The sequence below is a fragment of the Equus asinus genome, chromosome 26 (assembly GCF_041296235.1).
Source record: "Equus asinus isolate D_3611 breed Donkey chromosome 26, EquAss-T2T_v2, whole genome shotgun sequence".
NCBI lineage: Eukaryota > Metazoa > Chordata > Mammalia > Perissodactyla > Equidae > Equus > Equus asinus.
Window position 1 is genome coordinate 29,791,410 of NC_091815.1, and position 67,354 is coordinate 29,858,763.

Sequence of the window (67,354 nt, forward strand, 5' to 3'; positions counted from 1 at the left end):
TCCTCCGGACATCTCACCACCCGCTTAAGGTCTCAGCTGAAACATCCAGGCCCCAGGATGTGCTCTTCCTCCCTCTCATGGTTCCCTGTACCGCTCTGCACAGCCCCGACCACAGGGAGAAGTAGGATGGACGGGGATTGGGGGGGGCACCTTCAAAACAGCCTCTGAATCCTGCCCCTTCTCCCCATCTCGACGCCCCCTTCCTGGTCCAGCCTCTATCGCATCACCTCCCGCCTGGACCATCGCAGTCTACACCTTGCTGGGCTCCCTGCCTCCGTCCTTCGCCCCAACATGCAGCCAGAGGGACCCTGTTGAAACCTAAGTCAGTTCACGTCCCACCTGCTCAGAACTCTCCCAAGGCTCCCATCTCCCTCTGAGTAAAAGCCAGAGTCCTTATCGTCGCCCACCAGACCCAAGCCACCTGCTTGACACGCCCCCGTCTCCCCAGCCCCCGCCAATCACTTCCACTGTCTCGCCCTCGCTCACTCTGCTCCAGCCTCTCTGGTCTCAAACACAGTACAGACTACCTCAGGGCCTTTGCACTAGCTGTGCCCTCGGCCTGGAACATTCTTCCCCAGATGTTCCCACATGGCTCCTTCAGGTCGTTGCCCAAATATCAGTCCTTATAGGGGCCTCCCTTGGCCTCTGGACTTAAAAACACTTTAAACCACCCCCTATCCTCCCCCCAGCCCTTGCCAGCTTTATTTTTCTCTACAGCAAATACCTGCCATTGCCTCTATCCTCCCTGTCTTATTGACACTCCGTCTTGGGGCCTAGACTGACTCCCCAAGGCCTGGAAGTTATTTGCTCCGGACCCGAGCAAGGCCCAAGATACCTGTTGGTGGAGTGAATGAGCTGCGTGTGTTTGTTTTCAAAAGGTAAGACATTCCAAGTTTCAAAATCCAAAAGGCACAAGATGGAAGTGAGAAGTCGCTCACCCACCGTGACCCCGTCCCCTTCCCCGAGTCTTGTTCCCGCCTCCCAGTTTCGCTTTTACCAGTTTCTTTGATAGTCTGTGCGCCAAGAAAATATGTACCTACATGTCTCTCCCCGTCCCCTCTCCGCGCCCAGGGCGCGAGCACCGATCCCGGTTCTGTTTTCCCCCACAGCGATACAGCTGGGAGGTCACACCGCATCCGCCCAGAAAAGGCTTCCTGGTTCGTTTTTTTCTTTTTAAGCCCCTATATGCACGGTGCCCAAGGCAGAGAGGACTTTGGGCGCCATCGTGACTTTTCGGGAGGCTGGTGGCTCGGTGCTCAAGAGCGGCCTCGTCTCCCAGCCCCGGATTTGCTGGGTCGCGCTGGTGGGAAGGCGGCCCCAGCGGCCACCTCAGAAAACGGTCGGCCCATCTCGCCCTGAGGCTAAGTACACACTTTGGAGATGACCCAGCGATTTCAGTCCTGAGTGTTTACCCAAGAGAAATGGAAACCGACGGTCGCTCCCAAACCTGTCTGTGCCTGTTTATAGCAGCTCGGTTTACGACCGCCGGCGACGGGACACAACCCGGATGGCCTTCGCCGGAGATGGAAAAGCAACCTATGGTCCAGCCACGCCGTGGAGTAGCACGCGGCTCAGAAGGGCGACACGTTCCACGAGTGAATCTCAAACGGCATTGAGCGGAGGGGATGAAGCTAGAGTCAAAGGCTCTGTGATTCCATTTTTAAGACTTTATGAAAAAGGCTGCACAATGGGGACAGAAAACAGACAGGTGGCTGCCAGGGGCGTTGTAGGGGGAGGGTGTGACCACAGAGGGCCAGCATGAGGGGACCTGGGGCTGATGGAAATCATCTGTATTTTCCATTCTGGTGGCGGCCACCCGACCACATGCATGTCACAAAGCTTCTAGGACCGTGCACCCAAGCGAGCGAATTTCACCGTGTGCAAATTTTCAATGAATTTTTGTTAAAGGCTACATGTTGTAGGATCCCACTGATACGACGCTCTGGGAAAGCAAAACGATTAGGATTAAAAACACATCAGTGGCTGCCGGGGCCTGGGGATGAAGGGAGGAATGATGGCAAAGGGGCACAGGGATGGTCTGAGGTCACTGGCAATCTTCTATATCCTGATGGTGATATGATTATACGGCTATAAACTTTAATCAGAAGCCATCCAGTGTGTACACTTAAAATGGGTGCGTTTTATTGTGTATAAACTACACCTCAATAAAGTTGATTTTAAACACCTTATCTTCCCTTCGCCTTCCCTGGCTGTGTGACCTCAGGGAAAGTCCCTAACCTCTCTGTGCTTCCAGTGGAGGAAGAGGGAGATGGGGAACAGAGGAAAGCGCGCCCGGGGTGGATGCTGAGGCCTCAGATCTCACCGTTGGGTACACGCAAGAAACGTTTACAAACAAAACAGAAGGGCTTTATGAGCCTTTAGGGTGGAACTGGCAACAGAGACCTGGGCGGGTGACAATGGCTGCTGTGTCCCGGGAGGCCAGGTCCTGGCTGCACTGTCAGGCCTTACCTGAGTCCCTTTGAACCACTGGACACTCCTTTGTTGACCTAGAAAAGTGAGTAGAGCCATCCCCGGGGCCCAGAGTGATGGCATCACAGGGACACAATTCAGAGTTTGTTAAAAGTCTTTTTCAACAGTCATGTGGGCCTGGCAGACCTGCTCCCTGAAGTCTCGGCTGTTGGGGACAGCATTGGGGTCCACACAGCACACTCCCAGAGGGGGACTAGGCTGCCCCCAGACAGTGACATCCCAGGATGGTTGGGGCTTTGGTAGGGGCTTCTGACCCAGCCTATGGAGAGAAATCAGAGAGGGCTTCCTGGAGGAGAGGTTGCAGGCGCTGACCCCTGATGTGTTTATTGAACGCCTACTGTGTGCCCTGGTTTGAATCTTAGAGGAAGAAGCACACGCTTGAGGCCGTTGTGAAAGGGACCTGTGTGGGCAGGAAGGAGGAGGGAGAGGCCACTAAAAGCAGGGGTGTGGGGAGGAAGGGCAGAGTGGTGGAAGATAAGGCGGGAGGGAGGTGGTGTCTGGTGGCGGGGCCTTCGCGGCGGGACCCTGGACTTTCTCCTGCTGATGACCCTGGCGGGAGTGGCTTCCTCAGCATCCATCTGCGGTGCGGGGAGGACGAGATGGGAGGAGGCCAGGAGGCCGAGGGAAAGCGAGGGGAGCAAGGGATGGTAGTGAGAGGCACGTGGCGAAGGGGCAACAAGCAGAGGGAGGGACCTTTCGGACCCTGAGCGAGGAGGCCTTTGCCCATGGAGCTTCCTCGTCTCTAAAACTTGAAGCCAGTGGGTCTCGGCTTTGCCAAGGAGGCATTGTCCTCCTTCTTGACTCCCTAAGATGCTCTGCTAACCTTCATCCCTGCCATTCTGTTCGTCGTTGCTCCTAAAGTCATACAATTGCAAGTTCTTTGATCCTTTGATCCTTTGAGTCTAGAATTCATTTGTTCAGCAAATATTTATTAAGCCTCTATCCTGTTGGAGGTGCCAAGGGCACAGAAGGGAACAAAATGGATGAAATTCCTGCCTTAGGGGAAAGCACACTTACTGAGCGCTCACTGTGAACGGGCGGTTTCATGCCATCGGGCCAGCAACCCTGGGAGTTAGAGACCTGCAGGATCGCCAGTGCAAACTGAGGAAGCCGGGGCCCAGATCCTGGAACACCTCGTTCCTAAAAGTCTGGGACTCTAGAACTGATTGTCCCTAAGATTCTAGGGCTCTAGAATATTCTGTCCTGAAGATTCTGCTCTGCCAGGACTCCAGTGCACAATGCACACGGGAAAAAGTGCTCAACCTGGTTATTGAGCCGGGAACCGCAAATGAGGACCACTGTGAGATTCACACACGCACACACGTGCACACACAGACGCACACCAGGATGATTTGTATTTTATGAGTCTGGCCGGATCCAGGGCTGGACGTAGGCACACCCCCCCACCCCGACCACCCCACTCTTGGATAAGGCAAAAACACGTGTGCTCATGGGCACCGGGAGAAGCATGTAGCATTGGTCAAAAGAGCCAGAGGGGGGCCAGCCCCGCGGCCGAGTGGTTGAGTTTGCAAGCTCCGCTTCAGTGGCCTGGGGTTCACTGGTTCAGATCCTGGGTGTGGACCTACACACTACTCATCAAGCCATGCTGTGGTGGCGTCTCACATAGAAGAACTAGAAGGATTCTACAACTAGAATATACAACTATGTAGTGGGGCTTTGGGGAGGAAAAAAAAAGAGGAAGATTGGCAACAGATGTTAGCTCAGAGCCAATCTTCCTCAACAAAAAGCATTAAAAAAAAGAGTAGGAAACTGAAGACCACTCACAGGCCCACCAACAGGAGAATGGATTAATGAATTGTGGTATATCTGCGCAAGAGAATAGTACACAGCAATGCAAATGAAGGCATGCCAATAGACGTAAGAATATGAACGAACCTCGCAGACTTAAAATTGAGTGTAAGAGGGGCCGGCCCAGTGGCGCAGCGGTTAAGTTCGGTTTGGATCTGGGTGCCAATGCATTGCTCATCAAGCCATGCTGTGGTAGGCATCCCAGCTATAAAGTAGAGGAAGATAGGCATGGATGTTAGCTCAGGGCCAGTCTTCCTCAGCAAAAAGAGGAGGATTGGCGGTGGATGTTAGCTCAGGGCTAATCTTCCTCAGCAAAAAAAAAAAAAGTACTGTGACTGTGTGTGACCACAGGAGACTGAAGTGACAAGTCCAGAGGTGGGTAATGTCCAAAGTAAGTGCCACCAGCCAACCCCCTCCCCACCCCCACCTCCTGCAGAGTGTGACAGTAAGCCGTCCCATTTTTCCCGGCTCTCCCCAGCCCCACGGTTCTCAGAGGTGGAAACTGGCCTGCCCAGGGTTGCACAGCTGGCATGCTGCGGCGGAGGGCTCTGCTCCCTGGTGACCTGATTCCACGGGGTGCGGTGGTGGGGACACACCCTCCCAGTCCTGACTCTCCTGGGAAAGTGTGGGAGGGCTGGGGCGGCCCCGACTGGGACGGCGGTTGGGGACAAGGGAGGTGAATCCACGGCTCAAGGAGGAAGGGCTTGGCTTGACCTCAGCTTTCCCAGGAGCCCTGGGGACTTTTGCATCTGTATTTTGAGGTCCCGGTGGTTGCAGGGGATGTGGTGGCCTCAAGCTAGGGAGGTGCCGACTTCCAGGGATAAGGTTGGCTTTTCAGGGAAGGGGCTGTCCCCGTGTCCTGCTGGCTGGGCTCGGGGCGCTGCCCGGAGCAGGGGGCTGCCTGGGAAGGGGGCCTCCTAGCTCATACACCTCCAGGAGTGGCTAGGCTGATGGCGGAGGCAGTTATGGTAACTCATAAGTCGTAGTTTAATTCTGGGGACAAGACAATCTCACTCACACGCACTTCCAGCACCATGACCCATTCAAGGTACCCAACTCGGTGAGCTGGTCTGATGGAGGAGGGCGGACCCAGCCCCAGCCTCGGGGAGCTCTAGTCTGATGGTGGAGGCATGCCCACTATCTTCAGTCTAATATTCATCCAAGGGTCCCCTGGGAGGGGGCAAAACCGCCCCCCAGCCCGATGGAGAACCCCTGTCTTACGCAGAGGAGGGAGGCACGCCCACCTCACCTCCAGGGAACTCCTAGTCTCACAGGAGGTGCGCCCCAGCCACTCACCCCAGGGCGGAGTTCCGAGTCTGACAGGAGAGGCTTCGCCCACTCTTGGAGAGACAGCGTCTGCGAACAAGTCACACCCTGGTTCCCAGGGACACCCTGATCTGATGGAGGAGGAAGTGTGCCGTTCAAACCCGAAAGGCACTCCCACACGGATGGAGAACCTGTTCCCACCCCTGGGGACCTCCCAGTCTGATGGCAGAGGCCTTCTTCACACTCTTGGGGCCTCTAGTCTGATGAGGGAGGCAGCCCCCAACGCGCGGCGCCCCTCCCCCCGCCCCGCCCCGGACCACCAGCCTTCTTTCTCGCCCATCCTCCCTCCTTCCTGCTGACTGAGTGAGCAGGACGAGGGGCTTCCCCGGGCACCTCTGCGGTGCGTTCTAGAATCAGGGAACTGCTACAGGACACCACGGTTTCCCAGCCTGGGACTTCCCTTTCTTTGTCCGCTCAAGACCAGGGACACATGAAGCCTCGCTCCTGCCCTGCAGATCCCACCCCACCCCCCCCCACCCCCCCCCCACCCCCCGGCTCACCTCCCACCCCTGACCGGGCGGTCACAGTGGTGACAAACCTGGCTCCTGAGCATCCCTGGGTGCCAGGCTCCCAGGGGATTTTCCAGGCCTGACCTCGCCAGGGCCCCACCCTAGGAAGGAGGGAGGGGCGCGTCCCCACCTTACAGCCCAGGCTCCCCCGGGGCAAAGCTCTTGCTGGCGGCCACATAGCCGGAAACTGGCCCCCTGGCAGGTAGACCCAGATTTGACTCGCTCCTGATGGATGAGGATGAGGGACCCATGCCAGGCAACTGTGCCAGAGGCTTCACAGCTGACTCATCGGGTCCTTTCTGCCTCTCATGACTCAACAGGGGGAAACCGAGGCCCAGAGAGATCAGAGGCCACTCCAAAGCCACAAAGGCAGAGCCGAGAGACCCACACTCAGGGCGTCTGATTCCAGAGCCCGGTGTCACGCAGTGGGTCCCCCAGAAAGCAGAAACTTTGAGTCAGGAGGGCAAAAGGTTTAGGGGGGACCACACATGAGAAAGGGGGCAGGATTGGGTAGGGGGAACCATTCGGCCATGATGCCAGCCCCAGGGGGAGCCCCTGAAGCAAAGACTGCCCATGAGAGGGATCCCACAGTGGCCAGAAATGGCCAGAACCTCCCACCCCGCCTGCTCGGTCAATGGCTGGAGGCTGCCCAGGAGGCCGTGTCCCCGACTGGCAAGCTGAGAGGGACCTCGATGGAGACAACCGTGGGCGGCTGTCCGCCATCCCCAGCTGGGCCACTGGTCTTCTCTTGAAGGGGGATCCAGGCAGCATGTCTCTGTGGCAGCCACTCCCATAATCTCTATTAATAATAGCTGTCACTTAAAAATAATATCTTGCATTTACTGGGAACTTGCTCTGTGCTGGCCTGTGCCAACATGCGTTGGCTCCTTCGACCCTCACAACCATCCCGTGTGCCAGGCACTTTTTTGGCCCCCATTTTATATAGGAGAAAACTGAGGCTCAGAGACGGTAAGTCACTTGCTCAGGGTCACACAGCCTCTAAGTGGCAAAGCTGGGATGCAACCTCAAACAACCAGACAGTGAGCTCCATTTACAGATGAGGACACTGAAGCTCAGCAATGCACTGCCTGACCATCCCCCATCACCTCGCTAGGGCCCCTCTGCCCTACACCTACCTGACCTTCCCAGATACCCCAGGGCAGATGCTGACGTCCACAGAGCCCTCCCAGCCACTCAGGCCGTCTGGTGAAGGCAGGGCACGGGGCTGGGGGGAGGCTGTCCAGCCTGCCAAGAGGGAATGTCGCAATCCTCTGACTCAGCGTCGTGCGTGCAGACCCAGCAAGAGGGAGAAAGGGGAAGATTAAGTCTTGGCCTAGGCCCCGGATGGGCTGATCCCGCCCGGTGCCAGGGGTTCCAGCAGCTGCCAAGGCTCCAGGGTGGGGAGGGACAAAGAGGTGCCAACCGTGCTTCAGGAAGCTGGCCTGCATTCAGCCCTGGGGTCGGGGGGGGGGGGGGGGGGGCCGGGCAGCCTCGGGGAGCAGAGCCGTCTGCAGACCCAGCATGGACTTCCAGCCCAGAGCCCCGCCAGGCGGCGTGACCTTGGGCAAGTCCCTTCTCGTGCTCACAGACTGTTTTCCTCCGTCTGCAAAATTCACTTGCTCTCCCTGAGCCTCTTTGAAAGCTAACTTGATTCCTTCCTGCTGCAAGGCGACCTTCTCTCCATCGGCTCCACCCTCCCTGTGCTGGAGAACGGCAGAGAGTGGAAACTGTGCTCATCCGCCCGGGTGCCCTTGGCTGCAGGACTTTGCGACTCTGTGCCTCAGTTTCCCCATTGACACCATTCCTTCCCAGGGAGTAAGGGTCTAGCTTAGAGCTGAGGGGGGGTCTGGGGTCTCTGGGACTGATGACCACCCTTCCCAGGGCAGTGGGTCCAGCAACCAGGGGACCTGGGTTAAAATCTTGACTCCCACTGTTCCTCATATGACCCTGGGCAGTGACCCCACTCCTCTGTGCCTATTTCCTTCTCTGTAAAATGGGGATTTTTAGTTGAATTTTTCCTCACAAGGTGTCAAGAGCATCAAGTGGGCTAATTTCCAGTGGAAGCTCGGCTCGGAGTGAATGGGCCTGTCCCGTCTCGTGCCTGTGTGGAAAAGAGTGACGAGGACGGCCTGGCCTGATGGGTTAAAGCAGGCATTATGGAGACAAGAATGGGCATCATTCATTCCTTCCTTCTTTCGTTCTGCACACTTCTCACTTAATCTGCTCAGCAACGCTGCGAGGCAGGAGCTGTCACCATCCCCAACGCTAATGTCGCAACCAAGGCACAGAGAGGGAAAGCCACCTCCCCAGTGTCACACAGCTAACACACGGCAGAGCCAGGGCTCAAAGCCATATCTCTAAGCCCAGCATGTCGAATCCTAATTTCCTCAATGAAATGGGTCCCGCTGCTGGAAATTGGGGTTAATTGATGACCATGGTAATTATGATGATTCCTATGGTTATAACAGGAATGCTAATAATAGCAGCCACATTGCATCGGGCACTTTCTATACAGCAGGCCCCTCCGTGCTGGAAGCGTGATGTTCTTGATTTAGTCTGTTTCATCGGTGAGGAAGCTGGGGATCCACGAAGTTAAGAAACCTGCCTGCAAGTCACAAAGCGGGAGACAGGATGGCACCGAGGCCTCAGCCGGAAGCAAAGCAGGACGAGGAACCAGGAGTGAAGCCGACGGGGACTCAGGGTCTGACCAGCCCTATCATCTCTAAGAAGGGGAAACTGAGGCCCCCCAAAGCCAGAAAGCTGCCCGAGGCCCACAGCCTTCTAGCCAGGACTCCATTTCCCTCTCAGGACCTTGAACGGGTCCAATCTTGGCCCTTCCTTCCCCAGGGGGTTTGGGGGTGAGGGGGGGAGAAGCAGTGGAAGGGAGAAGACGTGAGCAGGTACCAAGGGCGGCCTGCGAGAGGGAAAGTGGCTAGACACCAGGGAGGCCTTCCGGGCCTTCTCTGGGAAGTTTCTGGGACTCATCCAGGGGCTGCCCCGGCCGGCAGGGGCCTCCAGAGCTCAGGGCCCAGAGAGGAGAGACCCTGGTGCTCCTGGCCGGGGCACAGGGAGCCGGGGGGAGGGAGGGGGCAGCCATCCTGGTTCCACATCCTCCGTTCCCGACACTCGAGGGAGGCGGCTGTGGGAGCTGGGACTTTCCTGGGCAGCAGGAGATTCTGGGAAATTAGAGGCAGCTGTGGGGCGGGGCTGACTTCAGGCCTCCCTTCTCTCCCCTCCCTCAGGCCGCGCTGCTTCCCTGGCAGCCTCTCTCCCCTCAACCCCAAGGAAGCCTCCTCCCACTGCTCCTCCTCCCTCAGACCATGCCCTCCGCCCTCAGACCCTCGGATCTTCTCCCTCAAGTCTCCTCCCCCCTCAGAATTCACCCCCACTCTCAGACCCTTTCCAAAACTCCTCTTCCCTCAGGCCCTTCTTTTCCCCCCAACTTTCTCCTCCCTCCCTCAGATGCTCACCTCCTCCCTCAAGCCCTCACATCCTCCCTCAGGCCCTCACCTCCTCCCTCAGATTCTCACCTCCACCCTCAGACGCTCAACTCCGCCCTCACCTCCTCCCTCAGACCCTTACCTCTTCCCTCAGGCCCTCACCTCCACCCTCAGACCCTCACCTCCACCCTCAGACCCTCACCTCCTCCCTCAGACCCTCACCTCCTCCCTCAGACCCTCTCCTCCTCCCTCAGACCCTCACCTCCTCCCTCAGGCCCTCACCTCCTCCCTCAGACCCTCTCCTCCTCCCTCAGACCCTCTCTCCTCCCTCAGACCCTCACCTCCTCCCTCATGCCCTCAACTCCTCCCTCAGGCCCTCACCTCCTCCCTCAGACCTGTTCATCTCCCTCAGATCTTCTTCCTTCCCTCAGACTATCTACTTCTGTCTCAGACCCTCACCTCCTCCCTCAGGCCCTCACCTCCTCCCTCAGGCCCTTAGCTCCACCCTCAGACCTTCACCTCCTCCCTCAGACCGTCTACTTCCCTCTCAGACCTGTCTTCCTCTTTCAGATCCTCCTCCTTCAGAATTTCATCCCTCCTCCATGCTCGGACTTGGAACCACCATGCCCTCTCCCTCAGTCCTTCCAAGTCCCCTCTGGGCCAAGCGCAGACTCCCCCTCCCTGGTGCTGCCCGGGCCCACAGCCATTGCTCCACCCGCCACGAGGAGATGGGGAGAGGGAGGACCTCGGTGTCCTCCCAACGCTACCTCCCAGGGTCCCGGCCTGGACAAGCCCCTGAGGCTCAGCTTCCTTCTCTGTACAGCGGGCGCTCGGCGTCCCACCCCTCCCCTCCCCTGTGGTCACTGTCCCCAGAGGCCAGGCACCCAGACTTCCCACCCGGATTCCTGCTTGTCTTCCTCACGGCGCTGGGACACGGGTGGACAGCAGCCCCACTGGCCAGAAGAACAAACTGAGTCTCCAGAGAGAGGACTTGTCTGAGGTCCTGCAGGGAGCAAGGGGTGCATGCGGGACTCGAACCCAAGTCTGCCCCCAGCGACTTCCCCATCCAGGGGGCTGTGGGGGAGAGGCAGAAAGGAGAGCTGGGGGGGGAAGGGGTAAGGCCTCTTTCTGCCCACATCCCGGGTTAACGATCCACTGGGGTGGGGCCCGAGCCCGGGGCAAAGTCCCTTCCTGGGGACCTGGGTCCCACACCCACTTTCAGGGTCCCGGAGAGACGCTGCCGGGGAGACAGACATACAGACACAGAGCGGGAGACCAACGAGAAAGGGGGCGGGGCCGGAGACGACGAGAGGGAGGCCAGGGATGGAGGGACAGAGGCCGGGGCGACGCAGAAAGAGGACCAGGGAGACGCTGCGCGCCGCCTGGACAGACCCGGGGTGTAGCCCCCAAGCCCCCGATCCCTGAGGGCCCCAAAGCCTCCCCCTCCGCCTCCGGTAACTCGGTGACCGGGACTCAACCCCAGCTACGGCCCCGCCTCCAGGGAAATCCGGGAAAGCCCCGCGCGCCGGCGCCCCTCCCCGGGGCGGGGAGAGGGGCGCGAGGGGAGGGGCCGGCGAGAGGCCCGCCTCTGCCCCTCCAGCCGCCCCCCTCCAGCTCCAGCCCGCCTCTGAGTCATGCCCCTAACCCGCCCGGCCTGTTCCCCACCCTCAACCCCGCCCGGGAGGGGAGGGGGAAGCGGGGGGAGCCACACTGCGCACCCCCCCCAGGCCCAGGCTCCTGTCGCCCGGCTCTGATCTGTGTCTCTGCGTCTCTTGCTATCTCTCCGTCTCTCTTGTCCTTGGTCTCTCACGATCTGCATGGCTGTGTCGCCACGTCTCTTTCTCTCGGTGCATCCAAGATGCACAGAGCACCCACCCGGTGGCGCAGGGACCCCGCGCGGGGAGACACGCTCGGCTCCTCCGCGCACTCCCCACCGCCCCCCACCCCAGCGAAGTTCGGGCCACGCTGGAGGCACACGGAGGGGGCAGAGGTGGGGGCAGGGCAGGCAGAGGGACGGTGCCAGGGCGCCTGCCAGGGCAGTCCCTGCCCTCGCACTGGAGGAAGCGGCTCCGAGAAGGGAAGTGCCTGGTCAAGGTCACCCGGCGAGGAAGTGGGAGTCGGGACTCGACCCCGCGTCCCAGCGACCCCAGGGCTTCCTGGAAGTGCCTCCCTGGGGGAGAGGCTGAGAAGCAGACAGCATTCGAGAGACAGAGACATGGAGAGAGACACAGAGACAATTCAGAGACCGTGAGAACAGAGACACAGAGACAGGTTCAGAGAGACATCCATCCAGACAGCAGGCTCAGAGACAAAGTTGGAAACTCAGAGGTAGAGACAGAGCCAGAAAAACAGACAGCGACCGAGAGAGGCCGCACCGCAGGGGTGGGACCCCCTCCCCGACCCCGCCTCCTTCCCACCCCGCCCCCGCCCCCCGCAGAGGCCCAGGCGCCCGGGCGCGCGGAGCGGGAGGGGGCGCGCGGGGCGCGGGGCGGGCGGGGCGCACGGCGGCGGCAGCGGCGGCGGGTCCAGGAAACCCCTGGGGCGGACGGGTGGCCCCGGGGGGGCCGGGGGCGGGGAGGCGGGCGGCCGGCACCGCCCCGGCCGACAAAAGTCCCTTCAGTTCAGCCGGCGGCAGGGGAAGTCCCGGCGCCCTGCGCAACCACCCGCCCGTGCGCCGAGCCGAGCCGCGCTCCGGCCGCCCGCTCGGCCGCCGTCCCCGGCGGCCCCATGCCCCGATGCCCCGCGGGGGCCATGGACGAGGGGCCCGTGGACCTGCGCACCCGGCCCAAGGCCGCCGCACCCCCGGGCGCCGCGCTGCCGCTCCGCAAGCGCCCGCTCCGCGCGCCCTCCCCGGAGCCCGCCGCCCCCCGCGGCGCCGCGGGCCCGCTCGACCCCTCGGATCCCCTGCGCGGCGGCTCCGACGCGCCGGCCGTCCCCGCGCCCCCGCATGGCCTGGCCCGGCCAGAGGCGCTTTACTACCAGGGTGAGTGGCTCCTGCGGGTCAGGGCCAGGTGGGGGCCGGACAGGGCACAGGGTTACCAGTGCCCGGGGCAAAGATCAGACACAAATATATGGTGTCACAGGGAGCTGAGGGGCACGGGGACAGAATCCAAGGTCCCAAGGACACAGATATGGGGTTCCGGGGGAGCTAGGGGCAGAGGCTGAGGTCCCAGGGGCCCAGATATGGGAGCATTGAGGAGTGGTGTCTTGGGATGGGGGTCCTAGGCAGTGGGCATTAGGAGGCAGTGGGGACAGAGCCCAGGGTCCGAATGCCACAGATATGAGGACCCAGGGGTCAGTGCCCAGCAGGATAGATATGGGGTCTCATGGGGTTAAGGGAGCAGAGGCCGTAGTCCAGGAACCCAGAATTATAAGCTCCTAAGGACCCAGATATCCAGGGTTATGAGCAATTAGCACTTGGGCCCAAGAAACTGGGGTTCTCGGCATCCAGATATGAGGGGTCAAGGAGTCAGGGGAACAGAGACCGGGGTTCTAAGGAGACAGATAATAGGGACCTCAGGATGTCAAGATCTCAGGAACCAAGATATTGGGGAACAGTGGGAATGAGAACAGAGTTGGAGTTCTGAGCACCCCAATATCCAGGGTCACAGGATCCAAGGAAATAGACCCAGGTACTGGGAGTCCTGAGGAGCCAGTGGGACAGAGCTGGCTATGTGTGGCCCCAGGGGGTCAGGGTCTCATCTGAGGTCACAAACTCGGGTGGCCCTAGGGGGCTTGGGGACTGAGGGTTAAAGGGATGGTGGCCAGGACTAGGGGGTTCTAGGACTCAAGGATTTGGGGCCAGGATGAAGGATTCAGGGGTCTCCAAACAGAAGGCCCATCCAGGGACCTGGCAACTTGGTGGTTCAGGAAGGGGGTCCCCCAAAGATCAGGAGATGACAGCAAAGGCCAAACACCTCCTGCCATCCTATCTTCATCCCTGATCTCAAGGAGGGGGCATTCCATCCCACAGTTGTGCCCACCTCACCAACCCCGAGTGACCCCCAGAGCTGCAGAGTGCCCATGTCCAGGGCCTGCAGACCCCTGCCCAGTTTCTGCCCCTTCCAGCCCATCAGAGCAGAGCTGGAGAGCCCCTGAGCTGTGCATCAGGGGCTGCCACTGCCTCCTCCCGCTCCCGTTCCCTGGGTGAGAACCTGGCCTCAGTTTTCCCATCCCTGTGATGGGTGGATACGAATGGGATGGCCGCCAGGGTCTCCTCCAGCAGTTTGATCTGAGCAGGTTCCTGGCACCAGCCCCGCTCACCTTCTGTCCCACCCTTCGCCCTGGACTCTCTATGCATGCACCCCACACCCTACACCCAGTGCTTCATCCATTCTTACCTCGCTCAGCCACAAATTCACTCAGCAAACAGGCCCTGGGGCCCCCTGCTGCGGGATAATGGGGGTCTCTTGGCCTGGTAGGAGATGAGGTCGGATGCAAGAAGAGCTAAATGACAGTGAGAGTGACCAGGGCTGCAGGGGATGGGGTGGGGGGGAAGCTGCTAGAGCCCAGACGATAGATGTGGAAGGGAGATTATCCTGGCCCTTGAGGACCCAGTATGAGATGCAAAAGGGACGTGGAAAAAGAGCAGGTGACACGGCAGGAGCAAAGGCCTGGAGGCAGGGTGGGCGGGTTGAGGGTCTGTGGGCTTGGCCTCACCCGTGTCCTTTCTCTGCCCAGGACCTATACTGCCTCTGTACCCCACCCAAGCCATGGGCCCCCCCTTTCCTCTGCTGAACCTGCCTACACCCCTGTACCCCATGGTGTGCCCCATGGAACATCCCCTGTCGGCTGACATCGCCATGGCAACCCGTGCAGATGAGGACGGAGACACGTGAGTAACAGGCCCCCACTGATGGGGGGTGGGGAAGTCAGCCCTCCCCCCACCTCGCCCACCACCACACAGGGGCACTCAGCTTGGGCTTTCGAGTTCCATCCACCCCAGTTAGAATCCTGTCTCCACCGCCAGCTGTGTGACTTTCAGCAAGGTCCTTTCCCTCTCTGAGCCTCAGTTTCCTCTTCTGAAAAATGGGCACCCTGAGAGAACCTACCTCCTAGGACTGTTTTGGGGGCTTCAAGTTTTTTCTCACAATCCCAAAATGAGCAACCAATTTCATTGATTGGTTGATTATATGAATGATACACACTAAGCTCCTAACCCTGAGCCTGGCAGATTATAAGTGCTCAATAAGGATTAACTATTATCATTACTACTTTATATTAAGCCCAGCACATAGACAGAGTTAGAAACTTTAAATAAAAATTGCACATAACAAAACAATACCCTTACTACCTGGGGTCCACTTTGGTGTTTTCGAGCCCATTTCCTTGTTCCATGATCATAGCACACTCAGTTAATTTCAGGATCCCGTAAATTGATTTCGCAAATCCGACGGTTGATCTGCAGTTTGAAGAAAATTCTCTTGAAGCTGCTGAGAAATCCTGCCCCAGGGGTCTAGCCCCGTGTCCAGGACGTGGGGAAGAGCTCAACACGCTGGACCATCACGATTACGATGATTCTGTCCACCTCGGTCTGAATCTCAGCTGGCCAGCTTCTCACCCCTCTCTGCCTCAGTTTCCCCTGTAAAAACAGGAACCACACAGTTTGCCAGGGTCTCTGAGGCAGAAATGAGATGATTTCCGTAAAGCGCTTATCTGCGGGACTGGGGACTGGAAAGCACAGGGAGGGGTGGGATAAACAGGCCTGACCACCAGCTGGATGACTGCACATCCCCGAGCCTCAGTTTCCCTATATGGAAATCGAGGCTTGGAATAGCACCTATCACAATGAGGATTCAGTGCAATGATCTGCACACATATGGTGCCTAGAACAGGGCTGGGCATATAGTCGGTGCTCAATACACAGGAATGGGGGGGGGGCGGTGTTGGAACAGAGCTTGCCTCCCGAGTGGTTATGGGCCACGGGTGTGAGCCCAAACAGGAGAAAGTGCCTGAGACGTCTAAAAGGCTCGATCGAGCTAGTTCCCTCCCGCCCTGGGTAGCTCCGGGGTCATCTGTGAAATCGATTTCATTTGTGTCTGTCCCCAGGGGTGAGCTGTTTGCAGCCTGTGCGAGCAGGGTGCAGAAGGCGACGCGGCACCCCGGCCTCCAGCCCCGCGCCCCACCCGCCCTCCCCCGCGCCGCCCCCCTCTCCCCCAAAGCAAACACTTCTGCCTCAGCTGCCTGTGGGGGAAATCCCTTCCCGCAAAACTTGACCGCAGCCCAGCTGCTCTGCCTCCCCCACGTCAGCAGCCGTCACTCACTCGCAGCCTCCCCCTCCTGGCGCTCCCTCCAACCTTAACCCCTTCCGCTGGGGGCCGACTTTACCGGAATGGGGCAGCGGCGCAGCCTGGGGGCGGGGGAGGGGGACACGCCAAGTCCCCAGAGCAGCAAAGCTGGGTGGGGAGGCTGCACTTCTAGGGTCCCAGGGGAGCAAGAACCCCAGGGCACCTGGACCCCCTCTCCCCCAAGAGTTCGGGCACTGGGGAGCTGGAATCTGGGTCTCTAAGAGAGGGGGGAACGTATTCTGGCTCCCAGAGAGCAGACGTTGGGGTCCTGCATTCCTTGACCCACGAGGGGGTAAGGAACAGGGCGCAGGGCCGTTTAGGGATCTAGAACTTAGAGGGACCGGAGAGGTCGCTCTGTGCAGAGTTAGGGCACCGTATTCGTGGGTCCCAAGAGATCCTGGGAGTGGATGCCGGGATATGGGGGGTGGATAGGGAGCCAGCTGGAGTCTGCGCCCTGGAGTTCCAGAGGGGCCCCGGGCTGGAGGACTTGGGGTCCTTCCCGCCCCCACCCCTCCCCCCAGGAAAGCTAGGTCTTCTGGCGCTAGGCTCCCTCCTCCCCCGCCCCATTCGAGGATGGAAGTTGGGGTGCCGGGGGTGGCCGGGGTAGATCCCCGGCGGGACCGGCTTCCCTCCCCCGGGAGCAGGAAGCGGAGCCCCGCCCCGCAGACCTGTTACTGGAAGTCCGAGGGCTGGGCCGCCCCTCCCGTCCCCACTTCCTCCAGCCCCGCCCCACCCCCTGCGGCCCGCGCGTTTATGGGAACTCAGGCCTGGACGGTTTCTCTGAAATCATCGCTCCCTCTGCCCTCACTTAACCCCGCTCGGCCTGAGAGAGGGACCTAGGCCGGGCGTCCAGAGAGGCGCGGGGCGAGAGGGGAGCCCGTCTCAGGGGCCTCCTGCCCAGGTCCCTCCCCTCCCCCAACACTGGCTTTTTAAGTTGGGCTTTCGCGGCTCAGGAGCCGGGTTTCGCCTGCATAGTCTCCTCCTGGGAGGTGGGCGTTATTGGGGGCGCTATAAAGGAAAAAACCGAGGCCCCGAGGGGGCCACATGACTTTGCCCTGGCGCGCACCGCTAGCGGGATTGCCCCCCAATTTGCAACCCTGGCCTGCTCAGCGCCCCCAAAGCCTCGTGGGCTGCAGGATTTCTCTGCCTCCGTCCGCAGCACTTAGGGAGCTGGTTTAAAATGTGGATTCTGATGCACATTCCAGGATTGGGAGACCTGCTGTTCGCCTGCCTTAGCAAGGCCCAGTTTTCGAGCAGACGGGCGTGGGTGGGAACCTGGTTGCCCTTGCAAATAAATGGATTGAAGGAAAGCTTGTGCCGCCTGGGTCCATGCAGTCAACTTTGTGCTCAGTGCTAAAGTCCCCTGACCCCGGACAGTCATCCCACGTGGCCCTCAGCTCTAAGTGGCTCCTCCAGGTTAGGGGCCCTGGGAAGCAGGCAGGAAGTTTATTGCAGTGTGCTCTGGGATCAAGGCCTGTGGGGACGGAGGAAGCAGGACCAGGCAGAGGGAGAAGCTGGGCTGCTGGGTGGTCTCCGCAGGGCCTCAGCTGTCCCACGGGGAACCTTGGAAGCTGCAGTAGCCTTCAGAGTTGGGGCCAGAAGGCTGGGCCTTCGATGCCCATCCTGACCAGTCACTGGCTGCCGTTGGTTGGTTGGCAACTGCCCTGCTCATGACCTGGACCAGCTGCTCTTTTCAGCGGAGGGTGATCCCCAGAGAGAGCTGAGGGCTGGCAACCTCCCCAGAAGCTGGGGGAATGCATCCTCCAGTCTGGGAGCAGGGGGATCTGTGTTGTCCAGAACAATGACCCCCATTCCAGGTTATCCCGCCTGCCTTCAGGCAAAACTCTCTCCACGTAGGTACCCCACCCGTGGCTCTCTGGGGTTAGAGGCTGAACGTGACGTACAGTCATAATGGATGGAGAGCCTAAGGGCATCTAGTTCATGCCCCCTCATGCCACAGATAAGAAACTGGCCCGTGGCGGGGCCGGGCGGGGGGGGGGGGGTGACATGGTCACCAGCTTCAAGGATGGCCAGGGATCATAGAGATGGCGTCATTTATTCGGTGTATATTTGGGGAGTGCTTGCCCAGCGCCAGCCCTGTCCACACACGGGGCAGTGGTCAGGCAGACAAATGCCCTGCCCTGGTGGAGACTATGTGCTAGAAGGGAGATTCAGACAGGAAACAAGTAACTGCATGACATCAGGGATGATGTGGAGGGAAAGAAAGCAGGGGGAGGGGCAGGGGAGGCAGTGCCACTTTCGCAGAGCCTGGGTGAGGGGAGCGAGCCCCACAGCCATCTGGCGGGAGGCTGTTCCAGGCCCAGGGAACAGCCCATGCACAGGCGGCAAGCAGGCTCTGTATGTGCGAGGAACAGCAAGGAGGCCAGTGGCCAGAGCGGAGTGAGGAGAGTAGGCGGGGATGAGGTCAAAAGGGGTGGAAGAGGGGGAGACAAGGTCCCCTAGGGCCCGTGAGCTGTGGTGAGGACTTTGGCCCTGAGGAGTCCTTCAGGCTGCTGTGGGGCGGGGAGAGAGTGGGGTGGGGGTGGGAGCAAGCAGGCCAGCGGAGAGGACACAGTCCAGGAGGGAGGTGATGGTGGCCGAACCAGGAGGGAAGGAGTGGGGGTGGGGAGAAGTGGCTGGATCCTGGAGATCCTTCCAGAGTATCCAGCACATATTGGAGTTAGGGATGCTAAGAGAGTGCGTGAGAGGTGACCAGCCCCTAATGCCTCTGACCCCCATCCCCAGGCCACTCCACATCGCCGTGGTGCAGGCCAACCTGCCCGCTGTGCATCGGCTAGTCAACCTCTTCCAGCATGGGGGCCGGGAGCTGGACATCTACAACAACCTCCGGCAGGTGAGGCTGGGCCTGGGCGCCAGGAGCCCTGGGACTGAGGGAGGAGGGGCTGGGGTCCTGCACCCCTGGGTCTGAGGGAGGAGGAGCTGGGAGCCTGGATCCCTGGATCTGAGGGAGGAGGGGCTGGGAGCCTGGACCCCTGGGTCTGAGGGAGGAGGGGCTGGGGGCCTGGACCCCTGGTCTGAGGGAGGAGGGGCTGGGGGCCTGGACCCCTGGGTCTGAGGGAGGAGGGGCTGGGGGCCTGGACCCCTGGGTCTGAGGGAGGAGGGGCTGGGGGCCTGGACCCCTGGGTCTGAGGGAGGAGGAGCTGGGAGCCTGGATCCCTGGGTCTGAGGGAGGAGGGGCTGGGAGCCTGGACCCCTGGTCTGAGGGAGGAGGGGCTGGGGGCCTGGACCCCTGGGTCTGAGGGAGGAGGGGCCGGGGGCCTGGACTCCTGGTCTGAGGGAGGAGGGGCTGGGGGCCTGGACCCCTGGGTCTGAGGGAGGAGGGGCTGGGGTCCTGGGTCTGAGGGAGGAGGGGCTGGGGGCCTGGACTCCTGGTCTGAGGGAGGAGGAGCTGGGAGCCTGGATCCCTGGATCTGAGGGAGGAGGGGCTGGGAGCCTGGACCCCTGAGTCTGAGGGAGGAGGGGCTGGGCCTGGACCCCTGGGTCTGAGGGAGGAGGGGCTGGGAGCCTGGACCCCTGGTCTGAGGGAGGAGGGGCTGGGAGCCTGGACTCCTGAGTCTGAGGGAGGAGGGGCTGGGCCTGGACCCCTGGGTCTGAGGGAGGAGGGGCTGGGGGCTTGGACTCCTGAATCTGAGGGAGGAGGTGACCCAGATTTCCGGTTCTTGAGTTGGACTGCAGCGGGGGTCAGGAGTGGGAATCTCCGAGGGAGGCAGGACTGGGACACAGAGCAGGGTCCCTCAAGGTCTCTGTTCCCCAGACCCCGCTCCACCTGGCCGTGATCACCACGTTGCCTTCTGTGGTCCGTCTCCTGGTGATGGCTGGTGCCAGCCCCATGGCCCTGGACCGCCATGGCCAGACGGCAGCCCACCTGGCGTGCGAGCACCGCAGCCCCACCTGCCTGCGGGCCCTGCTGGACAGCGCGGCCCCTGGCACGGTGGACCTGGAGGCCCGCAATTACGACGGTGAGCACCTGCCCGGGCCCAGGGCGGGGTTGTTTGGCGGGACCTGGATCCTTCTGGGGCTGCAGCGCCCCGGGCCCGGGTCTAACTGAGCTCTCTCCCTCCAGGGCTCACTGCCCTCCACGTGGCCGTGAACACCGAGTGCCACGAGGCCGTGCTGCTCCTGCTGGAGCGCGGTGCCGACATCGACGCGGTGGTGAGCGGCTGGGGGCCAAAGAGGGCGGGCCCTGCGGGATGGGCAAGTGGGTGGGGCTTGAGGTATCCCGCGGGATGCGATTCGGGCGCCGGCTGTTTGGGCCCAGCGGGGAGACCCAAGCCCTTGCCTCGCTGCCGCAGGACATCAAGAGTGGCCGCTCCCCGCTCATCCACGCCGTGGAAAGCAACAGTCTCAGCATGGTGCAGCTGCTGCTGCAGGTGGGTCTGGCCCCTGCCCCCCGCCTCTCGCCCACCCTGGCCCCTGGCACCAACCAGCTACCCCCCGCCGGCCCCGGCTCGGACGCTGCCTTCCAGCTCTCGCCCCTCTTCCAGCTCTGACCCCTTTTGTGACTTCACCCTCCAGGCTTCGAACTCATCCAGGGCCCTCTCCCATTCCTTTCCCGCCCCAAGATAGCCTGGCTGACTCTGCCTTCCGGCTTTGGCCCTGTCCCGGCGCTGGCCTTCCGCCCCACGCGACCCCGGACCCTCCCCTTGTCTGGCTCTGCCCCTGCTCCAGCCAGGGCCGTGGAGTCCAGGTCCCGTGGCTTCTACGCCGCCCGCCCTTGGTTCTAGCTCCCACCCTTCGATCACCCCACCCCAGAGGCGGGATCTGGTCCCATCCCAGCTTCTGGCCTCTGTCCCGCGGGCCCCCCCCCATCCCCCGGACCTTGCCCCGGTCCGGCCCTGACCCGCCCTCCCGCCCCGCAGCACGGCGCCAACGTGAACGCCCAGATGTACTCAGGCAGCTCGGCGCTGCACTCGGCGTCGGGCCGCGGGCTCCTCCCGCTCGTGCGCACGCTGGTCCGCAGCGGCGCCGACAGCGGCCTCAAGAACTGTCACAACGACACGCCGCTCATGGTGGCGCGCAGCCGCCGGGTGAGTGTGTGCGCGCGCGGGCGGTGGGGATGGGGGGGGGGTCCTGGACCGCCGGCGAGCGGGGGTGTGACAGGTGAGGGCGTGCGTGTCTGTGCCAGGGCGGGGAGGGGAGCGGGTGAGCCTCCGGGTGCGTGGATTCTAGACAGGAGGAGAAACTGAGGCACAGAGAAAGGAAGTGACTCGCCCACCTTCACACACTGAGACAGACCCCATGAGCAAGGAGAGATGGAGAGAGGGAGGTCGGTGTGGGCCCCAGTGGCCTCTGGTGACCCCCCCCCCCCCCGCAATCTTCCTCCAGGTCATCGACATCCTGAGGGGCAAGGCCACGCGGCCTGCTCCTGCGTCCCAGCCAGAGCCCTCCCCGGACCGGAGTGCCACCACGTCCCCCGAAAGCAGCAGCCGCCTCAGCTCCAATGGTGAGAAGCTGGCTCCCAGCCCCCTCCTCCGTCAGATCCCCTCGGGGCCAAGGGGCGGGGCCAAGGGGAGCCCCCAGCCCCCCCCACCTCCCATCTCGAGATCTGGCCCCTCACTTCTCCGCCCTCCTCCCTCTTTTTCCACAGGTCTTCTTTCTGCATCGCCATCCTCCTCACCCTCCCAATCTCCCCCCAAGGACCCCCCAGGATTCCCCATGGCTCCCCCCAGTTTCTTCCTTCCTCCCTCCTCTCCACCTGCCTTCCTGCCCTTTGCGGGGGTCCTCCGAGCCCCTGGCCGGCCCGTGCCCCCCTCCCCAGCTCCAGGAGGCAGCTGAGAGGGATGGGGGGGGCAGATCTTGGACTCATGAGGAGGGACCTCCCTGCCCTGTGGGGTCAGCCCTCCTGGAAACTGTGAAGACCTCACTCTGCCCCCCCCCCAAATCTTTGGGACCAGGATTTGCACAGCCGCGCACAAGTCCCCCAAGAAGTCCCCTCTTCGGAACAGATAGGCCCCCCCCTCTCAGCCCCACGCAGGGCTCTTCCTCTCATTACCCTCAGGCCCCGGTCCCTGTCTGGAATTGTCCCCCACTGTCTCTTTCCTTCTCCTCTACCGGAGCAGGTGGAACCAGGGAATAGCCATTCCCTCTGCCCCATCGCCGAGTGGGGAGAGACGGCTGTAGCCGGACACTGAAAACAATGTAAATTATTGGCATTTTGGTTGGATTTCTTTTGTAATAAACTATTTTTGTACCATATTCCTGGCTTGGCTGCATCTCTTTCGTGAGTCCTGGAGGGAGCGTGTTCGTGTGTGTGTGTGCACACCTGTACGCTGTATCCAGCTGACTCCATGAGTGGCCTGAGGGTCTCACACTGACAAGGACGTGTGGGTGACCCTGGGACTTCCACTGTGTTTGGTGATAAATGTTCTGTCGCTGTGTCACCGTGCCGTTGTTCCCAGGGATGACGTGGTGTATGACATCTTTCCAGGGGGCCCTGTGGGATTCCCTAGTGACCCTGAGTGTGTGCACCTGTGTGTGTGTTTCTGGGGGGTTCTGTGGTGTTTGGGTCCCTGTGGTACCATGGCTGACCGATGTGTGGCTGCGATTGTCTCTGGGTCAATGTGTGGATAACACTTGTGAGTGTTCCTAATATGGAGACCCACAGTCATTGTGATTGTTTCTTTGTGACTGTCTCACTTGGCATGTCCCCCCCTTTTTTTTTTTTGGTGAGGAAGATTGGCCCTGAGCTAACATGTGTGCCAATCTTCCTCTATTTCATATATGGGAGGCCGACACAGCATAGTTTGATGAGCAGTGTGTAGGTTCACAACCAGGATGCAAACCCATGAACCCTGGCCACTGAAGCAGCGTGCCCAAACTTAACCACTACACCACCGGGCCGGCCCCAGGGTGTCACATTTTACTCAGTGCCTCCAGGTTCCCCTGACAAACAATGTCTGTGTTTTGACTCTTATGTATGGATCAGGGTTTGCATTCCCTTCCTATTGCCACTGTAACAAAGCTCTAGAAAGTCAATGGCTTAAAGCGACCCGTTTTATCCTGTTACAGTTCTGGAGGTCAGAAGTCTGAAATCAGTTTCCCTGGGGCCAAAGTCAAGGCGTCAGCAGGGCTGGTTCCTTCTGGAAGCTCTGGTGGAGCATCTGTTGCCTTGGACTTTCCAGCTTCTAGAGGCCGCCTGCATCCCTTGGCTCGTGGCCCCTGTATCATCTCTCCAACCTCTTCCATCTGCTCATCTCCTCTTCTCATCTCTCGCCTCCCTCCTGGAAGGACCCTGAGGTCACACAGGGCCCACCTGGATAATCCAGCACCATCTGTCCATCTCAAGATGCTTGCCTTCATCACAGCTGCAAAGTCCCCTTTGCCATACAAAGTAACATTCTCGGGTTCTGGAGACGAGGATGCGGGTACCCGTGGGAGCCTCTGTTCAGCCCACCCCAGGCTTCCATCCAAGAAGCAACAGCACTAGGAGGAGGCGCATGGAGAAGAGAGATGTCACAGGGACTTGAGTCTCAGGAAGGGACGATGGGCGGAGTGCAGGAGAGCAAGGACAAGCTGGAACCCCCGAGGAAGGACTGGGACCCACGTCGGTGCCCATCGCCTGCAGCCGTGACGGAAGGGCGTCCTGCGGGAGCAGCTGGCGACCTTGGTTCCACACCACAGGTCCTCGTGAGGGGCCACGTGTTCCTGTGTTTCTGAGGGACGGTAAGTAAGGGCTGGCTTCTGAATCTGTGGGCGCCTCCCTCGGCCTCTGGGTCTTCGAATGTCTTGGCAATTGGGGTCGTTTCTGCTGCCACCACTCCGTGACATGTTGTGCCTGTGGGGCCACTGCCTTAATGTCTTCCTGGGGGGCACTGTTGGTTCCGTGAATGGCTGGGGGTCTAGGCGTGTGTCTGCATGTGCACACATCCATGCACACGCTCTTCCTGCGACCTCGGACTGGGTGACCCGTCTTCGCCTGGCCATCCTCCAAGGCGGCCATGTGTCTTTGTGCGTGTCTGTGACCGTGTGCCAGTGTTTCTGACCTGCCTCTGGGCTACGGAGTCCCTGTAGCTGCCTGACATGGAGAGGACGTTGGTTTCCGAAAGCTGCCATCATCGACAGCCACAAATGAGGTGGCTTAAGGCAGAAATGTGTACTCTCCAGTTCTGGAGGCTGGAAATCCACATCAAGGTGTCGACAGGGCCACACTCGCTCTGAAGCCTCTAAGGGACAACTCTTCCCTTCCTCTCCCACCTTCTGGTGGCACTTGGCCCCGGCTGCCTCGCTCCGATCTCTGCCTGTCTTCACCTTCTCTTCTGTGTGTCCATTTCTTCTCTTCTGTCTCTTATAAGGACAATAGTCGTCGGGTTTAGGGCCCTCCAAATAGACCAGGATGACCTCATCTCAAGATCCTTAACTTAATCACACGTGCAAAGACCCTTTTTCCAAATAAGGCCACATTCACTGGTTCTGGGGGTTCAGATGGGGATGTGTCTTCATTGGGGGGCCACCGTTCAACCCTCTACAGAGGGTGACCATTGGGCACTGCAAGTGGCCGTGTGTACTAACCTCCCATGTGAGAATCCTGCCACACGTGTGAGGTCGTGTACGATGACTGTCTCCCCAGTGGACTGAGAGCTCGGGGACGGCCAGGCCCCCTCACCACCCTTCCCACAGCAGCCAGCGCGCCGCCTGGCACGGAGCAGACCCCCGAGAAGTGATGGGGGAGTGAGGGAGCCTCACTACTCCCCCTTGTGTTAGGGTGTCTGCGATTCGTTGTGGCTGCGGTCTGGTCTCGTGTTACACTGCCTGAGCGACTGGAAGGTGTGAAGAGAGATGCAAATTTTAGCAGTCATTTATCGACATGACGGCGCCCATATTCCAGACGAGAAAACTGAGCTTCAGAGGGAGCGGGTCTCCTGTCCTAGCCCAGGTCTGCTGTTCCCAAAGCCCATGCTCATAATTGCAGGGCCCCCTCTTACCTCGCAGGAAAGTCGTGTGTGGTTGTGTCTGTTATTTTGAGTGTGTGCGTGTGCACACATGTGTGCTTCTGGAGAGGGTGTAAGACAACGGGTGTGTCATTAAGAGCACGGCCCTGGCATCAGAACTGAGTTCGAGTCCTGCCCTTCCGCTTCCTAGCTGTGTGACTTTGATCCAGTGAACTTCATGGCCCTGAGCCTCAGTTTTTTCATCGGTAAAAATGGTCCAGTTAACACCCAGGACTAGAACAATAGCTTGAAAATGTCAGAGACCCAGGTTCCTTCTACCTTGTTGCTCTGTTGCCTTTTGCTCTTGCCACATGGTCCAAAATGGCTGCTCCAGCTCCCACCATCACATCCACCTTGCAACCACTGGGAAGAAGACAAAATGTAAGAGTCAAATGTGTGCCTCTGCCCTTTAAGGCTACAACTCAGAAGTCCTATCATCACATTCTATTGGTTGGAATTTAGTCACGTGGCCACACCTGCCATGAGGGAGCCTGGAAAATGTAGTTTGATCTGGGCAGCACGTACCCAGCTAAAACTCTAAGGTTCCACTACAAAAGTAGGAGGTGGGAAAGGTTATTGTGGGGCAATGAGTATATCTGTCACACCTGGGCTCTGTTGCCAAATGGCTAGGTGATCCTTGTGCAAAGTGATGTTGCCACCCTGAGCCTCAGTTTCCCCATCTGTATAATGGGAATAATACCCACCTCTTGGGGTTGATGAGGGTTTAATGAGAGTGTCAGTGTCGGGCGCTGAGCACAGGGCCTGGCCCATTAGCAGGCTGGAGTGTGTGCTGGGGGTCTTCTCAGACGTGTGGGTCCAGGCCGGGGGTGATGTCCCTCTCTGTGTGTGAGAAACTACCGCCGAGTTCGAGAGCTGAACGTGGCCCTGACCCTGGTAAGTCACTTCTCTAAAACAAAGGATCTGGCTTCTCCACACATGGAAATCCCCTCTCAGCCTCCTGACCTTGGGACTGGGCGCGTGTGCCTCCACACGCACCCCTGCCCCCGGAGAGACAGACTCCGAGGAGGGGGAGGAGGCCCAGCCACAGGGTCTCCAGCCTCCCCCCCCCCCCCCCCCCCGCCCAACAAGGCCTTGCAGATTCAACACGCATCTCTTCCCCACTGCCTCGTCTGCAACAGTCCTGGTGCTCTGAAGCCAGAAGTCACCCTCCCATTGCATTTCTCGGGGCCCCCGCCCCCGTTGCAAAGTTTCCCTAGTCCTCACCGCCCTGGGTGAACCAGACACCCAGTCAGAGAACCTCTCTCCCAGGTGCACGCACAGAACCCGCCCAGTCGTAACCATGGGTGCCCTTCCTCCCCCCCCAAAAAAATGGTTTTAAAAGTATGAGTCCCAAACAGGACACACCCCCCGTTAAGTGTGTTTGCGCACCCTCATGAGAGCCACGCCCCCATTTTACAGACAGGGAGACTGAGACCCAGAAAGGGAAGAAACTCACCTGGTGAGTCTCTGAGTCCGGGATTCCATGACGGACCTGAACCCAAGGATGGAATTCAGCAACGACGGGACGACCACCATCGTGTGACTTCTGATCCGATGCACCAAGAAGGACAAGACATCACTTCTGTGATATTCCTGCCACCGGGATCCAATCTCAAGGAAATCTCAGACAAACCCAAATCTAGGGGGACGTCTTACAAAGGAACTGGCCTGTGAGGTTCAAATATGTCAACTACATGAGACACAAAGACTGACTGAGCAAGAATACCGGGGTTTGCTGGTTCCCATCCCAGGTGCAGACCTTCACACGGCTCAGAATGCCACGCTGTGGACGCGTCCCACATACAAATCAGAGGAAGACTGGCACAGAGGTTAGCTCAGGGCCAATTTTCCTCAAGCAAAAAGAGGAGGATTGGCAACAGATGACAGCTCACAGCCAATCTTCCTCACCAAAAAATTTTTTAAAAGTAGTTTGGAGACAGTGTGTGATTTGACTATAGACTGCACTGTTGGATACTAGTTTTGTGTCACTGCTAAATGTCCTGATTTTGATGCCTGTCCTGTGACCGAGTAAGAGACTGTCCTTCTATGTGGAGATACACACCAAAACGTTCGGGGGCACAGGAGCATAATGTCTGGAACCTACTGTCAGAGGGTTGGGGGAGAGTGGAAGCCAGAGAGAGCCCCCAATAAAGCCAATTGGGAGATTTGCTTCACAGTTGGGGAACCCGCATGAAGGGTATCCAAGAAGTCTGTGTCCTATTCTTGCACCTTTTCTGTAAGTTTAAAAGGATTTCAAAAAAGAAAAAAAACGATTGCAAACGAAAAGCGTGGTTTCAAAGTCTATGAGTTTGAGGCCCTGTGTCTGTAAGGGTGTCAGTCTGTGCATGACGCTGAGGTCAGAGTTTGGGAAGTTGGGAAGCGGCTGAGGACGCTGCCTCAGGGTGTGACCAGGGCCCTAGGGTGTCGTAAAGGCCCAGGAGCGAGGCCAGGGGCCTTGGGGGTGTGGCCGGAGTCTTAGAGGCGTGGCTGGGATGAGGGGCAGGCCATGTCCTGGGCGTGGCCAGGTTCTGGGGGCGTAGCCAGAGCCGGGGGCGTGGCCAGGTTCTGGGGGCGTGGTCAGAGCCTGGGCGTGGCCAGGGTGTGGGGGCGTGGCCAGGGTCTGGGACGGGGCCTGAGAAATTCTGTTCCCACGGGAGGAGGTAAGTCTGTGCTTAGAGCGCCCTCTCGTGGTCACCCTGGGGCCTGGCGTCCACTTTCTTTTTAAAAAAATAGCTCTATTGAGTTATAATGCATATATCCTACAATTCAACTATTTAGTGTGTCATTCAATGGTTTTATTAAATTCAAAGTGCAATCATCACTATAGTCAATTTTAAAACATTTCTTCACGGGGCCGGCCCAGTGTCGTAGTGGTTAAGTTCGCACGCTCTGCTTTCGCAGCCCAGGGTTTCAGCAGTTTGGATCCCGGGCACGGACCTATGCACTGCTTATCAAGCCAGGCTGTGGTAGGTGTCCCACATATAAAATAGAGGAAGATGGGCATGGGTGTTAGCTCAGGGCCAGTCTTCCTCAGCAAAAAAAGGAGGATTCGCAAGGGACGTAAGCTCAGGGCGAATCTTCCTTGACGGGAAAAAATTAAAAACAAAAACAAAAAACCCTGAGTGACAATAAAACCAAAACAGCTTAAAAAAATTCCCTAACCCCAAAAAGAAACCCTCTACCCATTAGCAGCCACTCCTATTTTGTTCCAGCTCCCTTCAACCCTAGATAATCCCTAATATACTTTCTATCTCTATAGATTTGCCTATTCTGGACTTTTTTTTTAAAGATTTTATTTTTTTTCTTTTTCTCCCCAAAGCCCCCTGGTACATAGTTGTATATTCTTCATTGTGGGTCCTTCTAGTTGTGGCATGTGGGACGCTGCCTCAGCGTGGTCTGATGAGCAGTGCTAGGTCAGCACCCAGGATCCGAACCTGTGAACCCCTGGGCCACCAAAGCGGAGAGTGCAAACTTAACCCACTCAGCTGTGGGGCAGCCCTAGCACTGCATTCCTTTTTGTGGCTGAATAATATTCCACTGTCTGGGCATACTGCATTGAATTTATCCATTCATCAATTGATGGACATTTAGGTTTTTTCCACAACTATTTGCATGGATATATGTTTTCAATGCTCTGGGATATCCATTCATAGGAGTGGAATTGCTGGGTCATATGGCAACTCTATGTTTAACATTTCGAGGACCTGGACACTGTTTTCCAAAGCAGCTGCACCATTTCACATTCCCACCAGCAGCGTATGAGGGTTCCAATTTCTCCACAGCCTCTCCAGCACTTGTTATTGTCTCTCTTTTTGGTTATAGCCATCCTAGTGGGTGTGAAGTAAGGTCTTATTGTGGTTTTGATTTTCATTTCCCTATCTGATAATGATGTTGAGTATCTTTTCAGATTATCCACTTTTTTTTTTTTTTTTTTTTTTTGCTGAGGAAGATTCGCCCTGAGCTAACATCCGCTGCTAATCTTCCTCTTTTTGTATGTGAGCCACCACCGCAGCATGACCCCTGACAGACGAGCGGTGCAGGTCCACACCCGGGAACTGAACCCAGGCTGTGGGAGTGGAGCACACTGAACTTAACCACTAGGCCACCAGGGCTGGCCTCATCCACTTCTTTTGTATGCAACTATTGGAACTTTTAACCATTTTGCTGTATTTGATCCAGATTTTTAAAATTAAAGCATTAAGGCCATTGTTCAAGTCCCAGTGTATCCTCTTCAGAGTCCTTTTCCTCCTCCACATCCGCATTTAACCCTCAGCATGACCACCCGTGTGTTTATCCTATTATCCTATGCAGATGCATCCCCAAATAACAGAGCATTGGGTCTGCAGGTTTGCAAACTTGGTATAAACGGCTTTGTGCTGTTCTAATCCTTCTGTCCTTGCCTTTTGAGCTCATTGTGTTTGTTTCTTGTGGCTGATGTAACCAAGGACCACAAACCGAGTGGCTTAAAACAAAGAAAATTCTTTCTCACAACCCTGGAGACTAGGAGCCCAACCACAAAGTGTGGGCAGGGCTGTGCTCTCCTGGAAGGCTCTGGGAGAGAATCCTTCCTCGCCTCTCCCAGCTTCCAGGCTTTGCCAGGAATCCTTGGCACTCCTCAGCTTCCGGAGGCATCACTCCCGTCGCTGCCTCCGTCATCACATGGCTTTCTCCCCTGTGGGCGTTCCTGCATCTGTGTCCAAATTCCCATTCCTATTGAATTTAGGGCCCACCCTCCTTCGGCATGACCTCATCTTAACTTGGTCACACCTGTGAAACTATTTCTAAATAAGGCCGCATTCACAGGTGCAGCACACATGAATGGGGCGGGGGGTGGAAGGAGGCACTGTTGAACCCAGCAGACTCATCATCACGTTTTCACCATTCACGCCCTTGGTATGTTCCTCCAGTTCATTCATTTGAACTGCTGCGTGGGCGTCCTTGCTGAGGGAAGACCGCAATTTATTCATCCCTCTTCCTGCTAATGGACGCTCACCTTGTTTCCAGGTTTGTCCCTTTCTGACAAGGCTGCACTTCACATCCCTAAACGTGTCCCGGAGTATTCTTCAAACTGTCCGAACGTCCATTAGCGGGTTGTGAAATCAATTTCGAGGTTGCAAGCATATTCTTCCCTTCAATGAAACCCTATTAGACAGGAGATATTAGAGCGCATGCGTATAGTCGGGGTAAGGATTGCCCTGGGAAACTTTGTTCTGGGTGCATGAAATTCCAATGCGAGCTGAAGTGTTTACAGGCCACGGCTCTGAAGGATGGAGCTGGCAATGGGCTTGCCCCGTCGAAGATTCGACGGATGCGGTCAAACTGCTCTCCAACATCATTTGTCCGTTCACGCTCCCATCAGCTCCTCGTCAACACTTGGCGTACCCCAAAATTTGAATTTTTGCCAGGCCAATGGCTTTTCATCTGATTTTCCAGTGGAGGAAACTGAGGCTCAGAAAGGGCAGGAACTGCAAGAAGCTGGGAGGCAGAGCCCGCCATCCAGACTGCACAGACCTGCTCTCCCCTTAGTCTGAGTTGCAACATGCAAGATTCCGTAAGTTAAGGATTCTGAGTTCTGAGCGATGGGTGTTGAGGGCTGAGGAGGGGAGGGGGTGCGAAGGGAAGAAAGTTCTGGTCTTAAACCCTCGCCCCCTCCCTCCGCCTCAAAGAGTTTTTGAGAATTCAGGGAGAAAATGTAAAGCCTGACACGTAGGGCCCACAGAGAGCGAGCGTTCAACAAATGTCAGCTATTCGTGCCTCTCTGATTCGAAATTTTCCAGTTAGGTGCACAGGATGTCTTGCGGCGGGGCCTGGATGCCGTGGGGCGGGGCCTGGATGCCGTGGGGCGGGGCCTGGATGCCGTGGGGCGGGGCCTGGATGCCGTGGGGCGGGGCCTGGATGCCGTGGGGCGGGGCCTGGATGCTGTGGGGCGGGGCCTGGATGCCGTGGGGCGGGGCCTGGATGCCATGGGGCGGGGCCTGGATGCTGTGGGGCGGGGCCTGGGTGCCATCTGGTGGAGGGACCGCCGGGCACACAGCGCCCTCAGGTGGCTGCCGGGCGGGCAGCCCGGGCTGGGCGGATGCTACAGGTCGCGCAGGTGGGGGAGAAAACCACCGCTCTCCAGCCCTGCGCCCCCAAGCCGTGCCTCGAGCCCTGCATTCTTGAAGCCCATCTTCCAGCCTCATCCCCTGGGGACCCAGGGACTCACTTCCTTTGCAAATCTGGGTGTCTCATCTCCAGCGTGATGTCCCGCATGCCCCTGCCGTGGAGACCCAGAATGGGGTCACCAAATCCCTGTTCCCTCACGCACCGTCCTCCCCAACTCCGCTCCTAGGGGACCTCGGGGTCTGGTCACGTTCTGCCTTCCTTCTCAGGGACAAAGACGTCGCCCTATTTCCCTGCCCTTTCCTCTTTGAAAGTTCAGCTCGCCTCTAATCCTATGCCACGACAAAAGATCTGGACCTTGAGCCTTGACGCGGGCGTGCTACGTCCCAGCCCCTCCTCCCTGCAGGGTCTGGATAGCTAAGCTCCCAGTCCGACCCCTGCCCCCAACAAAAGTCCCAGAGCTCCCCAACCTCTCCTCCACTGCAACCTTGGACCCAGTCCTCAGCCCCGCCCAGAAGGGGCAGGGCATGCCCCTCACCTGTCGCCACTCCCCGAAGGCACTCCATCCAGCTCCCCTTGGGGGATCAGACTTCCGAACCCCATCTCCCGGGAAGTCAGGTCGCAGAGCCCCAAACCCCTGCCCCCTTTGGAGACACAGCTACCTGCTGTCCCCTCCCCTTCTCCCGGGCCCGCCCTCGCCTCTCCCGCCCCGTCCCCGGGCTGGGCGGGGCCCTCCGTGCCTTTCCCAACGCTCCCGGCACCCAGGGCACCCGAGGGACCATGGCTGCGGCAGCGGCCCCGCGGGGGCGACAGCGGGGAGAGCCTCGCGCGCTCGGCCGGGCGGTGAGGTTGCTGCAGCGCCTGGAGGAGCGGTGCGGGGACCCCCGACTCTCCTCGAGCCCGCCCTCGCTGCGGGACCTGCTGCCCCGCACCGCGCAGCTGCTGCGCGACGTGGCCCAAACCCGGAGGACGGCCGGCGGAGGTGACCCCGAGGGACCCGGGGGCGCGGGGGACTTCCTAGTCGTCTACCTCGCCAACCTGGAGGCCAAGAGCAGGCAGGTGGCGGAACTGCTGCCACCGCGGGGCCGGAGAAGCGCCAACGACGAGCTCTTCCGGGAGGGCTCGAGGCTCAGGTGAGCGGGGGCCCCTGGCCCCAACAGGGAGGGACCACCAGTGAGGCCCAGGTCCGGCCCCCAGCCCCTCCTCCCTCAGACCCAGGAGTCCATTCCCCAGCCCCTCCTCCCTCAGACCCAGGGTCCATCCCCCAGCCCGTCCTCCCTCAGACCCAAGAGTCTATCCCTCAGCCCCTCCTCCCTCAAACCAGGAAGTCAGGGTCCCAACCCCTTCTTCCTGAGGGAACCTGGAAAACTGGGCCACCCAGCTTTTCCCTTCCTTGGACACCTGCGCCCTCGGCCCCCATTTCAAACCCCCTTCCTTGGGCCCTCAGCAGCTGCTTCCTCGGCCCACCCTCCCAGAGGCTTAGAGACACATCCTGGGATCGTGGGGACCCCAGGGAGCTTCCTGCAGGAGGCGGGGTGGATTGACACCCGCATCACACCCCTGCCCCAGGGACTCCCCTGCACCCCCTGTCTTGTTCCTGAGGAACAGCCAGCTCAGGAGCTGGGGCTGGGTGCCGGCTGCCGGCTCTGGTTCTGAGCTCTGGGGATGGGGCTGCCGTGTGACGGACAGATGAGGTTTGAGGCTGAGAGCTCAGAACGAGGTCTGGACCAGTGGCTCTCAACCCTGCCACACCCCATGCCCCTTCCTTATAGCAAATATTTCATAGCATCTCCTTAAATTCATCCTGAAATGGACTGCATAGGGTCAATAACCTGCCTAGTCATAATTTTTCAAAAGTCACTCTATCGAGTTTTAATAACATTTTCTTGAATTCCTTGTATCCAAACTATCTTCTTGACTTGTAATCGGGAGAAAGCCATGATGAACAAGATCATTCACTTTTTTTCTTTTGCACCAAGTTTCTGAAATCTGGTGTGTTTCACATTTAGAGGACCCCTCAGTTGGGACCAGCCCCGCCGTTTGGATAGTGGCTGCAGATTAGACTCTGGGGAGGGAGGGTGCTTAGCAACAGCCAGGGGTGGCCTTCTAGAAGGTCCCAGAACCCTACAGACCTGGCCCAAGGAGACTACTCATATAAAATAAGAAGAACAGTAATAATAATGGACACGCCCTGAGCGCGGATGTCCGCTGGGCGTGCTAGGCATTTTACATGCTTGTAAGGCTGGGAAGCATCCTTGTCGCTCCCCCTATGAGGCAGGGGGTCCTTATGCCCATTTCACAGCTAAGGAGACTGAGACTTAGGGGGAAAAAAAAGAACTTGTCAAAAATCACACAGTTAATCGCCAGAGCTGCCCTCTGCTGCTCCCCATCCTGATCTGTGCCTCAGGGATGGCAGGAGAGGGCACGGGGGTCCGCCACCCAGCGCTGCTAAAACCAAGAGGAAGGCTGGAGCGTGAACCATGTGCAGACCGCCCTCGATGCCCTCAGCTCTAGTGGTCCCACGTCTCACTCGGCAAGGCTTCTCCTCCAGCCCCCGGGGGACTGCAGGCGGAGGGTGGGACTTGTCTTCTGGAGGATGGCCTGGCTGTTGGCCAGCACCTCCTTCCTTCCTAGATGAAGAAACCGAGGTTCTGGGAGGATAGGCATCAGGGTTGCAACAGGCAGGGCTGGAGTCGACTTTTACCCTACACTGAGACGAGAGAGAGAGTCCGGGGCCGTGTCCCTGTGGGTGGAGGCGTCGGTGGGAGCTCCAAGTCCAGCCAGGTCCTCAGAGTCCCTCCCTGCAGGCGACAGCTGGCCAAGCTGGCTCTCATCTTCAGCCACATGCACGCAGAGCTGGGCGCGCTCTTCCCCCAGGGAAAGTACTGTGGACACACGTACCAGCTCACCAAGGCCCCTGCCCACGCCTTCTGGAGGGAGCGCTGCGGAGCCCGGTGAGTGGGCACCTGGCCCTGGGGGCCCTCAGCTCCCGGAGCCTCATCCCGCCCCTGCCCAGGGACCCAGGAGTCCAGGCCCCCAGCCCCTCCTCCCTCAGACCCAGGAGTCCAGGCCCCAGCCCCTCCTCCCTCAGACCGAAATATCCCGCCCCGGCTACCTCCTTCCTAGAGGTCTTCCCATCCTAGGCTCCCAGGGGCCTCAACTGCATCCCCCACCCTGCTCCACCCAGGTGTGTGCTGCCCTGGGCCGAGTTTGAGTCCATCTTGTGCACCTGCCACCCTGTGGAATCGGGTGCCACTGCCCTGGCCTTGCGCTCCACCATCGACCTCACCTGCAGCGGCCACGTGTCCATCTTTGAGTTTGACGTCTTCACCAGGCTCTTCCAGGTCAGGGAAGGCCAAGGCTGGAATCTCTGGGGAAGGAGAGGTTGGGGGCACAGATTCCTGGGTCTGAGGGAGGAGGGGCTGGGGGATGGACTCCAGGGTCTGAGGGAGGAGGGGCTGGGGGCCTGGACCCCTGCGTCTGAGGGAGGAGGGGGTTGGGAACCTGAGGAAGGAAGGGTCTGGAATCTTGTGTGTCCGGAGTTCTCCCTGAGGTCTCCTCTGGGTGTGTCCAGGAGCCTGACTCTTAGGCCCTGGGAGGCGTTGGGGGTGTGGCCCCTCCCTGACGAGGCCACGCCCCCCCAGCCCTGGCCAACCCTCCTCAAGAACTGGCAGCTCCTGGCGGTCAACCACCCGGGCTACATGGCCTTCCTCACCTATGACGAGGTCCGAGCGCGTCTGCAGGCCTGCAGAGACAAGCCGGGCAGGTAAGAGGACCAGGCTCAGGGGGGAGGCTGGGGGGTCAGCTCAGGGGCCTGAGTCCTGGGCCAGGATTGGGGGGAAGCCCAGACACCCTTCAGAGAGTGAGAACTGAAGTGCTGAGGCGCCCAGGACCCCAGGGAGTCAGATGTTGGGTACCCCTGCCTCCTGCCTCTTCTCCCGGGACCTCCTGGACCTTCCTACAGACTCACAGCTAAAGGGACAATACCTAGTCTGGCAGAGGGCCTGAAGACACTGCGCCAGGATAAGATCCATTTCTGATCGGTCAGAGCCCATACTGTTCCATCTGTTAAATAGTTTGAATATGACCCCCCCCCCACACCTGCTGAGGCAGGAGATGGGGAAACCAGACACCTGAGTCATTAAATGATTTTAAGCCAGGAGGTGGTGTTTTTGTTTTTGTTTTTGTTTTTTGGTGAGGAAGATTAGCCCTGACCTAACATCAGGTGCCAATCTTCCTTTTTTTTTTTTCCTTCCCAAAGCCCCAGAGCGTAGTTGTATATCCTAGTTGTAAGTCATTCTAGCTCTTCTATGTGGGACGCCACCACAGCCTGGCCTGATGAGCCGTGTGTAGGTCCACACCCAGGATCTGAACCTGCGAACCCTGGGCCACCAAAGCAGAGCACGTGAACTTAACCACTCAGCCACAGGGCTGGCCCCATAAACCAGGAGTTTTGAGCTGTTAGATGCCCCCAAAGGGCTGAGAATTGAGGGGCTGAGCTACCTGGAAGACCAAGAGGTTAAGGGAATAGGAGGTCAGATTCATGAGTCTTTGCAGGGCTGAGGTACAGGACCCCCAGGACAGCAAGTGTGTTAGTGCTCTTCCAGTTACCCTGCAAACTGGTTTAAAGGGAAAGAAAAAGGGATGAATTTATTCCCATAATGGAAAAGACCAGGTAAGGGGTTTCAGGTGTGGCAGGATCCAGGCACTCAAGTGCTGTTGTCAGGAATCGGTTCCTGTGTGTCCCTGTCTCTGCTTTCCTCTGTGTCAGCTTTGTCCTCAGACATGGTCTCTCTTCATGGTAGCAAATGGTTTCTAGAAGCCCCAGCTGTACATCCTACTGGCTTAGCCACCTCTGCAGAAATGGGGTACCTAGCTCCGGATATTTTCAGCAAAATTCTCAGGGTTGACTCCCATTATTGTGGTCAGGGGTCCTGAAATGCAAGCCAGAATCAGCCTTGTCTAAACCTCAGTGAAGGAGGCGGAGGAGCCCATCAGGTGAAAACAATAGACATCCCCCCTAGTGGGCCACAAGGACCTAAAAGAGTGAGAAGCTGGGAGCTAAGGGGGCAAGGACACCTGGATCCTCGACAGGGTGAGGGGCTGAGAGGTCTCAGAATGGACAGCGGTGACCGCTCCCTCACCCCATCCTACCTTCATCTTCCTCCCCTTCCTCCAGCTACATCTTCCGGCCCAGCTGCACTCGCCTGGGACAGTGGGCCATTGGATACGTGAGCACAGACGGCAGCATCCTGCAGACCATCCCTCCCAATCAACCCCTGTTCCAGGCCCTCCTGGAAGGACAAAAGGAAGGCTTGTGAGTTCCCACCCTGGCCGGGGGTAGGGGGTCAGCAGGACACACCTCCAAAGGTGGCCCGTGTTGAGTACTGCCCAAGACCACTACGTGAGGGCACGCAGCTCACAGAGCGGACTTCACAAACTTGCAATACCGCTGCATTCCAGCAGGTGGCAGACAAGGCTCGGAGGGGGTGCCTTTTCTAGTTCCCACAAAGCTGCCCTATGCGCAGGCAACCCCGGGAGAGGTGTGTATGGAGCTGCCCACAAGCCCGACGGCTCCATTCTTGGAATTGCACTCAAGAGCTTTTGCTTCTACATATCCATATCCTGTTCCAGAATCTAGACCGTTAAAGCAGAAAGAGAACTGGGCGAACGGCTAGCCTGGGGTTTCCAACCTGTAACCTTGGCTCCCCGGGGACCCTCTTTCAGAAGGAGCCTTGGGTATGAGGGGAGGGAAGAAAAAAGGCAGGTGAGGGTCTCCAGTCACCTGGACCTTTAACCAGAGACTTCTTGTCAGTCATAGCTGTGTGATACGATATGAGATAGATGGATAGATAGACAGTTGATAGACAGGTAGATACGTGCATTGGATGGATAGATAGGTAGATAGATGGATAGATAAATAAAAGATGATAGATAGAGAGGTAGGTAGAGGCATAGATGGATGGATAGATAGATAGATAATAGATAGATAGAGGCATACTAGGAAGATAGATGATAGATAGGCAGATAGATGGATAGATAGGTATATAGATGATAGATAAATGATAAATAGATGCATGGATGATAGATAGGTAGATAGATGATAGATTAATAGATAGATGGATAGATAGGTAAATGATAGATGCATAAATGGATAGATGATAGATCAATAGATAGATGGGTAGATAGATGATAGATGCATAGATGGATGGGTGGGTGGATAGATGATAGATAGATGCATAGATGGATAGATGATTGATAGATAAATAGATGATAGAGGCATAGATAGATAGACGATAGATGGACAGATAAATGATAGATTCATGGATGGATGAATAGATAGATGATAGATGCATAGATGGATAGATTGGTAGATAGATGGATACATAGATGATAGATTTGTAGATGGATTATGATAGATGCATAGATGATAGATGATAGATGGTAGATAGATGGATAGATAGATAAGTGATAGATGATAGATATATAGATTGATAGATGATAGATGCGTAGATGGATAGATGATAGGTAGGTAGGTAGGTAGACAGACAGACAGATAGAAGCAAGACACATATGCAATCCGTCTCCATTATTCAGGACAGTTACGTCCTATAAAGTCTTTATAAACACTGAATTAGCACACTGACATCGCTCCTGGAGGAAATAAAAGTTTAGGTTCTTGCAAGACTCTGGTCGCATTTTTGCCAACCAGTCGCTACACAGGAACCTTTACGTGTGTTTCTGTCAGAGACACCTCTTTAACATGTACTGGTGGTTCATTCACACCCAACTCACGGCCAGCGCGCTGTAACCTGTGCCCAAACAAAGCTGCTGTAACACACGCATTTTCTCCATGAGGCGCGTCACAGCCTCCTTGTGCTTAGGACACTGGATGGCACCACGGCTTGTGCCAGGGGGCGTTTTAAACAGCTGCGTCCCCGACAAAAAGCATAAGAATGGGAAAAACGTGGCACCCCAACCATTGCGAAAAGGACACTTGTTTCCAGTGCGGGAGCTGGAACGAGAGGGCCAACGGTTGCCTTGTTCGACCTCCGCTGGAACGTGCCCGTCGGGCAACACAAATTTTTTGCCTCTACGTGCATGTCCGTGAGTGAGCATGAAAATGCCGCGAGTATTGATTTGGGGTTACAAATAGATTTTAGCGAGCAGGCAAATTTGCGAATATGGGATCCACAAATAACGAAGAGCTGTTGAATGAGGCAGACGGTTCCAGCCCTATTGGACAGCTGGGGCACAGAGACAGAGCCTGCTCCTCAGGTCACACAGCTCCTGAGCTAAGGCAGCCAGGCTCAGAATAGGGACCCTTACCCACCGTAATGTCCTGAGTTCTGGGTCAGAGTTCATTGGAGAAGAGGATTCCAGAGTTAAGATAAGTGTGAACACCATCAGTCTGACTTAACCCACCTGCCCCCCCCCACACACCCATACACACACACACACACACACACACACACACCCAACATTTTATAGATGGGAAGATCGGGCCCTGAGAGACTGGAAGGGAATCCAAGGTCTTTCCACCACACAGCAAGGCGACTTTCTGGGTCTAACGTCGACCCCAGCCTTCTCTCTTGCTGTGGAGGGCACACACTGCAATTTTACGAGCGCTCTCTCATTTAATCCTCACCACCCATCTTGGCCCCAGCCGGCATTATGCCCATTTTACAGAAGGGAAAATTGAGGCCAGAGAAGTAGAGCTGCCCAGCCCAGGTCACACAGCGTGTCTGTGGGAGAGCCGCGTGGGGGCCCAGGCCAGGCAGAGCCACCAGCCTCGGGGGACTTGCAGCCCTGCCATTGGTCCGAGGGTGCCGTTCTGACCTGGGTGAGAGTCCCCCGGGGGTTGCAGAGCACTTCTCAGAGCTCGGTGCTCAGACCTCACGCACAGCCCAGGGTCTGGGTCCCTCCAAGCCTTGCTGTGTGACCCTGGGCAGTCGCCTTGCCCGTGCGGAACCTCGTCACCATCTGGGAAGCGCCAAGTAGACTGTCTGGGAGGGTCCTTCTAGATCTGCTAGTCTAAGACGCTAGGATCTGGTCCCTGCAGCCATCTGTGACTCTCAGATGCTCCTCTGCTCGGGCCTGAGGACTCCAGGACGGCTACACTCTGGGAGGGCTCAGTCTGAGGTTTCCTGGTTCTCACGCGTCTGACCTCCATTTCTAGAGCTTGAGTCATTTAGGTCTAATGTGCTCTTATGTGGGGTCTTAGGGGACATGGTCCTTCTATTGGGACTGAGGGGACGCAGCCCTGCCCTGGAGAATCCCAATTTGAGGAGAGGGAAGGGAAAATACCCCCAGGCCAGCAGTGGATTTGGGCCAGATGCTCATCCCAGAAGCCCAGCCCCGTGGCAGTGTGGGGGTGCTTGTCAGTCTAGAGTCGGGGGTGCTGGCTGGCCCCTAGCACCCCTCTCTTCCCTCCCCCAGCTACCTCTACCCAGATGGGAAGAACCACAACCCGGACCTGACCGAACTCCGCCAGATGGAACCCCAGCAGCACATCCACGTGTCGGAGGTGAGCCCTGGCCTGTGCCCCCACCCTGCCCGCAGCCCCCGCCACCCCGGCTTCTGAAGCCTCAGGTTCTGTGCCCGCTTGGTGGCCATGGGACCTGGGATAAATCACGTAGTCTCTCCGAGCCTCTGTTCCTCTTCTGGAAAATACGGCCCCTCCTGCCTCCTACTCAGCTGTTTTCGTGGGGATTAAACTAGGAAACGATACCGCTGAGGTCATCAGAACAACTAATGCACTTGGGTATCCACCAGTGGCGGCCCCCGTGCCAGCTCTTACTCTCCACAGCCGCCCCGTGGGTGAGAGAGAATCCACAAATAAATTTTTTAGTATAAGTATAGCCCATGTGGTATTTGGGATATACTTATGCCTAAAAATTTATTCCTTGTTTATCTGAAAATCAAATTTAAGAAGACCTCCTGTATTTTTAGTTGCTAAATCTGGCAGCCCGGAGTTAGGCCACCCAGAGAACAAGCCTCATAGCAAAGTGTTCATGTAGGGGCAGCTGGACCCACGGGCCTTGAGCTGGGAGAGGGTTTGGGGCTGGCACAAAGGTTTGGGACTTGCTTCCTGGGGCCCAACTGGTCCCCCCCGGGCTGACACCTCCCGTTCCCATCCTCCCCACCTCTGTGCCGGCCAGGAGCAGCTGCGGCTGTACTGGGCCATGGACTCCACGTTCGAGCTCTGTAAGATCTGCGCCGAGAGCAACAAGGACGTGAAGATCGAGCCGTGCGGGCACCTGCTTTGTAGTCGCTGCCTGGCCGCCTGGCAGGTGGGTCTGACTCCACCCCACCTTCCCACCCGGTCTCCCCCTCCCGACGGTAAAAATCCATAAGGAGCTCCCATATGCCTCATCCATCAGATAGGGAAACTGAGGCCCGGGGAGAGAAGAGACTTGCTCAGGGTCATGCAGGAGTGAGGACCAGCAGCCCGCCTATCTGTGTCTGTGCCTCTGTCTCCATCTCGCTCTGCAGCTGTCACCTCTGCTTCTCCCCCTCCAGCTACATATGAGTGTGGCAAGGCCTCCTTCCTCCCCTCGCTGGGCGATCCAGGGTCAGTGGCTTCACATCTCTGGGCCTTAGCTGCCTTCTTGGCGAATGGGGCTGATGGTGGTAACTTCCCGTGGGCCATAGTGAGGATCCACGCCCACGAAGCCCTCAGCAAAGGCCCCTGGGAAAGGGGGGCTGTTGCCCTGTGCAGGGTGGGTACCCGACATGAAACTTTTTCACTGTAAAGTGAGTGTTGGACATTAAGCTTTGGATTGGCGAGGCCTCCATTTCAAAGACATCCATCTCCAATAAACATATTGCTGGCGATCTGACATGGCTCCTAACGCAGCAGCGGGATAAGGAACCAGGACACCCGCACCCATGATGGTCCCCTTGAGAAAGCCCTGGGGGACTAGAAAACTGGCCTCTTAGGTGACCCCATTTTCCCTTCCTGCACCCTGGTTCTGCTCGTACGCCTTAAATTTGCCAATAAAGAGCAAAGCCAGGAAACCCTAAGCACCACCCTCGGCCCCTGATGAGGCCGAGCCCCAAGTCCATGCTCCCTTCCTCTCTCTCCCTGCGACCCCGCCTGAGGCTGCCGTGTGGCCTGGATGGGGCGTGTCCCCTCCAGGCCCCGTGAGTAAAAATCTTGCTCCTCACAATTCCCTGATGGCCGTTGCTGAGCGGCGTCCTGTCATCATAAGAACCACCAGGGCCGGTCCAGCCACAGCACTGGCCCCGCTGGTTGGGGGAAGTTCTGCGGGGCTGGCCACAATGCACACGGCCCGAGCAGGTGCCTCGGGCACTCCTAGCCCATGGTGTCACTGTAGATAGGCCGAGACCCCCGTGACACCGGGCTCCCCTGGGCTCCCCGTTTGTGAACCCCTCCTGACCTCGGCTCTGGTCCACCCCCGCTTCCCATTCAACATCTCTCTCCCCATCCCCCTCCCTCTGTCTGTTGGTTGGGGATCACTCTGTTGGGTGGGGCATGGTGGAGAACAGGGAGACCCTGACCGACCCTCACCTCCCCCAGCACTCGGACAGCCAGACCTGCCCCTTCTGCCGCAGCGAGATCAAGGGCCGAGAGGCTGTGAGTATCCACCAGTTCCAGGGGAGGCCAGTGGAAGCCAGGCTCCCTGCTGAGGACCCCAGGCCTGGCAGTGACCAAGAAGATAGGGAGGAGCCACAGGGGCAGGTGAGCGGGGCCAGGCCCAGGCTGGAACTGGAACCCCTGGGTCTGAGGGAGGAGGGGCTGGACTCCTGGGTCTGAGGGAGGAGGGGCTGGGGCCCGGACTCCTGGGTCTGAGGGAGGAGGGGCTGGGGCCCGGACTCCTGGGTCTGAGGGAGGAGGGGCTGGGGGCTGGACCCCTGGGTCTCAGGGAGAAGGGGCTGGGGGATGGACCCCTGGTTCTGAGGGAGGAGGGGCTGGGGCTGGACCCCTGGGTCTGAGGGAGAAGGGGCTGGGGGCCTGTACTCCTCTATCCTAAGAGAGGAAGGGGCTAGTGATCCAATTCCGGGTGCTGCAGGCCTGGACTTCTGCCCCCCTGGGTCAGGGGGATGCCTTCCTCCAGGTGGAGCCCTCCTGAGGGTGGGGACTTCGTCTTATTCTCCATCACATCTCCGAAATCGAGAACTGACTGCTGGGTCTCCAGGCAGGAGGACATGTAGGTGAGAAGAAACTGGCAGCTGATAGCCCCCCCACCCTCTGTCTCCCCTAGGTGGCCCCCTCAGCTCCCCCATTGCCCCCTCGACTAAATCTCTCCCCCAGGAGACCCAGAGATGAAGGCCAGAGGAAGGTGGTGAGTCAGGGGCTGGTCTGAGGTGGGCAGCTTGGGTCTCGTTCAGCCCTGGGGCCCCTGGTCTGGCTGGGTGCTCACGGGGTCGAGGCCCAGCACTCATCATCTGTGCCCACTTACAAGGTGTGCGATCTGCCATGCACCACCTCTGTGGCCTCTTCTCTTGTCTTCTTCCTTATTCATTCCCCCTCACTGGCTTTGTGCCTCTCCTTCCCACATCCCTGGCATGTCCTACCCCAGGGCCTTTGCACGAGCTGTTCCCTCTGCCTGGACCTGCTTTCCCCAGACTCGCTGTCTCATCCCCTCCTCAGGGAGACCTTCCCTGACCGCCCCATTGAAAATAGCCCCCCGCCCTCCAAGGCCCAGCCCCACTGCATTTTCCTAGTCCTTTTTACCACCTGGCAGTGTGTGCAGTTTTTGTCGTTTTCTGTCACCGTCAGCAGATTGTGACCCTCGTAAAGGTTAGTATTCTCCATTATATCTCCAGAGTCTAGAACAGTGCCTGACACATAGTAGGTGGTCACAAAATAGGCATTGAATGAATACATTGACCCAAGTCTTCCCTATAGTCCGATGAAAATGTTCCTCTCTTCATTTTCCAGAGGAACAAAGCTCAGAAAGGTGACTGCAGCTGCCCAAACCCACACAGCCTGAAAGAGGAGAAGCCAGGGTTGGGGGGGCAGGGACCTTAAATACCCCGAAATCCTGTGCTGCTTTTCTAAGTGAGCCCCAGGCCTGCTTTCTTCTCCCCCCGCCCCCCACTCCAGCATTTTCTGAGACCCTGGCTTGCTGGGGAGGATCAGATCTCTGCAAGGAACTCGGGCTGAGGACACACGAGATGCAATCGATCGTGGGCAGGCTTCAAACAAACAGCTCAGGAAGTCCGGGAACATTATTCGACCACAGCAAACAAGAGAGCCAGCGGGAGGTGGGGTGGCGGTGACACCAGCCGGGGAAGCTAAAAACAGATCCCGATCTGCAGCCAAAAGCAAATGGAAACATTAGGAAGCACTCAGCCGGCCCCGTGAGGACAAGGAGGGGGACACAGCCAGGCGGCAGGTGGACGGGCCACCTCTGGCCAGAGGGTCACACCCTTGCACAGGCTGTGCCCTCCACCTGGTGTGCCATTTCCTCTTCTCCCCCAAACCTGTCAGTCATCTGTCTTTCCTTCGTTCTTCAAAACATGCAGAAGAGATGGCCCTGGGTCTGCCTGTTCTCAGCACAGTGACTGTCACATATGCTCTGTGCCCAGCGCTGCTTTTTAATGCATTTGTGTAATTGTCTTGACAACCTGATGAAGTAGATACCATTATGATCCGTATTATACAGAGGGATACACTGAGGTCACCCAGCTCAGACCCCTGGCTCCAGATTCCAGAATCCATCCTTCACGCCCTCTGTGATGCCAGCACAGGGGCTGCTGTGGGCACAGGGTGAATGGGGCTGTGTTCATGGTCAGTGTCACTGGGGGCGTGATTTGCATATGGTGCTCCCCAGGCTTAGAATGCTCCCCTACACTGCTGTTCTCCAACTGAGAAATCCACCTCTGGGGGCATCACTGTTATTCAGTGGGACCCTGGCACCTTGCTGTGGCCACTGGGGACCTCTCCCATCCTCACTGTCTCTGTGTGGAGAATGGGGACAGGCATGGCAGGGCCCCATGGGTTTTGATGAAGTCAACAAGATTGGGCATCTGTAACCTGAGTCAGATCCCTTCCCTTGCCTCTCAGAAGCCCCCGAGACCTCAGGACTCCAAGAGTTAAAGGCAACATCCTCTCCCCCAGCCACAAGGCCTGGGGATCTGAAATCTCCCCACCTCTCTGCCCTCCCACCACCCTACAACTGCTTTCTAGCAGCAATGGACCCCCTTGCTGTTCTCTCATAAGCCAGCAAGCCCACCATCCACCACAGGGTCTCTGCCCACATCCTTCCTGCACTCAGGCTTCTGCTCAATCATCCCCTCCTCCAAGATGCCTTCCCCAGGTACCTTCGTGTCTGGTTGCCCCCCACTCTCCCCATGCACTATTCCAGTTCTCTGAAGGACACCTAATGCTCTCTTGGGGTATTTCCTTGCTCACGCACTGATTACTCACTGTAAGCCTCCTGCTCAGTAGACTGTCAGCTCTGTGAGGACAGAGATTTTTGTCTGTCTGGTTCATGGCTGTCTCTTCAGAGCTCAGAAGAGTGCCTGACACACTGTAGAAGCTCAGGAAATGTTTGTGGGATGAATGAATGAGTGAATGAATGAATGGGTAGATGGATGGATGGGTGGATAGATGAATGGACAGATGGATGAATGGATGGATGGGTGGGTGGGTGGATGGGTGGGGGGGTGTATGGGTGGATGGATGGATGGATGGATGGGTGGGTAGATGAATGGGTGAATGGATGAATGGACAGATGGGTAAAAGGATGAACAGATGATGGATGGGTATGTGGATGGATGAACAGATGGGTGTGTGGATGGATGGATAGATGGATGGGTGGGTGGATGAAGAGATGGATGGATGGATGCATCAGTGAATGGATGAATGGACAGATGGGTGGATGGATGAACAGATGGATGGATGGGTAGGTGGATGGATGGATGAACAGATAGCTGGGTGTGTGGATGGATAGATGGATGGATGGATGGACACATAATGGATGGGTGGGTGGATGGATGGGTGTGTGGATGGATGGATGGATGGACACATAGATGGATGGGTAGGTGGATGGATGGATGGATGGGTGAATGGAAGAATGGACAGATGGGTAAATGGATGAACAGATGATGGATGGGTAGGTGGATGGATGAACAGATAGATGGGTGTGTGAATGGATGGATGGATGGATGGATGAATGAATGGATGGATAGATGGATTGGTGGGTGGATGGATGGGTGGGTGGATGGATTGGTGGGTGCATGGATGGATGGATGAAGAGATGGGTGGATGGATGGATGGATCGGTGAATGGATGAATTGGCAGATGGGTGGATGGATGAACAGATGGATGGATGTGTGGATGGATGGACGGATGGATGGACACATAGATGGATGGATGGGTGCGTGGATGGATGGATGGATGGACACATGGATGGGTGGGTGGATGGATACATGGATGGATGCATGGATGAGTGGGTGGATGGGTGAATGGATGAGTAAATGGATGAATGGACAGATGGATGGATCAATGTCTAGACAAACAAATTAAAACTTCTTCCTACTCAAGCCAGAGGTGTTAAGGAAAAAACAGCATGGACTAGGGACAAGACCCTATCATACTATCCCCCGCCGCCCTGCCCCCACCATGTGTTACCCCTGTCTGGGCCTGTGAAGTGGAGCACAGCTGCAACTCAGCTGTGAAATATCTTAATCTCCTCTCCTCCAGGCGCCTCTGGCCCTCCCCAGACTTCGGGCTCCTCTTGCCTTGCCAAGAATTAGGCCTGTGGCCTCAGCCCTGTGGGAAAGTACCTCCAGCCCCGAGGCCAGGGAGGGAGCCACAGAGTAAGTGGAGGGGACAGCTGGGGTCCAGGACTCTGGGTCAGAGGGAAGATGCGGTGGAGGCAGAAGGGAAACACTGTTCCTAGGAAATCCACAGCCCACCTCGAACTCTCCCCCTTGCAGAAACTCCTAAAGGGAAAGTCACCCCTCCAGTTGCCCCTGTGTGTCCCGTGATCGCTGCCCAGGCCCGGAGGCCAGGTGAGTCCCCCGCCCCGCCCAGGTTCCCTCCCTTGGCCTGGCCCTGCCCGCCCCACCCGACTTGGATGTGATGGTATCTAAACCATCTTTCTTTCCACCTCGCAGGGCACCAAGATGTGCTGCTAAAGGGAGCCCCAGGGGCCTTGGAAGGGGTTTGCGGAGCAGAAATAAACTGCCAAGCTTGGTCTGTCCTTTGGTGTGTGGAGAAAGTGGACAGCGGCCACCAGGGGGCAGCTTGGCATCGGGAACGGGCATCCCTGAGGCCTGATGGCCACCTGATGAACCCAGAGGTCTGGGGATCAGAGAGCCAAGAGTCTGGATCCTCCAGATCCAGGAGTCCAGGCCCCCAGGTCCCTGCTTTCTCGGATCCAAGAGCTCCACCCTCACAACTTAGGAGTCCAGAGTCCCAAGTTCTCAGAAAATCAGGCATCTGACTCCCTTTCCCCATCACGGCGAAAATATTCCTGGACCCCGACACAGGTATCCGAGTTCTGAGTCCCCACATTTCTCTGAGAGTGAGGTGCCCCGTCTTGCCACACTCTTCCCTCGTCCCTCGCTCTTTCCTCCATTTCTCTCTGATCTTCTCCCAGAGTGATGGTGACTTCCAGTCCAAATCAAGCTGAAGAAGTGTCTCCCCGCCTCCTCACTAGTCCCAGAGGGACTCAAGCCTCCTTCCACTTAAGTTTGAGCCACTTGGCATCTGTTGAGCCCCTCCTGTGAGCTGGGCAGTGCTGGGCATGTGGCGGTGATCAGACAGACCCGCCCCCAGACAGTGATGACTCAGAGTGGGCAGAGCTGGCATGGGAAAGCCCAGGGGGCTGCTGAGGCCCAGAGCGGGCAGCTGACCCAGCCTGGGAGGGCTTCCAGGAGGAGGGGACGTCCAAGCTGAGACTGAAGAGCTGAGCATCCTCAAAGCATGCATCACTGATTTAGTTCCAAGCAACAGAAGCTGCCCCTGGGGCAGAAAGGAAATTGATTGAGAGGGTTGGGGATGGCTCACAGAATCCCAGGAGTGATTACAAAAGCAGGATTGGAAAGTGATCAAGAGCACTGGCAGCTGGCCTCCAACCACAGCCCGGCCACGATCACGCCACAGAACCCGTCTGATGAGGATACGCCGGTGCCCCGATGACCACTGGGCACTCGTCACCTCGCTGTCCCGGCTGCCCCAGAAACGGGCGGTGTCTGCGAGGTGTTGCTCGGAACAAATCACGCCGAGACTAACGGACAAACAACAGCGATCATGTAATTATCCCGTGGTTGCTGTGGGCCAGGATTTGGGGATGGGCTCGGTTGGGTGGTTCTGGCTCAGGGTGCCATCGAACGGTGCCATCGAGTGGTGCTTGGAGCAGAGTAGCTGGCAGCTGGACAGGCGCCCCTCTGCAGTCTCTGACCTCTCCACGCTTACTATTTTGGGCTTCCCCATAGCATGGCTGCCTCAGGGTAGTCAGACTGCGTATATGGCGGCTGAAGTCTTCCTGGAGACTATTCCTGTGACCCAGGCAGAAGCTACAGGGCTTTCTCTACCTAATTTTGGGAGTCTTGCCACATCGGTGACATACGAGTCACCAAACCACAGATTTAAGAGCGGGGGACATAGACCCCACCTCTCCGGGGAAAGAGTGTCCAGATCAGATTGTGGAAGAGCACGTGGGATGGGAGACCTTGCTGCAGCCATCTTGGGAAAATAGAATCCATCCCTGCCACCATACTGGGAATGGATTAGCCCGTCTTGCTTTTCTGACATTATCAGCTCCCGATTCCAAAGGGTAATGGAATTTGCCAAGCTTAGGCCACCTCAGCTCCAACTGAGGGCATATGGCTTCAGACAGCAGGGGTTTTTCTACATGTGGGAAAGGGGCGTGGATGCTAGCTGACCCTCCCCAACAAAAGGCCACTACGGTCTTCCCCTTTGAACCCTCCACATCAGTATGTCTCTTTCTCTGCTACATTCTCTTACCCCAGAAGTTCTTATCTAAAATCACCCTGCACAACCATCTGGTACGACCAAAAATGTGTTTGCACTGCCCCCCCGCCTCGGATGACACGAACCTCCCACAGTTCCATTGTCCAGAGGCATCTCTGGAAACACTGGGAAATAGCCATTTCCCCCCAAACGGGTCGTGAGCCCCCTATCCCGCATGCCATGAACTAGTTTTAAAGTTACCCGCTGTAGGTCAAACAATGGGATAAAGGTAGAGGAAAGATGAGGCTTGCTCAGAAATGTACACGTCGATGCACATGAGACAGCAAGGCTGGAAATGGAAAGTTAATTCATTTCATTCTTACTCAGCTCCTCCTCAGGCCAAGCACGGTTCTAGGCAGTGGAGATACAGGGAATAAAACCACTTAGAACTTAGCTTCTGTGCCAGACAAACAATAAAAAATAAATATGTGGCAGTGGTAAGTGCTATAGAGGAAAACCATAGTCAGATCAGGGAAATGAGGAGCAGCTGGGATGGCAGGAGTGGCTGTTTTAGATGAGATCGTCAAGAAAAGCTCTGATGGCGTGATGTTGGAGCAGAGATATAAAGCAAGGGCAGGAGGGAGCTTCCCAGCAGAGGGGAGAGGAAGTGCAAAGGCCCTGAGGCTGGAACAGGCCTGGCGGTGGAGGAACAGCATGGAAGCAAAGAGACCAGTGTGGCAAGAACAGAGCTAGATGGGGGGGAAGAGAGAGGAAGATGGGGTCAGGGAGGTGATGAGGACCAGATCGAGGCCCTTGCGAGCCGTGGAGAGGTCTTGGCTTCCACGCAGAGTGAGAAGAGCCAGGGGAGGATTCTGAGCAGGGATGTGAGCTGACTCGCATTTGGACAGCATCCCTCTGCCTGTTTCGTAGGAAGAAATTACAGGGGACAAGGGCTGAGGATGTTACGGGACGAGCTTCTGCAGGTCTGCGATGGACTGTGGCTGGTGTTTATGACTTCCCTCCTTCAAGCGCACACTCCACATGGTCCTCTCCCAACTAGAACTTCGGCTGGTTGGGTTCTTGAGGAAGGTGGAAGAGGGTGGCTGAGGAGAGGGTGCCGACCAGGGTCCAGCCCAAGCAGTAGACACACAGCCAGGGCCGGAAAAGCTGGGGGTGGGTGTGTGGGGTCGCAGGGTGGGAACTTGTTCCAAGGAGCGTGTGGGGCTGTCTGGGAAAGCGACTGTCTTTGTCCCAGAGTTTGGACCGTGTGTCCTGTGACAGGGGGAGGGAGGCCTGTCCCCAGGTAGAGATGACCCAGAGTGAGCAGGGCTCGGGTAGGGGAGCCCAGAGAGGGTAGCTGACTCATCTTAGGGGAACAAGGTGGGCTTCCTGGAAGAGGGGATGGTGGGCTAATACTCAAAGACCACCTCTCCCAGGATAATAGTTGCTTTCCTGTATCGCTGATGGAGAAAGTAGACTGGGCCAGTCTGACCAATAACTCCCAGGCTGACCTGTAATCTAAGTCTTCCCTCTGTGTCTCCTGGGTAAAGCCCCGTCTTACCAGTGACCCCCAGTCTGACCAGAGGCCTGAGGAACCTCTCCCAGTAGGATCAGCCACCCCCCCATCCTGACCAGTATCCAAGGCTTGCTTCTCTGCAGTAACCGGTGGCCTCTCCCGCCCCCAGCCAGCCCCCCAGCCAGCAGTCTGGAGATTTTCTCCCAGTCAGACCTGGCTAGTGAGGAGCCTGGGGGCAGTCTGATCTTTGACTCCTCGTCTGACCTGTAACCTTCCCTTCTGACCCATGGCCAAGCTCCTCCCCTTCCTCTCAGGTACCCAGGCCTTCTCCCCTCCCCCACTCACCTGCTTCTGCCAGCCTGGTTCTCCTCCCCTCCCCCCAAAGTTGGGAGGGAGTGAAGGGGGGAGGGAGGGAAGAAGGGGGGCGGCATTCCTGGGATTCCCTGGATGGGGGGGGGGAAGAGAGGGAGGGCGCTATAGAGGAGAACCAAGGAAAGAGCACCCCGCAGCCCCCGCCGTGGTCACAAAGGCCTGGGCAGAACGGGGTTTGAAGACTATTAGATAGCAGAGACTGAACTGATGGGTTCCAGGCCACTGGTCAGACAGGAAGGCACAGGGAGGGGCCTCACAGGACAAAGTGGGAGAAGCCGTTCTAAGCCACCGGTCAGGCTGGCAGATCCTGGGTGGCCTGGGGAAGTCCAACCCAGGCCACTGGTTAGACTGGGGCTCCCTGGTTATTCTGGGGGAGGCTCACTCGCGCCGCGGATCAGCCTAGGGGGCCACTAGTTGGACTGGGAGAGGCCAGTGCAGGTTGCTGGTTAGACCGGCATCAGCTGGGGGAAATCGACGAGGCAAGGCCAAGCCACTGGCCATAATGGGAAGGAGTCTCCAAGGTCCTTGGTCAGAATGCGAGGGAGAAGGTGCCCAGGGACGTCCCCGCTCAGGACACTGGCTAGACTGGTCGGTCAGGCCACCCGCCGCGGGCGCTGGTCAGCCTGAGCCTGAGAGTCCAGGGCTCGGGGGCAGCGGCTCCAGGCCGAGCGCTGGGAGGTCCTGGCCTCGCGCCCGGGTTTCGGGGGGCGGACCGGGGAGGGGGGCCCGCGGGCGGGGCGGGGCGGGGCTGCCGGGGGCGGGGCCTGCTCGCTCCCCGCCCCGGGGCCGCCGAGCGGTAGCCCCGGCTCAGTCACCGCCGCCACCGCCGCCGCGAACATGGAGCCCCCGGCCGCCCGGGCCGGGGCGCGCGGGGCCGCGCGGCTGCTGGCGCTCGCGCTCCTGCTGGGGGCGCACTCAGGTACGGCTGGCGGAGAGCAGGGCGCGCCTGGGGGCGGCCCCGGGGCCCCCGGGGATGGATGGGGAAGGGGCTCTCACCGACCCCAGGGAGCCAGTCCTGGGGAGCCCAGGGAGGAGGGCTAGGGAGCATGGAGACCCCCCTCCCCGTGAGAAACCTGCAGACAGCCAGGCAGAGTTGCTGGGGATGCCACAGCAGTGGATCAGAGACCACCTGAGGAGTCCCAGCCTCCTCCCCGCTCGGAATCCTGGAGTGGGGGCCCCAGCCTCCTCCTCCCCCAGCCCCTGGAACCTGGGCCCCCTCCCCTTCCCCCTGGGACCCAGGGGTCCAGGCCTCCAGGGACCGGAGTGGCTTCCCCCAGGACACAGGAAACCAAAACCCCAGGACTCCCCCTGGAAGGTTCTCAAGATTTGAGAGGGTCAGGGACCCTCTGGCCAGAACGAGACTCCCCTGCGTTCAAGGGTTCTCCATCTAGATTCAGAGCCCAGACTCTGAAGAGCCCGCCTCCCTCAGGAAAGGGCTGGGGCACTGGCCCTGGGCAGCGACAGGGGAACAAAGTGTTTCCGAGTGACAGTGCCCCCTTCCCGGGGCCCCAGATAAATCCACACACCTGCGAGGTGGTGGGAGGGGAGGGGCCGGCAGCAGGGGGAACAGAGATGAGGAAGACTGAAGAGGAGAGGAAAGATCTGTTGGCTGACTTTGCCGGCTGCTCCTCAGAGCCAGCCCCAGGCACCAGCCCGGCCCCACGCCCCCTCCCCTGGGACAAGCCTGGGCCAGAGATGGGTGCCTGGGAATCCAGGCCCCTGGTGTAAGCATGGCAAATAGTGGGTCCCCAGGGGCAGGGCTGGGCCAGGCTGGGCGGGGAAAAGAAGGGAGGTTCTAAGACTTGAGAGCTGATGCCCAGAGGGTAAGCGAGTACGGTTTCTCCATGAGAACGGCTCTATCTGCCAGGATCCTGGGACAGGAGTCCAGGCACCAGCCGCCAATTCTCCCAGGACCCGGGAGCCTAGGCCCCCAGCTCCCTTCTCCCTCAGGACCCAGGATCCAGGGCCTCGACCCCATCCCGTTCTAAGGTGACACACCTCACCCACTTCCCTCTCTATCAAAGAAGCAGAGGGGCCAAGGGGCGGGTAGGGGGCTCTGGCGCCAGGCCGGGCAGGTCTGAGCCAGCCTGTCCCTCCCACATTCCTACAACCTGCCCAGCCCTGTCCCCCCTCACCGCCCCCGCACACCCATCCTGCCTCAGCTGCAGGCCCAGCCGCAGCCCACACCCCAGCCCAGCCCCCGACTCATGGGAGAGAGACCCAGGGGCCGAGAGAGATGGAGACTGAGAGAGACAGGCTGCGAGAAACACGGAGAGAGGCAGAGGGTGTGGGACTGAGAGATGGAGACCCAGGGTGAGAGATGTGGGCAGAGACGGTGCCACGACGAGAGAGACTTTCATCCTACGTCACCCTGCCAGGCCCTGTGCAGGGTGCTGGAGGCGACGGAATGAGGCAGCCCTGGCCCTGCCCTTGAGAGGGGGGGGTTGGTCTGGTGTGGAAAGCAAGGACAGGTGCAACTTTACGCCAGGAGGATTGAATGGAGGCCACGGGCCCTGTGTGGCCCAAGGGAGGATCCCTTAGATCTGCAAGTGGAGGGAGAGATGGAGAGAAGTGCTCACAGGATCTGAAGCTCCCAGACGAGATGCAGAGATGAGAGATGGAGGGAGACAGGAGCAGGGTCTGAGGGAGGAGGGGCTGGGGACCTGAGCTCCTGGGTCTGAGGGAGGAGGGGCTGGGGCCTGGACCCCTGGGTCTGAGGGAGGAGGGGCTGGGGGATGGACCCCTGGGTCTGAGGGAGGAGGGGCTGGGGGATGGACCCCTGGGTCTGAGGGAGGAGGGACTGGGGGATGGACCCCTGGGTCTGAGGGAGGAGGGGCTGGGGGCTGGACTCCTGGGTCTGAGGGAGGAGGGGCTGGAGGCTGGACTCCTGGGTCTGAGGGAGGAGGGGCTGGGGCCTAGACTCCTGGGTCCTGGGGAAGGAGGGGGCCTGGAGCCAGGACTCCTGGGTCCTGGGGAGGCGAGGCTCCATCTGGGGGCTCTCCCTATGGGTGGCAGGGAGAGAGAGCTCACTTGCTCTTCCGCAGGTGCCCAGGCTGAGGTGCAGGGGTCTGTGCCCTCCCTGGTGGAGGTGATGCGAGGGGAGTCTGCCACTCTGGACTGCACCCCCTTGGGGACCCAAGGCCATTTCGTGCTGGAATGGTTCCTGGTGAGTGCTGTGGGCTGGGCGGGTGGAGGGGGGCCTGGGAGTCAGGATGCAATGGGGCTGCAAACACTTCTTCCCTCATCAGAGCTGAAGGACCCTGAGAGCTCTCCCAGGTTGACTCTCCAGGGTCCCTTGGTGTCCAGTCACAGCTGAGACTAGAATGAAGAAATCTCTCTTCAGAGCACTGGCTTTTAAGAGAGAACATCCAGAGACAGACATAAAGAAAGCAAGAGATCGAGGATCTAAAGAGAGACAGAGAAGAAGAGAAAATAAGCAGAGAGAGACAGGGCGGGAGAGGGAGACAGAGAGAAAGGAAGAGAGACGGGGACAGAGTGAGAGGGAGAAAGGGAAATGACAACAGGTAGGGCACAGGGGCAGGAGAGGGTGGAGAGAGGGACAGAGGGAGCAGAGAGAGGTGACAAGAGGAAAAGAGACAGACTCACAGAGCAGCAGAAAGAAAGGGACATGGAGAGAGACAGAGACACTGAGGAGGGTGGGCCGGGCAGCCACGAACTGAGGCCCTCCCCGCCCCCCAGGCCGACCGCTCTGGGGTCCGCCACCGCCTGGCCTCGGCCGAGGTACAGGGCTCTGAGCTCCAGGCCAGGGTGCACGACTCCCGGGGCCGCAGCCCCCCGTACCAGCTGGACTCCCGGGGACGCCTGGTGCTGACCAATGCCCAGGTGGGCGACGAGCGGGACTATGTGTGTGTGGTGCGGGCAGGGGCAGCGGGCACCACCGAGGCCACCACGCAGCTCCGAGTGTTTGGTGAGCATCCGAGGGCACCCCCGGAAGGGGCGGGCAGGTGAAAGCCCAGGGAAGGGGCTCCTGACAGTAACATCTCCCCCCTAGCAAAACCAGAGGCCACCGAGGTCATCCCCAACAAAGGGATACTGTCTGTGACGGATGACTTTGCCCAGGAGGTACCTCGGGACAGACCTTGATTCCAGGGTCCTGGGGGAGGAGGGGGCTGGGGGACCCAGAATCCTAGACCCTAAGATTGGAGGGGACTGGGGGACCCAGAATCCTGGACCTAAGGAGGGAGGGGGCTGGGGGCCAGACTCCTGCATCCTGGAGGAGGAGCGACTGGGGTCCTGGGCTTCTCAGTCTGAGCAGGGCCTGGGGTGTGGATTTCTGGGTCCTTGGGGAGTGGAGGGCTGGGAGCCCAGACCCCTGGATCTGAGTGGGGAGAGCGGCTGAGGGACGCAGGGCCCCAGATTTCAGAGTCCTGGCTCAGAGCCCAGGGCCACGCCCATGTCCGCCTCAGATCGCCGTCTGCAACAGCCCCAACGGGAACCCGGCCCCCCAGATCACGTGGTATCGGGACGGGCGGCGCCTGGAGGTGCCCATGGAGGTGAACCCAGGTGAGTGGCACAAGAGCCCAGCACGATGTGGGGTGGGGTGGGGTGGTGGCGGCCGACTGACCGCCTCGTCCCTCTCCCAGAGGGCTACACGGCCACCCGCACGGTCCGGGAGGCCTCGGGCCTGCTGTCCCTCACCAGCACCCTCTACCTGCGGCCTGGCAAGGCTGACCGCGACGCCAGCTTCCACTGCTCCGTGCGCTACCGCCTGCCCGCCGGCCAGGAGGGCCACCTGGACAGCCCCAGCTTCCACCTCAGCCTGCACTGTGAGTCCACGCTGGCCTGGGGACCCCACCCCGGACTCCGAGCCAGCCTGTGGCCTCCCCCTCCCCCTGGCCCTCCGCTCCTTTACCTCGCACTGAAAGGTGTGCTGGCCACTCACCTCTGACCTCTGACCTCAAATAGTAACCCAAGCCCCATCCTGCTCTCTGACCCCCCTTGGCACCCTCAACCGCATGGAGTTTCAGGATTGTGTGCTCCACCCTCTCACACTGAATTGGGTCCCCAATTCACTGACCTGTCCCCCACACTGACCTCTGACCCTTGACCTGTCATCTCAGCTTATCTCAACCTCTGACCTCTGGCCCCTGACCTCAGAATAAGTGTGAACCTGAACCTTGAAAGATAGGACCTGTCCCCTTGAGCAGCCACAGCCCTGCCCTCTGCTGCGGTGCTGGCCTCTCTCGCTTCATCCAGCCCTGCCTTCACCTTTGACCTGACCTGCCCTTGACCCTGATCGAGCGTCTGCCCTGACCTGACCCTCCTTGTTCTTAGATCCCACGGAGCACGTGCACTTCTGGGTGGGCAGCCCGTCCACCGCGGAGGGCTGGGTCCGCGAGGGGGAGTCTGTCCAGCTGTTCTGCCGGGGGGACGGCAGCCCCAGCCCGGAGTACACGTTCTTCCGCCTGCAGGTGACTCACCCCTGACCCCTGTGCCATAGTGACCTGCACCAGCTTCTGACCTTTCATTTGGGTGGTGGCTGGTTTAGCTGACTGGTGACTCAGGAGCTAATGGGGCCTCTGACCCCTGACTTGAGGGGGTCCTGACTTGGCACCTGACATAGGTGACCCTCTGCCCCTTACTGGAGTGGGCTCTGACCTCGCATGACACTAGCCTGGTGACCCCTAACCTCCCAAGACGCCTGACTCTGCCCCAGGGGGCCCCTGACCTAGCATGACCCCACGGGCCCAGGGCGGCTCCTGAACTGGGTTCCTCATCCCTGGTCACACAGGACAAGCAGGAGGATGTGCTGAAAACAGATCTGGAGGGGAACTTGACCCTGGACGGGGTGCAGCGGGCCCACAGCGGGACCTACGGCTGCAGGGTGGAGGACTACGATGCAGCCGAGGACGCGGAGCTCTCCCAGACCCTGGAGCTGCGCGTGGCCTGTGAGCGCCCCGGGAGAACGGGAGGGGCCCCCCATGACCAGCTCTATGCTCTCTGCCTTCCCTCCGGGCCCCTGCCCCAGCCCCCTCCAATCTGCCACACCAGGCAGCCTGAGAGCTCTTTCCAGTGCAAAAACCTGACCTCCCCCTGCTCAGAACCTGCCATGGCTCCCCAGTGCCCTCGGGAGAAAGCCTAACCACAGCCTTCAAGGCCCACCTGGCCTGCTTCACCTCTGACTGACCTTTCTCCCCGCCAAGGCACTCTCCTCATTCCTATGATAACACCCCAACCTCTCTCCCATCCGTTCCTAACTAATCTCTTGGGGGCCTGTTTGCCAAGAAGCCGCCTCAGTTTGCTGGCACCCGAACCCTGTGCCAAGGCTCTGGTCCTCCTCAGCACTGCTTACGCCTCCCTTCCTGGGGCTTGACCCTGTGCCAGACGTGGGGGACACGTCTGTGAACAAGACAGCACAGTCCCCGCCTTCAGAGAGCTCCCTGTCCAGTAGGCGAGGAGGATGCTAAGGAAGACTCAGGAGCAAGCCCGCGTCCACAGGGACTAAGGCAGAGGATAAGGAGGGGGCCAGGAGTGGGGATTATTCGAGATGGGGATGTTGCAGGCTGCATCCCCGGGAGGCAGATTCTGAGTCTTTGATCTGCAGGCAGGATGTTTATGGGGATGGCCTTGGATCCTCAGCTTTGGGGGGCGGGGAGGTGGAGGAAGCAGAATTGGGTGGAGAGAAGCTGGGCTGCCATCTAAAGAAGGCCTCAGTTGGCCCCACGGGGCACTCAGAAGCTGGGGTGCCCCCAGCTCAACCAGTCACTGGAGGTTGGGCTGCCTGAGGAAGGGGGTGTGACCTTGAGCGAGGGACTCTCTGCAGCTGAGGCCGTTCCGGAGAGGACCGACAGCTGAGGCCGACAGCTGCCATCCTTCTCAACAGCTGGGGAAATAAATCCTCTGGTGCTGAAGGGGAAATCCGAGTGTCCACACTAGGGCATCAGAGAGGCCACTCGGAGAAGGGGAGATTTGAGTGGCAAACCACAGAGTGGAATCTGGATTCGAAGAGCGGGATGAAAAGCATTTTGGGCAGGGGGAACAGCACGTGCAAAGGCCCTGAGGCAGGGCCCAATGTGGCACACTAGAGAAAAACAGCAAGAGGATGGGGTGGCTGGAGCTTAGGGGACAAGCGAGGAGGATGGGAGATGAGGTTGAAGAGGTAGACAGGGGTCAGACCAGGCAGGATTTTTGGCTTTGTCGAGGAGTTTGGCTTTATGCCAAGGGTCCTGGGAACCACTGCCCGATTTTATGCAGAGGTAAGGGCTGATCGGTGTGTGCTTTAAAAGCATCCCTCTGGCTGCTCAGCGGAGGATGGACTGGAGAGGACAAGAGTCCTGCCCCGCAGGGAGACCGGTGAGGCAACTGCAGTGGTCCAGGCGGTCCTACCCGGGGTTCAGAGATGGAGAGCAGTGGGAAGATCCATTTGGGGGGCAGAGCAGATAAAGACTTGATGGAAGGATGGAGAGCGGGAGGAGGAGGGGGCAAGGGTTTGGGTGGTTAAGTCGGAGAAGGAACGCCTCGTACCTCCAGGGTCCTGCATGAACCTTAGGCCCCGATGCCAGCCCTGGCGTAAGGTGGTCGAGGTGGCCGTGCGTTTTGGAGTTCGACTCCTAGATTCGCGGTCAGGATTTGGCCTGGATGCGAGAGTGGCGTGTGGCGGAGATGGAGAGCGAGGAGGAACCCTTGGCGTTCTCTGCTTATGATCATCCATTCATGTCTGCAGCCCGGGAGAGCTCCTAACCAAGTGGGTGAGGGTCCGGGGAAGGTGACGGCCTCTCCCCCCACCCCACAGACCTGGACCCCCTCGAGCTCAGCACCGGGGAGGAGCTCTCCGTACACCTGAACAGCAGCACGGCTGTCAACTGCTCCGTGCAAGGCCTGCCCGCCCCAGCCCTCCGCTGGACCAAGGTGAGGTGAAGGGAGCCCCAGCCCTGGGCCCCCCTCCCTTCTGTCACCCCCTACCCTTCTCTCACAGCCCGCCTCACCTCCAGGACTCCATACCCCTGGGGAACGGCCCTACGCTCTCGCTCAGCAAAATCACCTTCGATTCGGCTGGCACCTACTTCTGTGAGGCCTCCATGCCCAGGGTTCCCCTCCTCAGTCGCACCCGGAGCTTCAAGCTGCTGGTTGAAGGTTCGAGGGTGGGGCGGGGGTGGAAGGGGACAGTGGGGGCAGGCGGCCAGGAAACAGGGACGGTCCATGGCTGGTCCCTCTGTCTTCCACTCTGTTCCTCTCCATTCTCTGTCTCCCTCTCTTCCCGCCCCGCCACCCGCAGGGCCACCAGAGGTAAAGCCGGAGGAGACGCAGCCCCAGGCAGAGGGCAGCTGGAGGGAAGGAGATGAAGTCAGGCTGGTCTGCTTTGCCCGAGGCTTCCCAGAGCCCAAGCTCAGCTGGAGCCAGTTGGGTGGCAGTGTAAGGGACCCCTCCCCCTCCACCCCGAAGCCTCTGGGAGCAACCCAGGCACCCTCCCCAAACCTGTTCCCTCACCCATCCAAGCACTGTGTCCCACCCACTTCCCGGGGCCCTGGACATCTTCACCTCTGCCCTCAACCCCAGCCCTTGGTCCCATGGGCCTGGCCTGACCCGAGCCTCCACAGCCAGCAGAGCCGGCCCCTGGAGGGCAAGGCTGGGTGAGCAGCTCTCTGACACTGAAGGTGACCAGTGCCCTGAGCCGAGACGGCGTCTCCTGTGAGGCCTCCAACCCCCACGGGAACGCACGCCACGTCTTCCACTTTGGCGCTGGTGAGTAACCGCGGCGGAGGGTTGGGAGCCGGGCGTGGGGCAGACAGCGCCGCTGGCTGACCTTCCCCTCCCCCTCCGTCCTGCCCCTGCAGTGGCCCCCCAGACCGCCCAGGCTGGAGTGGCTGTCATGGCCGTGGCCATCAGCGTGGGCCTCCTGCTCCTCGTTGTCGCTGCCTTCTACTGCATGAGACGCAAGGGCCGCCCTGGCTGCTGCCGGCGCGGGGAGAAGGGGGCTCCGTGAGTGGCCTGCCACCTTGGAACTGACCTCTGTAACCATCCCTGTGTCTGATGCTGACCAGCCTCAACCCCAAAGCCAGCCCGTGACCAACCTCAGTGGCATCCAGGCCCCGACCCCAAACCCAACCACTTCCCCAACCCAACCCCATCACCACAGGAAATGCAGTTCCATCTTCTACCTCAGCCCTGATGCGTAACCATCCCCTCTGCCATCCTCATCCTCACTTGATCCCCACTCGATCCTTGACCATCCCCAGACCCACCCGCAAGTCCAACTTAACCTCATTTGCACCCCCAATCTCCCCTCCAACCCCAATCTCACCCTCATCCCCAACTCCATCTCCAGTTCCAACACTACTCCCATCCCCAACCCCAAACCCAGTCCGTAACCACCTCACACCCGTCCCCATCGAACCTCTACAATGCTACTGTATCCCCATTCTCGACGCCAACGTAACCGGCCCCTCTTCAACCCTAACCTCACCCCAAACTCCAGCCTCTCCCCCAACCCCATCCCCAACTCCAACCCGGAACCAGCACCAACCGAGCTTCAACACAGCCCCAGCCCCAAGGCCCCTCCGACCCCGGTTCCTAACTCCGAACCCAGCCCCCTCTCACCTTGTCTCCAACCCAGCCACGTGGCCACCCTCAGCTCCAATCCATAGCCACCCCCAAACCCATCCTCAAAACCGACCCCAGCTGGGGTACCACCCCGACTCCAACAGCGTCTTCAACCCTAGCCCCACCCCACCCCTAACCTCAATGCCGTCACCACGCCCCCAGCCCCAATCCACTCCTAACCCGTTCCCACCCGTGATCCAAGCCCATCCCCTCTAGCACGACGCCATTCCCAGGTCCTTCCCCGGTCGGCTGTGACTCCCTCTGACAGGCTGCTTCCTCTCGCCAGGCCACCTGGGGAGCCAGAGCTGAGCCACTCGGGGTCCGAGCGGCCGGAGCAGACGGGCCTTCTCCTCGGAAGCGCCTCTGGAGGGGCCAGGCGTGGCAGCGGCGGCTTTAGAGATGAGGTGGGTGAGGGCCTGGGCACCTGGGGAGAGGGGGCCTGCTGGGGGTGGAACAGCCTCCGTGGGCATGGGCTGAGCACCTCATCTTCTCCGCAGTGCTGAGCTCGAGGCCCTCCAAGAGGCAGTCCCTGGACCTAACCTGGAGTTGCTCACGGGCATCAGAGAACCAGCCCTGCTCACGCCTGCCCCCGCCTTCCCGGCCTTCCTTCTTGGGCCCTCCCTTCCTTCCTCTGCAGGCTGGGCAGGGACCGACAGCGGCCAGCTCCGAGGCTGCTGAGAGGGAGGGAGGGCAGCTGGGTGGGAGGGGACCTTCCTCCAGAGAGGGTGACTCTCCCAGGCCCCAGAATAGCTCCTGGACCGAAGCCCAGGGCCCAGCCTGGGACGAGGCTCCGAGGGTCGGCTGGCCAGGGCTATTTTTACCTCCTGCCTCCATTGCTGGTCCCCCCACCTGACGTCCTGCTGCATAGTCTGACACTGGATCCCCACCCCCACCCCCGCGCCATCATCTGTGGACACTGGAGTCTGGAATAAATGCCGTCTGTCACGTGGACACCATCCTGTGGCCAGAGCCGCCTCTGGGGGATGAAAGGGGGCGGGGGCACAGGTGATGCTCGCCCCCCCCCGCCCCCCCAACTGTACTCCTCCCACTCCCTTGCAAGACCCGGGAGACTCTGATGTCATGGAGAAAGAAATAAGAGAGAGCAGAGGGTAATTCAGCTGGCCAAGGGTAGAAGAGAGAGATGCCAGGGGTCCAGAGGGCTCTGAGCCTGGACCCTGAGGACCATGGCTGGCTCGGTGGGGGGTGGGGTGCTGTCCCCTTAAATAAAAGTTCCCAGTCTCTTGCCAGAGCCCCAGAGGGAATTGAAGCTGCCAGAGGAAAAGTTCTCTCTGAGCTGTAGGGTGGCTGGAATTAGGAATGGAGCCGCTCCCTCTGGGGACGACATGGTTCCTGCAGCTGAGGACTCCCTGGGGAAGGAGGGGTGGCTTGGAGGACCCCAGATGAAGGGGCCCGGGGCAGAGAAGAGACAGCGAGGCCAGCTAGAGAGACTTACGGAGGCAGAGGAAGAGAGATGGGGAGAAGGATGGAAAGATGCAGGAGGAGGAACGAGGGATGGACTGGGGGAAGCTCAGAGAGGAGCCAGAGCCCTAGAGAGAGACAGGCAGAAACAGATTTGGGGAGAGAAAGGCAGAGACAGACAGAAGAGACAAACCCACTGAAAGAGCTGAGATTCAGAGAGAGAACGACGGAAAGGGAGAAAAATTGTTGAAAGCAGCTCACGAGCGGTGGGAGGCGGGCACGAGTGGCCTTGGCCAAGTGTCATCACCTTCCTGAGCCCATCAGATGGAGATAAGTCCCACTTGGCCCCGTGGAGGGCTGGCGTGAGGCGTGGGCGCCACCGTCCCCGTGCAATGCACGCACGCAGAGGGCTCTGCACTCGGACATCCCTCATCTCAGGCACATGACTCTGCCTCTCCATCCTCAGTTTGCTCAGCCACACGATGGACAAAGTGGGATCTGTCGCCGTGGGAAATTGGCGAGATGCTGTGGGAGCATCCTTGTAGGTGACCGAGCAGCAGGCCCAGAGGCCCCGGAACAGGAGAGCTCGCCGGCCGGGTTATTGAATTAGCTTAAAACAAAAGAGAGACGCAAAAGAGATGGGGCAGGTTAACACAGATCGGGGCACAAGAGATCAAAGGTCCCTGCCACCTGAGTTCTGGGGTACGCGTGCCTCCCATGTCCCATCGCTCAGCATGGCGTGGTTTCCATGCCCAGAGTGGATGTAAGCTGGGGGCTTCTGCAGCCGGAAGGCGCCCAGGGCCGCTAGGGGCCAAAGACGCCCAGCCGAGACGATAGCTGGCTGATAACCTGCTTGGCCGCTGCAGCTTTTACCACGTGACTTGGGCACAGGACTCGTGGAACAGAGCGGAGTCCCCCACACCCCACGGAAGCATCTTAAGGACACCTGGATACTTGGAGCTTACTCGATCTTTCCATCCCTCCCATCTGTGTTCAGCTCCCATTCTTAACAGGTCTAACAGGCCTCATGCATTGCGTCTTCATATCCATCCTTCGTTTCATCTCCCTGTCTCCATATCTGTGGGGCTTTCTTGTTTTCTAGAAGGCAGAACTGAATATTCTTTTATGAAAACACAGCAGAGGCGCCCAGAGGATCATAGGGGGTTGGGAGTATGCGATGAGATAACCGTGGAAAGCATTTAGGACAAAGCCTGGCTCAGAGGATGTGCTCGGTTCGCGCTGACGATTATTATTATTTTTCAAGGGAAGGGGAGGGACAGAGAGAAAAGCAAAATAGGGCCCCTTGGTCCAGGGAAGGGACCAGGTGGAGAGAGAGCCCACTCAAAGGGCAGACATTGGTGAGAGGGCATCTGCGGAGCCTGAGGGGGAATAAACAGATGTCTGGGAGTAAGAGAGGAGGGGTACACTGCCCAGCACCTCGTCCCGAGTTAATGAGGGGAGGGTCCTGGCCCGCCTCCCAGGAGGGCATACGTTTGCATGAGGTCCCTCATCTGCATGGCATCCCAGGCAATTTGCATACAGCTGGCAGCCTGCGCCCTCAGTCTGACCCCTCCTTCCACCTTGGCCAAGGGTCTGGGGAAGGCGGAATGGGATGGGGTGATGAACCACAGGATTTGGGCCTCCAGGAAGGAAAGGCAAGTTTGGAGTAGATTCAGCTTGTTCATCAACCTTCTGTGGCTCCCTGTTGCTCTCGGGAGCATGAGCCCCCCCTTCTTCTGGCATCCGGGGCCTTCTGAGATATGACCCTTCACAGACCCCACTGTTCCCTCGCTCACACGGGCCCCCACCTTGTGCTGCGATGACTTTACTGTTCCCCTCACCTGGAATGTCCTTCCCCATGTCCCCCACTGTAACAAAGCTTGCCTGTCCTTCCAAGCCTGGGCATCTTGAAGGATTCTGAAATTTTTCACACCCTTTTGCCTGCTCTTGAAACTTCACAGGCATCCATGCCTCTTCTGAACTCATAGAGTTTATCAGCAAGGATGTGTTTGGTTGCAAATGACAAAAAAAACCAAAGTCCAAAATTTGTGTAAGTGCAAAGGGAAAATTATTCACTCGTATAACCTGGAAGTTCAAGGGCTGACTACCTTCAGGCATAGCTGGATCTAGGAGCTCAAAGAGTCTCATCGAAAAGCTGTCCTCTCCTCTTTCTCAGCTCTGCTGTCCTCCATGCACAGGCAGGATCTTTTGTCTCGCGTGCCACCATAGTGCCAGATTTCTACCCTTGTAGCTTAGCAACCCCCATCAAGAGAGGGTGTCCCTTTCCTGTTAGTTCAAGCAGAAGTCTCAGGGCCAATTCTCCCACCCCCATTCCTGAAACAATCCCTGCGGCCAGGGGATCAAATGCTGTGATTGGCCGGGAGTGGGTCAGGTTCACTGTGAGCCACAGGCACTGAGAATAAGTTTCCCCAGAGGAAATCTGAGGGCCCGCTGCTGGAAGAAGGGAAATAGGTTGCTGGACAGGTAAAATTCTCGGCATCAACTCCTGTGGTCCTGTGCCCCTTCCTGCTGGTGGCTATGGCTCTTCAGTGAAGTGCCACCTCTGGCACTCCTTGACACTGGAAGTCCAGGCATGGGACCCACCCAGTCCTTTGTCAACAAACACGGCAGCGCTCAGCCTTAAGTGTGTCTGGGGGCGTGAAACTCCAGCCTACCCTCCTGAGACTTCTCTCCTGGGCTCGCCTGTGCGCACAGAGAACAGCCAGGAGAGCTGAGCCCATTCACTGACGGGCCGGGAGAAGAATGGGTGCCAGGGGGCCTTCCTGGAAGAAGGCTCCCTGGGGACTGGTTATTTTGCTCAAAGAAGAAATGGGGGGCGGGGCCAGAATTTTACAAAGCAAGTTAGTAGCAAAGCTGGCATGAACCCCCAGCGATCCTGGCCCTAGACCGGGGAGAGAAGGACAGAGAGATCTAGAGCGCATTCATTATGCACCTGTTTGTCCAGCCCGCATCGTCCCAAGCTGTGCCAAGCCCGAGATATGGGTTATCTGGAGGTCCCAGCCTGTGACTTCTGGCTGGGTAGCTTGCGGGCAAATAACCACTTCCGGCTCAGCGTAGGCTGCAGCGAAATGAGATCATGACAGCGTCCCCTTCGTGAGATTCTTGTGATGAGTTAACTGAGAGAAGTCAGTCCGTTCTGGATCTGCCATTTCGTAAGACATTTATTAACAGTGTTGTTACCAAGACGTGCATGCGGGTCAATAAGAGTCTCCCCTCCTTCAGACCTTGCCCTTCTGGAAAGGAAAGCTCAGGGGTGCGGCAGGTGGGGCGGGAGAGCAAGTCTAGGGGGTCCTCTGGCTAGGGCAAGAGCGTCTGCCCCAGCTGATCAGCCCGGCGCCTCCGCGCCCCAGAGGACCGGGAACGGAGGGGCTCCAGGCGCTCGGTGGCATCCCTGCCTCGACCCCCCGGTGTCCCGCCCTCACCCCGCCACGCGGGCGGCCTCCCCAGCTCCCCCGCGCAGGCCGCCCGAGGAATGCGAAGAGGTAGGTGGGGGTGGGGAGGAGCGGGAGCCGCCAGGGAGAGACAAAGGGGCCGAGTCAGAGGGAGAGGCACAAAGACGCGAGGAGGCTGGGGAGATAGGAGAAGTGGGACAAGGACACGGGGAGGGACCGGCGGAGGCCAGCGGCCCGACCCCAGCCCAGCCCCGCACAGCCCGCGGAGCGCGGGGGCCGGTCTGTGCTGCCCCCTGGCGGGCGGCCGCGGTAAGGAGACGGTGCGGACCAGATGGAGGAGGAGAGGACGGGGATGCAGGGAGGGAGGGACGCGGAGAACAGAGACAGCGAGGGAGAAGCAAGAGACACTGGAAGAGAGACTCAGAGACACACAGAGACTGGAGGGCAGAGACAGTAGGCACAGAGATGGAGAGACACAGAGACGCAGGGAGGAGGAGAGACACAGAGACAGACAGAGAGTCAAAGGGATGGAAAGAGATACGGGGACCAAGTGACACAGAAACAGTGACAGAAAGACAAAGAGAGCCAGAAACACAAAGCGACCCCGAGACGTGAGGACCGAAAGACCCAGAGATAGAGAAATACAGGGACGGAGAAGGAGAACCCAAGATAGAGAGACGAGAGACACTAAGAGAGGCAGAGAGAAATCTAGAAAAAAAGACGCAGCGGCGCCCAGCATCCGCGGCAGAGATCGGAAAGAGACGGGGAGAAGCCGAGATGCCCGCAGACGCGACCCGAGAAGGAGCAAGAACTCGGGGACTGGCGAGGTGGGGTTGGGGGCGGGGCCTCGGCTGGGGGCGGGGCTCCAGAAGGGGCGGGGCCCAGCGAACCCACGTGCCCCCCGCAGGGGCGACAAGGCCAGGGCTAAGCTGGAGGGGCGGGGCCAGAGCTTGGGGCGGGGCCAGAGCTGGCCGGTCGGGGCTCCGGGGAAGGAGCCGGACACACTACAGGGGGGCGTGGCCGTCGCGGGGGCGTGGCCTCACGGGGGCGGGGTCGATAAGAAGTTCCATAGTTGGCGTGAGGCTCCGCCTTAAAGGAGCCGTCAGAGAAGGGGGAGGGACGCGGGGGGGACTGGGGGGGACCTCCCCGAGGGCAGGGGGCGTGGTTAAAAGCCCTAAGGCGGCGGGGCTTGAACCCCAGGAGAAGGCAGGGACAGGATCCCAGGGGCGGGGCGAACATGGAATCCTGGAGAACGGCAGGTGTAGAATCCTGGGAGGGGGCGGGTGCAGAATGCTGGGGGTGGGAATGTGGAATTCTGGGAGGGGCGGGTGTAGAATCCTGGGGCAGGACCAGCGTAGAATTTCAGAGGGGGCGGGGCCAGAAGAGCATGGGGCGGGGCCTGAGCCCGGGATCGGCTGGACAGGTGGGGGGAGGGAAGGGGTGGGTCCTGTGACGTCAGCGAGTCCGAACGGCCAGAAAGAAGCTACGGGCCGGGGGCGCGGAGCCGAGAGAACCGGCCCGAGAGCCGAGCCGGGAGAGCGGAGCGCGGCGGAACTGGCCCGGAGCCGAGCCGCTCAGGCACCTGCTCGCCTGCCCCGCCGATCGGCGTCCGCAGAGTAGCCCACGGGCCTCCGCCCGGGCCCAGCCCCTCCCCGGGCCCCCCATGGCCCGGGCCGCAGCCCTTCCGCCGTCCAGATCGCTGCGGACGCTGCCGCTGCTGCCGCTGCTGCTGCTGCTGCTCCGGGAAACCGGTGAGAGACCGCAGCCCCCCCGCCCGCGCGCGCGGACCGGCCCCTTCCCCGCCTCCGAGGGGTGAGCCCGAACACCCTCCCCGCCTCCACCCCGGATCCCCGGGCCCCCTCTCTCGCCCCACCGACTCCGACCCCCCGACACCTCATCCTCTCTCTGAGACTCCCACCTTTGGTCTCTGCATCCCTCTCACCCCCGACACCCTTCTTCATCCGAACTCCCCATCCTACGCCGGACTTCTGTTACCCCCTCCCCCTTACTCAGACTCTGTCGCCGAAAGGGTTAAATCCAAGGCCTCGCGCCCCCTCCCCACCCCGCGCCGATCGGTTCCCTCGGATCTGGGTTTCCGTCTGCGCTCACCCCCTCAGGAATGTGGGGAATGTCTCCCCACCCTCAGCAGGAGGGTCGGAGGAGGAGGCGAGACCACCCCACCCGCCCTTTTCCCTTCTCCCAAGGTTGGGCGTCTGAGGCCCGGGCAGGATCGAGGGCAGGGGGCCAGAGGTCGAGGTCCTCGAGAGAAGAGGCGGAGAGCTCAGACTTTGGGTCCCTTGGAGGGCCCGGGAGGAGAGTTCCGGCGACCTGGGACAGGGCCTGAGGGCTCCAACCCCGGGCCTCAGGGAGCTGCAGGCTCTGACTCTTAGGCCCCAGGAAACAAGGGGCTCGGGGCTGACTCCTGGGCTCCAGAAAGATTAGGGGCTGGGGGCTCTGTGTCCTGGGTACCAGGTAGAATGAAGGCTAGGGGCTATGTCTACTGGGGTTCTGGTAGCATTGGGGGCAGGAAGGGCTCAAGCTTGTGGGTTTCAGATTTAATTGTGGGGGGGGGGCTCTGTCTCCTGGGTCCCAGGTAGAATTGGGGTGGGGGGGGGACAAGAGGCCCTATCTCGTGGGCTTCAGATTGTGAGCACTGGAATGTCTCCTGAGATCCAGATATAAAGGTGGGCAGGGACCCCGTCTCTTGGCTTCTAGATATATTCTTAGGGCTGGAGGCGCTGTGTGGAAGCGGAAGGCTCCATCAGCTCTGTCCCAGGGAAACAGGAGGCCGAGTCTCAAAGGCTGGGACCGGTCCCTTTCCCTGTGAGCTGTCGGTGGGCACGTCCCTGGGGAAGTTTTCCCGGTTTCACTTTCGTCGAGCTGGGGCGGGCGCGCTCTCCTGGCTCCCGGTTCCGGGCTCCAGGTTTCGGGACCTTATCTCTCCTGTTGTCGCGTCTTTGTCCTCGGATCCGCCTCGGAAGGTGGCCGCGAGGGGACGCCACCCTAATCCTCCGCCCCTCCATTTGCCCTGCCCAATACCCCCTCCTGTTTCCCCCAACCCCCCATGGAGGTGGGGCGCAGCCCCCAGGGGAGGGAGGGGCTGGGAGGAAGCAAGGTGGAGAAGGCTCTGGCTCCGCCCCTTGCAGATGACCCGGCTGTTTATTCCCAGCTGGAAACTTAGGATACTGGGGTTTCCCAAGAGTTTGCCCAGAAAGCACAGGGGCATCTTGGGGAAACCCGGTCATCCTTCTGACCTCACTTTTCCAAG

The 67,354-nt window shown here is 59.1% G+C and overlaps 4 protein-coding genes across 12 annotated transcripts in view; all 4 read left to right on the forward strand.

The window, feature by feature from the left end:
- Window positions 1-12,006: 12,006 nt before the first annotated feature.
- Window positions 12,007-22,077, forward strand: BCL3 (BCL3 transcription coactivator). Its single transcript, XM_044759605.2, has 9 exons — window positions 12,007-12,557; window positions 14,255-14,408; window positions 18,607-18,715; window positions 19,637-19,841; window positions 19,946-20,034; window positions 20,175-20,252; window positions 20,742-20,909; window positions 21,208-21,325; window positions 21,470-22,077. Exons 1-9 carry the CDS (start codon window positions 12,302-12,304, stop codon window positions 21,655-21,657), a joined length of 1,365 nt encoding a protein of 454 aa, XP_044615540.2. The 5' UTR covers window positions 12,007-12,301; the 3' UTR covers window positions 21,658-22,077.
- Window positions 22,078-31,458: 9,381 nt separating this feature from the next.
- On the forward strand, window positions 31,459-46,090 carry CBLC (Cbl proto-oncogene C). 6 transcript variants are annotated; one of them, XR_006520456.2, is made up of 12 exons: window positions 31,459-32,044; window positions 33,719-33,865; window positions 34,099-34,255; window positions 34,556-34,677; window positions 36,091-36,228; window positions 39,351-39,438; window positions 40,073-40,204; window positions 41,455-41,616; window positions 42,140-42,220; window positions 45,589-45,704; window positions 45,825-45,899; window positions 46,005-46,090. XR_006520456.2 is itself a non-coding variant. In XM_044759604.2 (11 exons), the coding sequence occupies exons 1-10, from the start codon at window positions 31,692-31,694 to the stop codon at window positions 45,873-45,875; spliced, it is 1,431 nt and encodes a 476-aa protein (XP_044615539.1). In that variant the 5' UTR covers window positions 31,549-31,691; the 3' UTR covers window positions 45,876-45,899; window positions 46,005-46,090. The 6 variants fall into 6 exon arrangements, 3 of the variants coding, with proteins under 3 accessions (XP_044615538.1, XP_070355602.1, XP_044615539.1); XR_006520457.2 differs by having other exon boundaries at window positions 31,547-32,044; window positions 33,752-33,865; XM_044759604.2 differs by lacking the exon at window positions 45,589-45,704 and having other exon boundaries at window positions 31,549-32,044.
- Window positions 46,091-50,456: 4,366 nt separating this feature from the next.
- Window positions 50,457-60,210, forward strand: BCAM (basal cell adhesion molecule (Lutheran blood group)). 2 transcript variants are annotated; one of them, XM_044759598.2, is made up of 16 exons: window positions 50,464-50,612; window positions 51,561-51,682; window positions 52,738-52,859; window positions 53,393-53,621; window positions 53,706-53,776; window positions 54,121-54,217; window positions 54,298-54,480; window positions 54,989-55,125; window positions 55,446-55,602; window positions 57,447-57,562; window positions 57,646-57,787; window positions 57,930-58,066; window positions 58,252-58,396; window positions 58,489-58,633; window positions 59,541-59,658; window positions 59,752-60,210. In XM_044759598.2, the coding sequence occupies exons 3-16, from the start codon at window positions 52,785-52,787 to the stop codon at window positions 59,755-59,757; spliced, it is 1,758 nt and encodes a 585-aa protein (XP_044615533.1). In that variant the 5' UTR covers window positions 50,464-50,612; window positions 51,561-51,682; window positions 52,738-52,784; the 3' UTR covers window positions 59,758-60,210. The 2 variants fall into 2 exon arrangements, with proteins under 2 accessions (XP_070355603.1, XP_044615533.1); XM_070499502.1 differs by lacking the exon at window positions 51,561-51,682 and having other exon boundaries at window positions 50,457-50,612.
- Window positions 60,211-63,712: 3,502 nt separating this feature from the next.
- The window catches only part of NECTIN2 (nectin cell adhesion molecule 2), a 28,632-nt gene continuing 24,990 nt past the window's right edge, over window positions 63,713-67,354 (forward strand). Inside the window, exon 1 of one of the 3 annotated variants that reach the window (XM_070498361.1) lies at window positions 63,713-63,846. Coding sequence is in view for 2 of the 3 variants with exons in the window: in XM_070498360.1 (XP_070354461.1) it covers window positions 65,750-65,837 (88 nt within the window). In the remaining variant the exon portion in view is untranslated. Of the gene's footprint in view, window positions 63,847-65,450; window positions 65,838-67,354 lie in introns of those variants that run through there. The other 2 variants (XM_070498360.1, XM_070498359.1) reach the window with 2 other exon arrangements.

Excerpts from the sequence above, each read along its gene's own strand:
- BCAM (XM_070499502.1), top strand. The coding sequence starts at position 50,531 with ATGGAGCCCCCGGCCGCCCGGGCCGGGGCGCGCGGGGCCGCGCGGCTG. Across the intron at positions 54,218-54,297 it reads GCCCATGGAGGTGAACCCAG|AGGGCTACACGGCCACCCGC; the intron begins GTGAGTGGCACA and ends TCCCTCTCCCAG. Across the intron at positions 57,563-57,645 it reads CAGCCCTCCGCTGGACCAAG|GACTCCATACCCCTGGGGAA; the intron begins GTGAGGTGAAGG and ends CCTCACCTCCAG.
- BCL3 (XM_044759605.2), top strand. The coding sequence starts at position 12,302 with ATGCCCCGATGCCCCGCGGGGGCCATGGACGAGGGGCCCGTGGACCTG. Across the intron at positions 20,035-20,174 it reads GTGCCGACATCGACGCGGTG|GACATCAAGAGTGGCCGCTC; the intron begins GTGAGCGGCTGG and ends TCGCTGCCGCAG. Across the intron at positions 20,910-21,207 it reads TGGTGGCGCGCAGCCGCCGG|GTCATCGACATCCTGAGGGG; the intron begins GTGAGTGTGTGC and ends ATCTTCCTCCAG.
- CBLC (XM_044759603.2), top strand. The coding sequence starts at position 31,692 with ATGGCTGCGGCAGCGGCCCCGCGGGGGCGACAGCGGGGAGAGCCTCGC. Across the intron at positions 34,256-34,555 it reads TCTTCACCAGGCTCTTCCAG|CCCTGGCCAACCCTCCTCAA; the intron begins GTCAGGGAAGGC and ends ACGCCCCCCCAG. Across the intron at positions 40,205-41,454 it reads GCTGCCTGGCCGCCTGGCAG|CACTCGGACAGCCAGACCTG; the intron begins GTGGGTCTGACT and ends CACCTCCCCCAG.